Genomic DNA, 72089 nt, shown 5'->3' with positions numbered 1-72089 from the left:
GACTATTGCAAATTATCTCCTTGCCTGGGAGATAATGGCAAGGGTATGTGCAGAGAGTATCTGACACAATTCTGCCCCATTTAAACTCCTTTATCTGAGTATAGCTCTCTTCATTTTGAGGAAGTTATTCCAGATTAATATGAGAATAAGGAAGCAGAAAAGCAAGCTCAAACACTGCAAGTATTTTGATGCCCTGCCCCTGCCTGCCTGAGGCTTTTCATTGCTGAACATAGCATAAGTTGGTCATAAGTCAAGTAAAACCTCAAAAGAAGCTGGAGAAAGTCAAGATGGGATCAGAATGAGACTGTGATTCCTGCTCTGTCCTGTCCTAAAAGCTGTTATTAAGAAAGTAGGACTTGACCGTGGAGTTTATTTCCAGCAGGACCTGTATGTGTGTGTGTGTCCTAGATCACTTTGCATGTCATGGAAAAGCTGTCATATGGAAGCAGTGGTTCAGTTACTGCCGGTCTTGCCTGACTGGAACGAGTGACGTCTTAGTGTTGGGAGGTATCTATCTGTCTGGCTTTGGATAAGAAAATTCTTCACTGCTTTATCAGTGCCTTGTGTCCTTGCACCAAGTAGTCTGTTACCTGCCCCCAAGCCAAGCCAGTTACTAGAGATGACCTGCTGCACGCACATTTAAAGGTTACATAATGCAGGTTCTTGACTTCATTACAGTTTTGGAGCATCTGTCACTGATTTCACAAGACTTGCCTCTTTCAAACAAATCTGAATACAAGCAATGCAGGGTGCCATGGCTCACGCTTTGCAGCAGCTTCCTTTACTAACATCTAGCAACCCCAATACCACAGCCAAGCTCTCATCTCCTTTGAATTAATTTTTTAAATCTAGGCAGTAAACATGAAACAACATGCTCCATCAGTGTATTCCTCTAGAATTACTGCAGTGGAGGCATCTAGCAGCTGACTTCATTCATTTTCTTACAGGTATATTTGGTTTCTCAATCACATGCAAACTGTTCTTTGTCTGTACTTGCAAAACCTTGTAAAGCCACTGGATTTGAGAAGCTGGTACGCCGCCCTCTTACAAAGCTAACATGAATCAGACTGGTAGGATGCCATACTTGTACTATTCACAGTATTTTCATTTTCTGTCTGCAGTGCTGTATCTGCCTGTAAGAGTGCAATGAGTTCGCCTGCTGTAAGGGCCTTGCTGGGCAGCTCTATGCCAAGCTGCATGTAGGATGGGAGCGTTCCCTGCATGCAGAGGAAATGATGGAGTAATGTTTGCTAGCAGTTGCCTAGGCTCAGATGACTGTTTTGAAAGACATCAACAGAGCTTACTGCACATTTGCTTTACACTGTGATCTCATGATGTCGCTGGAAATGGTGTACATGATATGTAGAGGAGAGGAGGAGCAGCAACTCTTCCTTATGGGATGGCTTCTGCCAGCAGCTGGCCACATTTACTAAGAGGTGATTCAATTAAGCATACTATTTGAGTTACCAAGGAATGCTGTTCATTAATATCTGTTGTAGGCATGTAGAAGTATGGAATTTAATTTACAAAAACATTAAGTGCGTGATTAAAGATAAGCACATGTCTTTGGCGTTATTGGGCAGCAAAGCAGATTCCTAAAGTTAAGAATACACACAGATGCTTTTCTGCACAACAGACAGACCTGGGGATAACTATTACTTTTCATTTTGCATATATCCAAATACATAAATAAAACACCAGTCTCATAGGTATTAGTGAAGGAATAAAAAGCAACATTTGAAAACCAGCCAACTAAAAAAACCAGCCAGTAGTTTTGGGTTTAGATATATATTAACAAAAATTAATACTAGATAGTATAATCCATGACCCCAAAGACAGGACAACCCAGTGGGAGGATACAAGGTAGTTCAGGAGACCTTTTATTCCTTGTGAGTTCTGTGAGTGGAGAACATGTTTTAAGGTGTTCATTCTCATTTGTATTTTGAAGCTGCTTATTCTGAAGTGCAAGACCAGGGGCTACATCTTCAGCTGGCATAAATCTGCCTGGCTGCATGGAGATAAACTGATTTACACTGGCTGAAGATCTGGCCCTGGATGTAAGAAATGGAAGCAGGTGGATGTAATTTCTCTGAATTTCCACTCAAGCTGCACATGCCTGGAGCACTAGAAATTGAACAGCACTTTCCCTAAGAGTAAAAAAGTTATTAGCTTCATATTTGTGTTAGTGCTTCACTGCCCTCCCTCTTGACTTGATCATCATATGCTGCCACAGGCTGTCTCTGGCAATGATTCTGTCTCCCCGATAAAATTAAAAATCACTTTTGTTTCGTATCTTTTTAATAAGACATGTCCTTTTTAATAAAGGACTCTTCTCTTTAACGGGCGATGTGCTGATGAACAGCAGGCTCAGAGATTATTGCATTTTCCTGATTTGAATTTCTCTTTCTGCATTTCAACTGTAACAATCAGCTGAAGTAAAAACACCCAAAGACTCCTCACATGCAGCACAAAAACTACTGTTTTGCTACCACTGCTGGGCTGAAATTGATGCCCAGTCCAAGTGGATGTGTGGCTGTTGTGCAGTTTGATGTGAAGAATAGATTCTGTCCTTGAATGTATAATACAGGAAAGAGGAGAGGCATAGGTTCAGGAACACATGGGACAGGTCCATGACTTTCACTAAAGTAAATGGTATTTTGAGAGCTGAGGATATCCCCTTGTCACAAGCAATTAATGTCTTTAGGATAAGTGCTTGTAAAGGAAAAAAGGACAAGGCGCAATGATGCAAAGGAAAGAAAGAATTATTAGCATGCCTACTGGCTGTGTGCACAGGAATACATGCACAAACACATACAGGTGTTCCCCACTATTCATTTTTGTCTTCCTGGAGAGATGAAGTATGTATCTTTTTTTTTCCCCCTTTCCTCCCTTGTTTAGAATTCTTTCATCTGCAGTAAAAATTCTGATCCTGCAGCAAAATCGGAGTGAGCCCTTGGGTATGACAGTCGCACCATTTAGCTGTTACACCACAGTTAATATTATGTCAGCCATTATAACACCCTGCAGTATTTATAGTGCTTTATATCTCAACCATGGAACAGAGCTTGGGGCTGCGGACAGGCACGGAAGGTCTCAGACTAGCAGCACATTATAAACATGAAGAAATTCTAGTGGGATAAGTTCTGCCTTTAATATCTGGACTGCCTGCACAACTAGTCCTGAATCCTTGGTGCTATCAGGCAGGAGACTGATCCAGGCAGAAACAAATACCCGCTGCTTCCAAACAATTACACACAAACAGATGCAAAGCTGGGAAATGAGGATGATCTGACAAAATTTTTCAGCGAGGGGCTCTTTCCCGGTAAGAGAAGCTAAGTTCAGTGAGCTGAAGAGTCCCTGCGTTAAAGCAATGAAGACAATCAGATCCCTGGAGGATCTAGACTCAGGCAGTGTTTTCCTTGAACTTGATGAATCTACAAACTACTACAGCAGGACTACAAAATTTAGACTTAAGTTTTCTCCACCTGATAAGACTTTGATTCTAACCCAGGGATACCATGGAGACAAAGAGTTTCAGCCCTGGGAATGACATTTCCAGGGTTCAAAAGAGAGCTTCCCTGTCAGACTCATAATTTGATGGGTTGTTTCTACAAACCAAACATGGAGGCAGTTGCAACAAATCTATTTTTGTAGAGGTAATGAAACCTGCATGCCTGAGTCAAATATATACTCTTGTTTAGTAACTGCAACAAGGGATTTTTATTCATGTCATTTCCTGCTCACAGATTGTACAGACTTTATTTTATGAGACAGTATTTTTAAAATATTTTTCATGACAGGGACCTTTCCTTTTTGAATGTGTCCAAGGACAGGACATCTTGATATAACTGTAAAACAGTCCAAATGCAGATCTGAAAAAGAGTGGGAAGAATTAAAAAGTCTTTGGGACAAAAGGTGTTCAGTAAGACATATGGGGTAAGTTATGCTGCTTTACTTTACACCACAACCAGGAATGGCATGGGCTGGTTGAAAACACCAGAGAACAGCAACATACTCTCCCATCTTCCCAACTTTCTATGTCAAGTAGATATTTCGGCCCCGAAACTAGGTGAATAATTGAAAGTATATCAGGAATGCATTTATTTAAAGTACGTAGCTAAGTTTCTGGTAAGTGCTATTAATGGTTCAAAACTCAGTTGCCCAATTTGCAACATAGGAGAAAAGGGATGTAGCTCACTATGCGTTTAGGAAGTTGCCATTACTCAAAGAACCTTGCCTGATTGGGAACAAGCTGTTAAACATGCCTTCATTAGTTAGAATGATTCCTGCCCCTTAAACCTGTTTGTAGCAAAATAAAGCTTGATCTTTTGCATGCTGCGGGCAGATGCTTTTTTCTGTCCTGGAGAGGTTATTCAGAGGGGAAGATAGATCCTTTGTTCTTAAGCGACTTAAAGCCCACCAGTGCTGAAGTTACCATGCATGCCGTGGTAAGGCAGTTTGACCTGAGACAAAAGTACATGTGCTTTCTTCTTTTTTTGGCCTCTTTCTTTGCTTGTGTATTCAGCAGAGCGCACACAATTTCTGGGAACGCTTATACCTGAGCCAAGTGGTGTCCTGAAATCCAGATCCCGGCACGTAGCCCAATTCATTAATTTATTCTTCAAAATCCTCTGTGCTATCCAGGGATGAAGCCTGGCACTGAGGATATTTATGGTCCTGGGAAATCCCAGACTTGAGATATATCCTATTTTGGATAATTGTAAGCTGTCTCCATAATCAGTCCTGGAAATTCCAGCTGCCCTCTTTGCTGCTCTGACCAGTTGTGAGGTGTTGTTATATGCTGTTAGGCAGCTACAGTTTTTGATGGAGGTTAAGGGTATTGTAGTATAAATACTATATGAAATGTTTTCAGACATTCTGATGGAAAGAACTCTAAGAATACAGAGAACTTTACAAATCTAACTACAGCGATTATCTAGGCAAACACAGCATCATGAGCATTGTTCCTGTTCATTTCAAAAGTGGCAGCCTTGCTAACATGTCCAGGGTCACAATTTAAACAGTTTTTGCAGCTGGAAATATAATTCAGATCTGTATCCCACTAATACGTTATCTACTAATCTGAAATGAAAGCAACTTTGGACTTTGTGCTTGTAGTACTGCTGTCAAAACAATCAACTTCCTTCACTGTTGAAGCTGAGAGTTGCCATGTAAATGCACAAAGCTGAAAATGAGCCCGCTGTAAGGCACTGCAAAAGATAGAGGTCCTCTACCATTAACTGTTCTAGAAGAAAGAGTAGTAGCTTCTTTCCATTTGAAGTAAATGATTCTCTAAAATTTTCAAAAATAAAAGAATTTGGGGTAGAATGAAGCCCTTTTGTTTGATCCAAAGCAAAATGTTTGATTATGACTTCATGCCTTTTCTTTTTAAAAATGACAGTAGAGAACATTTCAAAATAGGAAATTATTTTTTAATGATTTTTAAAAAAATCTTTAATTTTATTTTAAAAATATTTTCCAGAATTTTTTACAGGTTTTCATTTGATTTTATTGGAAAAACAGTTTAGTGATATTGAAATTAATTTGTGAGACGTTTTGAAGTTATTAAATCTAAACTGGAAGTAGCTTGAGTTAAAAATGGACGATCTATGCCATAGCATAGAAGTAAAAAGGCTATTTGCCATTTTCATTTTGCGCAGCGAAAATGAAAGAAGGAAACATCAGCCCTGGCTAGTATTGTTTCCTTAATTTTGCTCAAAGAAAAAGTAAAACCTAATAGAGCAGCTGTGTGCTCTCAGATGTAACATCATCTGCCCTCCTCTAATGCAAGCTCTAACATCTGCCATCCCAGACCTTAACCCCGAGTTTCACCTTGTTGGGGTATATGTTCCCATTACTGCATCCTTTCTTCTCCCAAATCTTCAAAGAGAACAAGACAACTGGGACATAGTGGAAGAATTTGTGTAGTTCATTTCTAAAGCTTGTAAATCAGACATGATTTCTTCAGACTTTGAGAAAATCAGGTCTGATGCCATTCTGCTGAAAGTAGACACAAATAAGGGCTAAAAGCATGGTTGCCCTTCTCCCTTCAGGATAGTGCCATCACCTTTTTGGTGTTTTGAATCCTAATGATTTAACTAACAGCAGAATGCCTAACAGCACTCAGCTGACTTCCTTGACAGCTGCAGTGGTATTTCTCTTTAGGAAACCTTCTACATCTTCAACCCATGACTGAGGAAAGCTGTTCTTGTAGGTTTTGGTTTAGGGGTACTTAAGCTCTGTTAGGTGAGAGGTCTGTTTAGGTCCTCCTCCTTGAGTGCCAGAGAAATCTGTAAGTGATAACGCTTTCTTTTAATTAAACCAGAACCTTCAGCTCCCATTGTTACTCATGTGCTGTGGTTTCTGGGGTTTTCCAGTGCAGAAAATATAACTGTGGGCTATATATTTAGTGATGGCAGAGGAAAGGTGATACGGTTGCAGTCTTTTTGCATGCTTCTAATCCTTAGACTTTTCTGTACTGGCTCATTCCTGTGGCACAAGCTACAACAATGCTGTGCTCTCCTCTGAATGAAATCCACCAAAAACTGGAACTACTGAGTTCAAGGGAGAAGACTTCTGCCAAGGAGATGCTTTGGCTACAGCACAGGCCAGGACTGCAGCTTCCTGGTGGTATGGACCATCTTTATAGAAGTGTTGAGGTACCTCAAAATCCGGGTATGCAACAAGGAAAACTTAAAAGAGAAAATAAAAATAGCTATCTCTTTTTTTTTTGGCTGACTGGCCTGCTAGAGCAAATTTGACAGTGGCAGAAAATTAATCATGGTATCACCTTTACAGTTAATTAAAGCATGATAAGGTACAGTTAGTGTTGACCTATCAAACACTGAAGGATGTCACCTGTATCTTAGATCTGAAAAGACCTTAGCAGTCGGACTTTAATCTAGACTTTGCAGTGCTCATTCTTCGGTTCATTCTAGGCACTTTAACAAAGATTTTTTTTTTCTTAACATGGAATATGTGAATACCAGGTTCTGTTAGAACCTGAATGTGAAAAGCAAGATGGAGGATAGTTAAACTGCAACAAATAAAAATATGGGAAAGACTTCCTGCACAGATGAAATGTACTATTTTCCCTACTAAATATATAAATGGTCCTAAGTCAACCCTTGCAGTTACAAAATTCTGAACCAAAATACGTTTCTGTTTTAAAAAGATAATAGGGTCAGATTTTCCAGGGGCATCGTAAGCAGGCAGAAGCTTAATTTACCTGTTCTTATCCAAGTAAAAACTGTGTCATCCTATTTAGGCCTTGTGGATTTGGTTGGCTCAGAGTGTGGGCAGAACTTGGTTGCTACAATTACAGTTAGCCTAAATGTTCAGCAATTCCAATCTGTGATGAAAACTTGCTTGGAAGTGCTCAGCAGTTAATGCTCATTTTGAACACTGGCTACAGATCATTGACAGATCAGCTTCCGAGCTGAGTGCCACCACCTCTGGAGTGATGCTAAAGCCTCTGCTGATTTTTAGAAGGAAAAACTGTTTGTCTTTTTTGTGGACTACCACAAGCAACTAGGAAGAGAAGTAAAAGTCCACTTTTAAATTTGTGTAGAAGTTTAAAGTATTACGAGTATTTGTCTTCTTGAATAGCCTACACTCTATCTTGGCTTTTCATGTTCTTCCTCCTACTATTTTTTTTTGTCCAAGTAATGACGGAGAACAGTGGATTCCAGGTGCATGAGCCATAAGAAGTTTACTGGTTGAGGTTCAGAAATTCCTAGCCTGAGGTGCAGCGGGGGGGAAGTTAGAGGAGGAGAAGAAAAAGAAGAGAAATGAAAAAATAAAGTAGGCTCCACCACCTGCCATGTAATGATCAGTTCTAGAGATAAGGCTGTTTTAAGGTGCATTCCAGACATACGGGTCCTGCCCAGGCACAGCACAAAATAAAAGGGAGACTTAAAACAACAGCCAGCTCCTCCTCCCCCCCAATCAGGTGTGCACACATATAAGAGAATAGCCAACCCTAATAAAAATCTCTCTCCTTGATGATGTTTTCTTACAGCTTTAATTCTAACCCCCCTTTAAACGCACATGCACATACAACCCTCTAATCAAGCTGACACCTGTCACTGGAGGTTAAATGCACAGAATCTAAAGCAAATCAAAATCTAAGATCGCGTAAGAGAAGCTGCAGGCAAGTGGTAGTGGGGTCTAGAAAATGCCGCGTTCCCTTTAGCGATCACTGCAAGGATACTTGTCTTGTTCATTAAAATACTAAATTAAAAACAATTACGTATTTCTCCCTAGAAATTGGAAGGTCCCCTACAGCTATCCTCTGTGTGTGTGTCTCAAAATTAATGTTACACCTCGTACAAAAACAAGGTCCCCTGTTATGAAAACATAGGACCTGGTTCTGTTCTTTAAATAGTTTTACACTGATGCACCTCTACAGCGGTGTGTGAAATGTATGTAAGTACGTCTACCGTTCTAATGAGGAGCAGAGTCATTTCTTGGAGTGTTAGAAGCATGGTAAGAACAGCAAGATATATCTTCATAAGGCAACATTAACCTCTTTTTAATTAGTCTGTTTTCATGTTATTTTTATGTTCCTATGACTGTGAGCCATTCTCCACGGAGGCAAGAATGAGGCCTCTGAATTTTTTTGAGATGCTGCTGATGGTTCTATAAATTTACGTCTCAGGAGTATGGGATATGTCTGTTTTTGTGGCAAGAATAACATAAAGTTGCTAATTCACTGGGATTTGCCCCAGTGAAGGCTGAGGAAAGAACAATGGGCCATTGTTACAGCATCTTAGAAAAATGCTGGTGTGATAAAAGCAGAATCACACAGTAAAAATGTGTCATAAAGCTCCTAAATTTCAGTCTTGCTTGTCATGCTAACTCAAAGAAAATTTGCTCTCTGTTGCACTGTAAAAATCAAGTGGTAGATACTAGCTTTTGATGCAAGAATAGGAACGTCTCTCTGCCTGACAGAAATTTTATTTTGAATCTTAGATTTTTTTGTTTTTTTTTATTTCTGGTAAGATAATTATTTTTAGTAAGTCAGAGAATTACTTTATTCCCTACTTTAATCCCTGCCTTTCAAATGTCTCTAAAATTAATATTGCTGTGAATTTTAATAAGAGCAATAATCACAAGTTGTAAGATCATGCGCTTTGCTTGTACAGGTGATAAAGCAAACTAGAGGACAGTATTTAAATAGCAACAATAATCTCATTTCTGCTTTTCCTCTGTAGTTATAATACATGTGTTCTGCTTAATTCAGGAGAAAAAATCTTTAATTGATTTCTAATCAAAGAATTATTTTGCTCCTAAGGACCTTATTTAAAGTTTGATTGTGTTTATATAAATATTATGGGCTGTAATTAAACAGGGGAGACGCACAATTCAGATGAATATCAATAGCAGAGTACAACAGCTGCCCCTTTAGGGCATGGGGTCTTTCTAGATGAATGCGTACCGTCTTCTCTGCAGACGATGGGGATCCCTTAAGAACTCAATGGTAAGTAATAGACGCTCACATACATTACCTGCAGTAACACACATCTCCTTACTGGGCTCCACTGAATCAGTATTGCTGTTTCAGTAGCACAAAAAATACCTCTTTTTAAAAAAATCCCTTCAGAGTTCTCTTCCTCAAATTTTGTATAGTTAATTTATCTGAGATTTGCCAGTGTAATACCTGTTGACCCAAATGTGAGGGTGTGAGGAAACATGAGGTATGTTGAGACTTTTTATAGGAAATGAGGGACAAATTATTTCAGGTTATGCCTTTAACAAGGGGAGAATTCTTTGGAAACCACATAGCAATATTAAGAAAGTACAGACAGATGTAGCTACTAATGCCATATTACTGCATAAATATTCAATGCAAAAAGTAATGAAACTACAGAACTTACAAAGAATTAAAATCTCTGTTGCCATTTAACGCTCTGCTTCTGGCATTTCACTCTCAATAATAAATGATCTCTCTTTACAAATAACTAGCTTTAAAATTAAATCCTTGTAAGATTTCTTGTGCCCTTAAGTGAAAGAACTTTATTTTAGTTGCATCTTTAGTGATGAAACTTTAGTGATCTTTAGTGTGGTGAAGGAGTCTAAAAAAATTCACTGTTCTGTTGGGCATTTGTGTGAAACCTTCAGAGAAGCTTCTATAGGATCTAAGCCTCTCAAAGCAGAGTAAAATAAGATTCAGGTGTGACACTATGGTAGCCCTTCACAAAAGAGTGAATTTCAGCTGTAGCACACTATTTGCTTTTTAATTATCTCTTCTTAGAAATATGCATCTGAGATTTTAAGTTTTCTTTCAGGAATGATTTTTTTTTTTTCTCGCCTCCTCCTTCCTTTCTCATGTGCAGTTAGCCATTCTCATTAAAGCAGGAATGCCTTCAAATGGGGGCACTGAGGAGTAATCATTTTTGAAGCAGGTTGCCAGACTTCATGACCAAAAGGTCTGGCCCTTCGTTTGGAAGCCTGGGCTTCCTGGGTAAAATTGGCAAGTGTTTAGGAACATCTGCAAGGTTGGAGGACTTGAAAAGAGTGAATGCTGTTGAGAAACACATCATGAAATAATGAAAAGTGCATAGTGTTTCCCTAATTTTTTGCCATTGGAGGTATTTTGCCAAGTGGCAGGAGAGAGGCAAGGGCCTCTGAGCAATCCACTCCTGCAAAAAACGTACTTCCTTCAGCTCTAAGAATCAAACTTAGCCAAAATTCATACGTGAAATTGGATCCAGGCTTCAGGGTCGCTTGGGTTTACCTGGCTTCAGTTGGTTCTTCAGCTACTCAGAGTTGCAAAGCTGGTATAGATGCAGCTGTGCCTCATTTGAGGTTGTATCCTGATGCGCCACACAGCTCAGTTAATCACCTTGAACAGAACAAAATGGCAAAATATTATCTTTTTTCTTCCCTTCTCCCTTTTTCATGTTCCACATCGATTCAAAACCACATAACTTTTCAGTTTTCTCTCTCACGCCTCTGGGCACATCTCCCCAAACCGATTCCAAGTTGTCATAAAATACTACCAACATACTCTCTATAAAAGACTGCACTGCTGAGCTGTTCGACCCTGAGTTACTAACACTTTTTCTGCACGTATGCACTCTGCCAGGCACAACAGTGTCATGAGAATACAGGTCTCTCCCTCTTCACAATCTGTATCTTTTTCCATTCATCCACAGTCTCACACTATTGTCTTTCTTGGAGACTGTATGTCACTTGTTCTTAGATCCTAACCAACCTCTGCCTGTACAGGACCTCTGAGGTAAAGCAGTAATAATAATAATAAGTCACTGTGGCATTTTGATGTGGAGATGGACAATCCTTCATTCTGTTTGCCTGAAGGGTAAAACTTTTGTCTCTCCTCAACTAAGGAGAAAAAAATCTTTCTATTTTTATTTAAAAAAATGTGACAAGTACTAATAAATGCTTGTGTGAACTGCTGAAGGCAACCCTCTTTATATCTCTAGGTGATGACTTTTCAAATAGTTGTATTCATAAAATCTTAGCTTGATTTCTCTTGTTTCCCAGCGCCATGCTTCAATATGACATTAGTTGCACTGCTGACTAGAGGCAGGAGTATCTGAAGTCACTGGAGGTGCTACACTTTTATAACAGTGTAACTGATAACCCTTACTAAATTGCTGCGGTAGCCCATGTGTAGGACTTTGATAGCATGTAATCTTTAATTGTTTGCATTACAGAACCTTTTAGATCAGCTCCTTTTCTATGTTATCATTTGGGTATGGCTCAGAGCTGTTGCCTTTGTGGTAGATGCAGTACAGACTCGCAATCTGAACTGGAATGACAGATGGACAAATAAGAAAGGAAAGGAGTACTGTGTTAATGTTTTAAATATGAAGCTAAGGGCAGGGTATATGAATTCCTGAGACTGCGCAGAAGCTGCAATAGCCAGTCTGTGCCTCTATTCACTGAATCTTAGCCTAGTAGTTTTTCTAGGCATTGTTTTTCTTCATTTTCTCTATAGTGTCTTATTGTACTCTAATAGCACTCACTTTTGTGGGGCAGTGCCAATTCTGGCCCTGAATTTCCTCTTAAAGGTTTTCTGTGCTGTGAGCTCACATCCTGCCAGGTACTAGTTTAACTTTTGACAGCTTCATGGGCATAACTGTCATTCACACTTACTTCAGAGACAGGTTGCCTCTGCTCATCTCTTCATGTAAAGCCAAAATTTCAATTCTTCCAAATTTTAATTCTTCTCTCAATAATAGTTCCTGCCCTCCCCTTCCCCTGCATATTGCAGTAGATTTAGCCAACAGTGGAGATGTTTGAATTTTATTAGGAATGAATGTGAAATTCAAATTAGGGTCAAAATAGAAAATGTGTCCATAAATATTTGAGAAGAACTGAGCTGAGGCAGGCTTCTTCCCTTTCGGGTCAAAGGAAATGATGATATACAGAGGTGTCTTAACACTTTTGAGTTGACAATTTTATACAATCTTTAAAATATGTATTCAAATCACTTCAAAATGGGCTACAGCCCACAAAACGGTTAGACTATCTCTCTTAGTCATTCCCCCACTTTTAGTTTCCTTATCGTAATGCATTGTGTACCCTTCTGACCATTTAGTCCATTTCTATTTAACTCAAAGCAGTTTCCTGGTTATTACTTAGTCGCATCTAATTCTCTAAGGTCTCAAAATGCAAAACAAGTCTTTGCAAGATAGAGGTTACTTTTTACGAGCTTTAACAGAAAATTTAAAAAAGCATTAAAACGATGTGATCCAAGGCAGAGTTTCACTGCTGATCCATTTTCTACAAGACTTCATTTAGTGTGTATATAGCAGGTACTACGTGATTGCATGTAAGAGGGGGTTTGAGTCTGTCCTTGCTCATACTAGTGGCTATTGAGTATAACTACTTTTGACATGAACAGGGCAAATTCTTAAAGGATGTAAGCTGATATCATGTCATGATGGCATCATGAATTCAACTTAATCTATACAATCTGAGGACCTACTATGAGAGCAATATCCAGATGTAAATAAGAAGAAAATCAAGCCCAAGAGATCCTGAATCCATGGATGCTAGGAAAAGGCATATGTATTTCTGCTTTTGCAACTCTTGTTCACCTGACATTTTTCTCTCATATATGTGTCATTAAACCAGGAACTACATCCATTTTCAGCAATCAAAAAGCTAGTGTACAATACTGTTACACTTAAACTCTCTTAAACTCCCTTAGTTTCCAGTGCCATATCTACCAAATTGATAAAATGGTTTTCCAGGTGAAAAATTTCTAAACTTTCAGTAAAAGGAATTTCATTTCTCTGAGAAAAGAAAGAGTAGGCCTATGTACCAATTTATCCTGAATATATGGCATAAGTTGTAAAAATTGATGGATTTCTCTCATGCTGTATAGAACAGCAATATAGTTAAAAGTAGAATTACAATAATTCCCATCTCTGCCATAGCGCTTTATTCACATGGATAAATTTCTTTGTAGACATGATGCCAGACTGCTAAGCCAGTATATGCAAGGAAATTGGAATAGCTGAAATGGATTTGCCTTGATTGTTATTTACATTTTACTTGTGCTGACAAGCTCCATGCCGGATCAGGATCCTGTTGTGCTATACTCTGTACATAGCTGAAATAAGAGACCACTCGCTGCCATGAATAGTGTACAGTGTAAAAGGAGTAAGACAGATTTGGTCATTGGAGGTGCAGAAGGGTGAAGTGACCTGTACAAGGTCAGACAGCTGCAAAGCAGTGATTAAATCTGTTGCCTCTTGGCTCCTTGTCCAACAGACCAGTTATTAGACTGCAGTTTCCTTCTGGTGCATTGGATGGTATGCGCTATGCTCTGAGCATTTACAGTCCTTTCAGAATGGTAGACAAAGAGCACAGTTTCTGTACAGATGCGCTTCCCAGCTAGAGGTGGAAAGGGCACAAATGAGACCAAATGCTAAAGGCATAGGAAAGTTTTGGCTGTTGTGTGGAGGAGCCGGAGCATACTGGTTGTGTGGGTTTGCTGACATTTTTGACAGCCTGAGGAGAATGATATATTAACAGTGCAAGTGTCCAAGGTATGAGAAATAGAATGAAAGACAGTGGCAAAAGTCACAAGAGAGCTGTTAGCTCAAGAAATGAATGTTGTGAGCAGAGGTAGAGATAGCTGGAAATGACGAGTGAGGTACATGACCTCATGGACCTCTGTGGAATATGTTGAAGATAACTATGAAAATCTCCCTTTCCTTGGAAAATGCAGAGCAAGGGTAAGAACTGAGGGAGTGGAACAGATATAGTTTTAGGAGGGCCTAAAGGGCAGTTATGTGGCTATCTGAACTAATGATGTGACTGCATTTATTAGGAGCAAGAGGTGAGAAGAATAGGACATATCCGAGGAAGTCTGAACCTAGGCTGCACATTCTTGAAGCTATCCTAAAGATTAGTGCATTCTAAAGGAGCTTTCATACATGATTAGATAGCGCCTTGAAGGTGCACCATATTACCTTGCTCACAAGATGTGAAAAAGGGCTCCTCACCAACACCTTCAATCCTTTTGGAATGTGGGAACCTTCAAGTGTCACTGCAGAAAGGAATTTCAATATTTTATGAAAAAACACTTTAATACATGCCTTTGGTGAATATCAGCATAATTTAACAGTGATTTAAACGAACCTTTCATTGACTTGTTAAATTATGCCTCTCCATCACCTGCCCTATGGGTTTCCTTGCTTTTCATCTTGCAAGTCCCATTACTTACTAATTTCCCCATAATAGAGGTAGAAAAGCATGAAGCATCCCATTCAGAGATTATTTAGTAGTGTCTTAGTTCTGAAGCAACATAAGAAAGAGCAGATATTTTATGAGTTTCCTCTTTGCATGTTTTCTTTGGAAAAATACAAGGCAATACATACGAGCTTAAGACTTCTTTGGGCATGATCTCATAACTACAGCTACTACAGCCCTATAGATGACGCAATCTGTGGAAGATTATAGAAGCACAGTCAGGACAGAATTAGCAGGAAGACAGTGAGCAAGATTGACCTCATACTTATTATGATAATGGATGTAATATCCAGGGAAATGCTGATGGGCTTTGCTTAGAGAGGAAGAACTGCAGGCCAAGAACAAATACACAAAACAGCATTATTTATTCACATCCCCAAACAAGCTTCTGCTAGAATGCTAATCTTTCTACAGGGAGCTCATGAGAAACTTTGATTCCCTCAGTATTTGAAGAAAATGAGTAGCACATACCATGAATCAGAGGGGCTCATTTAGGAATGAAGAAACTATTATTCATTCTGCTCTGGCATGAATGAGCATCTGGCAGCACAGTCTAAAATTCTGTGAAGACAACAGGAGGCAAAAGAAAAAATTTTGAACTCCCATATACCTCTTGTCAGCTCAGCAGGCAGCACATGAGGATTGGAAGGAGGAGGCACAAAGACAGATCTGCTGAACTGAACCTTTATATGCTTGCTCTCTGTTTCCATCTATCTATTCTTTCCAGTTCTTTTTAATCCAAACTTGGGATCACAATAAAATACACGAAGACAAATTCACCCTGTTAACTGCACTATATCCTTCCTGAAGGTTTTATCCTAGAATTTCATACATTGCAGAAGTTCTAAAGAGACTCTGATAAACTCTGTGGTGCTGTTCAACTGTAGGTAGCTTACTAATAAGATTAATCAGATTTGCCTGTGTGTGTGTGTGTAGACCACTTATTGTATAGATAATACACAGGAGAGTTAATGCACTGTATTCTCATGCACAGCAACAGACATGGAACAGTAAGCATCAGCATAACGAAGCGCTTATTAACTTTTTTTAGAGGTAAAACCCACACCTAGGTCAGTAGCTGACTAAGGGCTGAGCAGTTTCTCACAGCGGAGAAGCAAATATGGCTGTAAAGCATAGATTTGGAAGCAAAACCTCATTTTAATATTAAATGTTAGTATTCTACCATCCCTTACAATGTGACACTGTTTCCTCTGCTTCCCTGTCCATATAGGATGTGAAATTGGAACTGAATGAACTGTTGCTCATGCACATCGTTCTTTCTCATGCAAATGAAAATCCAAAGTCACTGTGACCACTGATGGAAGCTGAGACTACTCAGGGATTGTGATACCATTCCAGCTTGCTCTCCTAGAAGGGCTCTGGCTCATTCTTTCGCAGTTCCTGTCTTTACTGAAAACCAGAAGGTGCTGTATTGCTACTCCAGGATTTCTAAAGAGACCCAGCTAATTACAAGGGGAAGGGTTGGAGCCAGGTTAGCAACATCTATGTATTTTATTTCTTTTTTAAAAGCAGCAAAGTTAGAGGTAACTTGTGCAGGGCGGGAAGCTACACAAGAAGATGGAATTTTCCTGTGGCTGCACAGACATGCCTTGGCCGCAGGAATGCTCGCAAGATGCAGCATGCTTCCTTGGCTATTGTCTGGATTCATTCACCCTCCAGGTGCAGGCAGCTGCTGATGCTGCTCTGAAAGTTTAATGTGACATTTTTCTAATTATTTTTATTTCTCGCTGGTTGTCTTTTCTCTCTGCAGCATTTTTTTTTTCTTTTTCCTGTTACTTGCCTATAGTTACTTGCCTATGTTATAACTGTTAGGCTTCCTAAAACAGACATTCCTATAGGCAAAATCACATTGTTAAAACAACCCTGTATATTTTGTTGTTGTTTCTTTATCATGGAAAAGCTTCTCTTATTTAAAAAAAAAAAAAAAAAGTCTCGTGTTCTCTTCCCCCTAGTATTCTATGGATTGAATTCTCTCATTTTACAGATGAGATTTCAGGAACAATTGATCTAATATTAGTTGCATCAAGCTTAATCTAGGATACCTTAATCTAGGATATACAGGAGAATCTGATCCAGAAAACCCTGACTTCCTTTTTTTAATCGAAGAACTAATAAACTAGAAGGATTATAACTTGCTGCTGAAACCTGAAAAACTAAGAACAAGCAAATATTTTTTTAATTCATTAGTTAGGGTAACACTTGATTTTTCCAGAGATTTCAAATAGTACACTCAAATAGAAGAGGAAAAAAAAGCTAACAGATTTTCTTCTTGATTTCCAGAACCAAATTAACATATTCTTTTTTTTTAAGACTCTGTTTTTACCTATAGTCACGTATACTTTTCCTCCTCTTAAAACAAACACTAAGTCAGAAAAGTCTGACCCCTCATAATTTTTGAAGTTACAACTATTCACCTGGGTTTATATATAACTGTAAGGCAGAACTGTGCATCAGAACTAATTAGCCTTGGCTCTGTTTATACATAACTGAAAGAAAGAGACCCTTCCAAAGCACAATTCATCTGACCAGTTTTAGATGTCTACCTTAGGATGAGATGAATCACACCTTACGAGTGCCTATTTCTCTCTCTTATCTCTCAAGAGAGCCTAAGGTGACTGGTTTAGATCCAGACATTTAGACAGATGAATCACACCCTCAAGGCCATGTAGAAAGTAACAAAAATTTGTAAGCCTAAGCCCAAAAATTTCTAGTCATCCTGAATGATTTTAGTCTTTTACTGAATAGAATGATCAAATGTCTTTAAATAGCTTCATGCTTTACTAGTAGAAAATGAAGATAAAGAAATTGTATTCTATTTCCTAGAACAAAAATAACTTTTTTTTTTTCCTGAGATAGAATAGGCAACTTTCAGGGTTACTTTCCGTATGCGTTTTCTTTATTTAAAAAAGAAAGAGGCCAACTAAACAGAAAATTTACCTCTGTATGCAGCCTCTAGAGCTCCTTATGCCTTCCTCTCAGTAGGTATTTCAGAGAGATTAACAGATCAGACTTTTAAGCCATCTGATTTCTATGCTTCATGTCAAGGTTTCCACGCTGTGACAATGTTTCCCAAGCTTTTAGTGGCTTGTTTCAAGTCTTTCTGTCCTTTGAAATGCATGTGTCCAAGTGCTAAGTTCTTTCCCAGAAAACTATTCTCCCTGTATAGACAGGTAATATAGTGATGGTAGAAAGCTTCGCTCTTCCAAGAGACCAGCTTAAGTGTGTTACCCCGTGGGAATAAAAATCCACAAAGTGATATACTGCCTTCTTTCAAAACCCTTCTTAAAAGTAGTTCGTGGTGGTGACAGATCATTTAAAAACAGGGTAAGAAGACTAGAAAATGAGGGTATGGAAAATGATATTTCATGAACTGGTCAGGATTGATTCAGTACTTACTATTTCCTTTTTGTTTATTTCTTTGCTTGACGCCTATTACTGAATCATGCTGTAAAATGCATTGTGATCTCCCTTAGCAGAGACTATCCATTTTATTTTAGTACAGTATTTTGCACAGTGAGATCTAGCTCTTTGATCAAGTGCTGTAATGGCTGCCATAAAAATAAGTTAATACTACTAGAAGCAATACATATTTTCTTGTGCATCCACTTTGCAGAAAAGTATAAACCAAATACTGACTTAAAAGCATACATCTTTGTTCTAAATATAATGCTCAGATATGTTTTTCAGTCAATTATTTACAATTAGAATTAACAGAGAAACCCCCTTCCCTAAACAACCTATAATTACAACTGATCCTTTCATGAAGTATAAATCCAGTAATTAAGTAGTTTCAAAAGTTTTAATTCATTGGGTAATTAAAAAGAAAAATGTTGGGTGTTAAGACAGAGAACAATGCCATTGTGTGTTTAGAGTCTCATGCTATCAATGGGACTCTTAGCAGAAAGATTTTTCTATTGATTCTCATGGTTTTAAGAGGTAATCCTTTTAGTGTGCAATCATTACCAGTTCTTAACCACTTCTCTCATAAGCAACCAGTGAAACTGTGATCAATAGAAACAAACTGACTGAAAGAGGTTTCCTGGCACCTGGGTGAGACATCAGCCCTCTAAACTCTTCCTCCTCCCTTCCTCAGACAGGCTCATGTTACCAATGTCTAAAGTAAATCCAGGCTACCTTTTAAATAAGTGCATGGAGGAGCGCAATCCTTGTCTTCACCTAAGGATTAAACCCACTGGAGAAGCAAAATTTCTGTTCGCTTCAGCAGTGCAATAACATCACTGTGAACAGACAGGGCTTCAAAGTATTCTTCCAGTTGTTATTAACAGCACCAATTTGGGTAAACTTGTACCAAAGTTTTCACCGATTGAAAATTTAATTTAATTATTTTCTTAAATAATTTCAGCCACGGGTACCAACAGTGATGTTTCAGTGCATCTCATACAGTAGACAAGACAGCTTTCTAGAACCATAACCTCCTTTTTGTCTTCATGATGTTTAAATAGAATGAGTTCAAAGTACAGATCAGGATGGTTCCTTATAGTTGTGCTAGGCATCTTGATGTTTCCTTCTCATGCTGGCCTATAAAATCCCATTTTGGTACGTTCAGGCTTTCATATGCTTATCCATTGCACGACGGATATGGAAAGAAAGTATCAGTATGGGTTTGAGAAAAATGCTTTCATTTTTTGCAGAGGATTTTCAGTTTCTCAGCTGCTCCATAGAAGTTAGAATTATGACCAGAAAAATATACTTTGGTCTGTAGATTTTTAAGAAAATATATGATCTCTAGTCCTCAAGATAACCTCTTAGCTGTAAAACTATTTAGGATTCCAATAAAATTATTATGCTGTTTAATGGTGAAAATGCAAAGAATGTGAGAGGACTTAATACACCATCTCTGGTTCTGTTTCTGTCACACTGTAGGAAAAAAATCAACAACAAATGGAACAAAGATTGCGAAAGGATCAGGATGGAATAAGTTTAAATGGTCTGTAGCAACTTTTTGGTCATGCTGTTACTGTTAGAGAGAAGAAAAGATATTTGGAATATTGGAGGAGGCAACAAAGACAACGGATTTAAGATTAATCAAGGTAGCACCAAATATATGGTTGTAAAATGCCAGTAAGATCTTGGACAAGTTTTTCTTGCTGTTGATAGCAATAGATATCAACATATTTGGCAGTTTAAATCGCTAAAACGTTAATTACTAATAACAACTTTCTGAGGCAAGAAACTAAGGCATAGCTAGAAAGAGGAGTGTTACGTCTCCCTGCAGAGAATGCTTATCTATTGAGAAAGACGGTTGCTTTAATACAGGACTGTTACAAAGTCTATCAATTAATACGAAAGCAGAAACAAATAATTATTTTAAAAGTAAATTACTGAAATGAGTTCTAGGATGAGTAATAAGGAAATGATTTATGGGGATGAGCTAATAGGGAAGTAAGGGACATCAGTGGACAGCCACATAAAATAAGTATGTTGAAGGGGTAAAATCTTAGACCAGCACAGAATTTATATTTTCAATACGAACTGAACAAGAAATAAACTAAATTAGTGCATGTGTAATAGAATAAGAATTGGAACTTATTAATGATTATGGGAAAAACGTAACTGTATAATATATTTTCATGTTTTCCAATATGAAACCATTACATAGAAATACAATGAAAATAAATGAATGGGCAATCTGAATTTGCAAATGTTACTCCTCTGTTGTTACTTAATCCTATGATTTACGTTTTTCCCTCCAGGATGACTCTGTTTTAGTTAAGGCAATTTACTAAGCCAAGTAACTGGAAGTAGGCTATTCCGAGCATAATATCTGCTGTGTTTCCATTAGACAATTTCAATCCCTCTCCTTGCCCTCCTTCCAATATGAGCATAAGGCACCTGTAATCCAGACTCTCATGAGAGATTATATTTGCGTTCTGACATGTCTTTAGAATGGAATCATAATGAGTGAAAATCCTAGGTCTTAATCCTCTGCCCCCAGCTTTGCGACGTTATGAGGAGAAACGGAGTTGCTGAAATACTAAAATTTTGAAATTGAGGCTTTGGTTTATTGACTTCATTGCATAAGGGAGGGAAATGGCCTATTTTAGATATTTATTGGTCTTTGGCAATACATTATGTCTTCTGCTGTGTGAAATACATTGCCGTTTAGAGTTAGTGTTAGGTGGATCCATGAGGTTCACCAATTTTTGCCATTTGTTGTACAGGTAATTTTTATTTGGCTTCATGATTCACAGCGGTACATTATATATTCTTGACAAATTGCTATACTGCGCATGCTATACCACAAATGTTCTTGGTATTGTAGCGAGTGGAAGTCACATTCGCAAGAAATGAACCGGAAGTGGCTCAGCTGCTTTTCAACATTGCAGATACAGAAACAGAACCACAGAAATGAAGGTAATACCCACAGAAATTTTGAAAATCAAAACTCATTTAACAGCCAGCAGTAACCTATTTCTATTGAGAGGACACTGAACCAATAGGGAAATGAGCCAGACATCTTCACAATCCTGTTCAGGGTCTTTATGCATCCCTGCTGTTTTCGAAGATGGTGATAGATGCCACGTCTGAAAAAAAAACTAAGGAATGAAGATGAGGAAGAATAGGGCTTTGTGCCCTTTGCGTTTTAACCACTTGGTGGCAACGCCTAACTCTGACTTTTTATTTGGTTCAATCACAGATAAAGTCTGATAAACAAAATGTAGGGATACTCAAGTGTGTGGCCATGAAGGAGGAGCTGTAATTTTTCTACTCTGAGATCATGCTCATGCAGCTTACTGCAGGCATAACAAACAGTGAAAAAATACTGTGTTTTTCTTGAAATTCCATTGTTATTCAAGATGTAAGTTTCACATGCCCCTTTAACCAGAAACAGTCATAAAGAGGATAAATCCTTAATAATAACTATATAACTTTTTCTAGAACGGGGAATATCTAAGTGCCTCCAACATATACAGTTTGTCACCCTTTTCCAAGGGTAGCACAAGATAGCACAAGAATCACTTGGGATCTTATTTTCAGGGGTATTAAACATTCTTAGTTTCCAGTGGCTTCAAAGGGAATTATACATTCTCAGCATATCTGAAAATTAGGACATATTCACTTTTCTGCCTAGTCTCTCTGCTACTATATAAAATGTTTGGTACTTCCTGACTCTGTTCTTGCTAAAACTTTTCTTCAGGTGCTTGATGCTGTCTGATTTAGAGGAAAGTCTTTGAAACCTTGCAGAAGTGTAGTGAAGCTTTGTTCTAGAAATGGTTGAAAAGCTAGAGATGTTGTATGAAATCTTAATGTCTTTTCACCTTTTCCCTATTTGGTAATATGGTTTCCTCATATGCTTTTCACTCTTCCCCCTCCCCCATGGCCTCTCTCCTTCCCTAGCACAGGTAACCACACATTTTGATCAAGGTTTAATCTCCTCTCTTCCTTCCTTTGCAAACCCACCACCTCCCCTGCCCAAGGCAATCCGTCAGCTCAAACGCATCACAAATCAACTTGACAGTGAAGATCTCCCCTTGAGCAACAGCACCGGGAGTTATACCCCTGCCGATTCTCAGATAGAGAGGGTGTGGTGCATTTTCCACATAAAACCTAGTCGCAGCTAAATGGAAGTAAATTTCCATTCCATTCTTGCCTTTGTTTCCAATTTCTGCTTTCAACAAACTGAATCCATAACCTCAGGAGGATGTAAAGGAAAGCACATAAATGTAGTCAAGTTAGGAGAACCACAGTGGCAATCCTTATGCCTTGCTGACAAAATTTGATATCTGTTCATGCATCTATCACTGCTGTTTTGCTGAGGATCTTAGAATGCTTCAAAAAGCTGAATTAAGCTTCACAAATCAACTATTACTAGAGCACCCATTATGCTGATGTGGAAGCTGAAGGTAAAAGAAAGCGAAAAAGATGTCCAAGATGACTACATAAGGAGTCACGTAATTCTCTTTTTACTTCTTGCTCAGTATTAGAAGCATGGAGAAGTCACACAGATACCACTGAATCCTGTCAGTAACAACAAACAAGCTAAACCCTCTCTGGCTGCTACTGGAACTAAATCAGCAATTGTACTAATCTTACGCAAAGGGCTCATCTCCACCTTTACAATACTATAGATCGTCTTATGGAACTCCCGTGTTCTAGGATAGAGACTGCATCTTTCTTATTTTTACATGTATAATATTACTATTATTATGAGCAATAAGGAGTCATCGTGAGGAAAAAGCAGCTAGACTCTAATCCTAACTTGTGTTGTTTTTTCAGGATGTTTTTCAGGGTGGTGGGGAGAGCCTGCTCATGCGTTCACATAGGAACAGACTAGATACACCATGAAAACGTAAGCACTTCTTTCCTTTCCTTAAAAACCTTACCTATAGTAAAAAGTTGGTTAGAGTGTTCGTAGGAATGTTTACTAACCTAGTTCAAGTCAGCAATGCTCCCTTATTTCATATATGAGAATGTGTACATGGTTTGTGTTTCAAAAATGTATTACCATCAACACATGACTTCAGAAGCAGCTGCTCCTCTCTATAGTGATAAAATAACGCAGTCAGAATAAGAGATATAAGGAGCCATTGCAGAGCAGCTTCTAATGATAAACAATTTTGCATGAATCGTTGAATGTCAAACAGGCTGATCAGACATTGCAAAATCTACTGCTGATTCAATGATTTTTGGAGGCAGAGTTCTTTCAAGTACATAACCTCTTCTGTGATTTAGGGAAGTGAAGCTGCACCTATTATCTAGATTTAGCCAGAAGTTGAATACTTACCATATTTGATTTATTAGTTTTATCCAATGCAAGGTCTTTAATGCTTAGTGCCTGGAGAACACTGTAATTTTAGCTACATTATTACAGTTGTTGACCAATGTATGAATTATCTTCAAAGGCTTAGTGTTCCTTTCAGCTAGCTTTCCCAGTACAACTACTACGTCAAAGGAAGCCAGGAAGGTATAGTCTTTCAAGGAAAGAAGCAAAATGTCATAGGTCAAATATGTGTGAACATTCTGGAAACAAAATCAGCAGAAGCCCTGGAGAAAACACAGGGATTGCTGTTAGCTCTGAAACCATCATCAGTGCTACTGACAATATGTAATTTTAAAGTCTGTTGAATAGCATCTTTGAAATGAATCATTAGTCTCAAAATCCTGAAAAAGAAGTTGTCATACTAAAACATCCACCAACTAGCCCTTTTGCTAAATGTCTGGACCATACAGGCTGAACTCAACATCTAAACGCGAGTATCGTCCCAAGCCACTTTTGAAATGGCAGCACAGCAAACGAATGTTTTTGTTACCTGTCCCTGCTTAGCCTCTCTTCTAGAGCACTTTGCCTTCAGGAACTGTAACAATGAAACTATTCCCACCAGTATTAAATGCATTTAAAGTCATTTTTGGAAACTGTCTGGGCATAGCCTACTGTAGAAATGAGATGGCACAGAACTGATTGAATAATGTTTATGCAAATACAAATGTTGTCAGGGCGTTATTTTTTTTATTCTTCAAGATCCAGCTTGTCAAAGACTTTTGGCTGAATGTCAGGATTACTGAGCTCAGCTGAGCTAGTAGGAGCTTGATTTAGGGTGGGCAATTGCCGGAACCCTGTAGAAACTCCTTGACATCACATCGCTTCCCTTACAATCTCTGACTGTTAGTGAGGCCTCCAGACTCTCCGCCCATAGCACTTGCTGCTGACTTCTCAATATTGCTCCACTGAGAGTCCTAAATTTCCACTTTTCACCCCTTCTTCCTTAAAAGTCCCATGTTGTTCAGAGATGATGTCTGTTATACAGTAACAGCTGCCCTGTTTTGGTTTTACTAAATTTTAGTCTATCGAGTGCTCAAGTAGATAATTTACTTCTATCGAGTGCTCAAGTAGATAATTTACTTCTTAGAGGAACATTGGCGTTGTTAAAGCAGGGGCATTAGGAAATAATTGACAGGTGCTAAGGAGAAAGACATTTGTAACAGCCTTGGGATATACAGATTCCTTCATAGAGAGGACTTCAGAGGCTTTCAAAGATATTTTAAGTGACTTTCTACTCAGATGAAAAATGTTGGATTAAACCTTAGTAGACATATTAATAAATTCTACCAGAGCGCCTCTCACAAACTGCAGTGCTTTTGACTAATCTACATTATTTTCCACATGGTATATTTTAGACTTCTAGGCAGATGATTCCCAAGTTCACAAATAGCGTGAAAAGCCATTGGTGTCATTAGTCATCAGAGGAAATATTTGTGTAACTACTCAGACAGGAGCATGTATTTGCCTGTGTTTTCATGATGCTTTGTCTGAATATTCTTTTAAACAACAGTTCATTTGTTCAAGTACTCCAGGATAGTGAACGAGAGATTTTATGACTCATTGGTGCTATTGAAACTAATTTCAAGCTTTCATTTGAACAAATGTTTGCAAATACTTTTATACAGTATTTACACAGTTCTGACCTAAGCTTCATTAGCTCAGCAGATTCATTTCTCTGCTCCAATACCTAGCTGGCCAGCTGGAACCACTGAATATTTTCACGTGGCATTTTCATGGGGAACCCCGGGGAAAGTTAGCTACTTGCTGATAAGAAATACAGAAAATAAGTGCTAAAGTATGTGTCTCCTGATGGTGTTTTCTGCTGGTAAGCCACATCTGAAAGGGTCACTTTTCTTGGTATTCTTCTGCAAAAAGCAGTTTTGTACCCTTTTTAAATGCAGTTTAAAGTTGTGGAGCTATGCCGACTTTTGTAGGTATATGTAGTTTTATTATAAGTACAGGCAATTACCAGGAGCATAAAAATCTTGGACTGATAGCAGCGTGTTCAGAAGGACACTGAAAATGTCAAAGTGACATTCATTTGGTTATGTTTTTCTGTGCAGCCTGGAAGGATACAAAGCATCCATTCCATATGAATTGGTCATTAATGCGTGGCTTCTGGCACCACAAAATTTAGGTGAATTAATTAGCAATGAGTCCTTCAACCCCCACATGGTCCACGAGTTTGTGGTATTTCTGATGCTACCTGGAAGACACAGAGAGGTAACAGTCCACCTAGTTGCTTTCTGCCATTTTAAAGTAGTTCTAGGTGCTTGCCTGAGATAGGCCATTCTGCATTATGAGTGGCTAGAGCCTGAATCTGATCTCACCAGTTACACTGGCAAAAGTTCGTCGTCTCCTGCAGTGTTAATACCGGCTTTAGTTTTACCACGGTGTGAATAAGATCAGAAAATATGCCTGATGCTAGACTAGGTAATAGTATGAAATACTACTGAATGTACTGTGGGTCTGATGTATGGCCTCACCTGTGTAATTCCAAGCATGTACCTTTGCTAAATTCCAGACTGTCCTTACCCAAGTGGATCTTCTGCAAGTGAATCTAGATAACAGAGTAGTAGGGTCAGTCTATTCAGTCCTTATATATTTTTACTGCCATGAGTGGTACTTTTGTGATGTCAGTAAAATTTTATCACAGAATTTTTTTACAAAATGAAAAAAAAGTTTATTTTCAGGTGAATATTTGAATTAGTCTAGAACCTGGTAAATTAGAAGGGTGGAATGTATTTTTATTGTCACTTGTATTCAACTTTTTCACGAATACTTCTGGTCTTGGCCAATACTGGAAACAGAAATGCATCCCAAAATGTATTTCCTATGTTATTTTGTCAATTTGAAAATCCTTAGTAGGAAAGAGACTCCTTTTATTTCAGAATTTAACTAGGATACTGCTGAATCCCAACTGGATGGATTTGTATCTCATGTTTTCTCTTCCCACTAAAAAAAACCCAATTGGTTCAGATTTAAGCTTCAGGCTCTGGCCCTTCTCTGCCTTCTAAGAGCACACTTTAATCTCCTTAAAAACATGAGTCCAATAGCTCCTGGGTGCTTTAATTAAGTGAAATGAAAGACATTAATTTCCATAAATAGAAGAGCTTCCAAGAACAGCACCTTGCGTTCCAACCCAGCCACCCACCCTAACATGTACTGTGAGAACAACCTCAAGTTAATTAATTCTTACTTGAAGGAAGGAGCAAGAGTGGCTTGAACTTTATCCTAAAAGATGCCACTGATATGATAAACAGAGGAAAAGAAGTCCAGGATCTGAGTACCTTGTCAATACAATAAAGATATGTGAAGATGGAAGCTACTACTTTGATCTTCCCAGTTCCTCTTAGAAGAATGTCCAGCATCATCAGTACAATTACAGCAAAGCACTGAGTAGCCCAGGAGAGCTCTTTTGCAACCCGAGTTTTTTTGATTCCTTTCTGCCAGGTCATGATTTTGAGTCAACATAGACACCTAGTGGCCAAAGAGCTGGCAGTTGCTTTATTCCCTGGGGAAACTCTCTCCTTGCACCACCTTCATCTTCATTTTCTTTTTCATTTTATTTATTTATTTTAAGGAAGACAAAAGCAAGAACTTAATGCTGGTACTTATCTACATCCTACGGTTCCTTTGGTCCTAATTTGCCTCAAGCTGTTCTTAAGCTTTATCACGGGAATACTAAAGTCGAGATTCACGGCTGTTTTCACAGGGATATAGACTCCTTTCTGGAAACTTTACATTATCTCGGCATTGTCACTGAAAGCAATTTATGCAAACTAACAGCTTTATCTTTGCCGGAAATGAGGTTGAAAATTTCTTAAAATAAAACTGATAAAGAGGGGGACCCCCAAAGAAGAATGGATCAAATAACAAATGTTGTATGTTACAACAACATACATGATTTGTTAATATTAGAGAGACTGCTTACCAAGAATTGTCCCAATAGCGCCAGCAAAAATGCAAGACAGAAAGCTGGTTCATTTTGGATGCGTCTAGTTTTCTTTTACGCAGTTCACCTGCCTCTGCCCCCCTCAAGAACGGATGCCAAGATTTACCTACAAGTGGAAAAATATGATTTTCACCTTTATTCCTGTAAGTCCTGAAGTCTCAATGTGACGATATGATTTTATTTTGGCAGCCAGCAACTCTGACTACTTTTAAGTAGTAGAATTAAACTGTGTCATCTCTGATACCTATGCCACCATATTGTCTTTGGCAACAGTAAAGGATGCATCTGCTTTGCAGAATCCTTTGTTAATGGTGATGAAGACATCAACTGAATTTGGTAATGGGTGCTCCATCATTTAAAATGCTGCATATCAGAATCCCAAATACTTTTACTCTCTGTTGCAGAATGTTCTTCTAAGCTGGGATCTACATTTGAATAGTAAAAACTCTCTGATTTGGCGGTATTCACTGAGGTTGTTTCATGGAAAAGGAGAAAAGTATTAGTAGGATGAACTGAGCCCACTGATTTGAAATCAGGGCTATTAAAGCACTGTGGCAGCATTAAAATTCTAAGCCTAACACAATAACAAACCAGTAGCTAGAGCAATTCTAGAAAAGTCTATTTTGTGGCCAGTGATTATTTCTTTGTGCTAATGAAATAGGCATTTTTCTTCAGTGAATTGAATCACAACTAATAGAGTAGTAATCAGCACAGGCCCCCAAGTTCAGATAAATGTTGCCTTCCTAATGCTTTGTAAAAATGCAGAATCTATTAACTATCTTCAAATGAGATTTTTTTCTTTAATTAGTAGGATCTCAGCAAACCATTACAGACAGCATTTGTGCTGTCATGAACTTTCGTATTTGCTTAACACTGGGAGGGGAAATTTATTTTCAATTAATAAGAGTGCTGATAGTGTTTACGGCTTTTTTTTTCACTAAAGAAATAAATATAAGGGAACCACTTTTTGTGCAATTCAGAATTTTTTTTCTTAGATGTCTGCAAAAGGCAACAAACGACCTGCTGATTCATCTCAATCAGCCATAAGTGCTGGAAAACTTTTATAGTCCAAATCTGCCTTTGCTTTTGCTTGCTGACTTTTCCTAAAACTCATTATTACTTGTTGAACAAAGCTGGGTAAAACAGCAAAGCTATTTGATAATTTTTATGGTATTTCCCTTCAGTGATTTAAAGAGAAGCCGTTTCTTGGTTCAATCTATTTTCTATCAATTTTTTTTACAGTATATTACTGAAATCACTTCCAAGATTTTTATTTTATCAAAATCTACATTTCCTTGTAGAATCACTTTGCATCCAAGTTTTCAGTCACCATCAAACATTGAAAAAACATCTTCATGGCAAGACCAGCAAATTATGTTGGAAAACTTCATGAAAAGTAGAAAGATATAGATTACTTTAGAAGAAAACAACTAGTTTGGACTAATGATAATTTCATGATGAAAAGTTTTTCATTTGAATACTATTTTGTTTTACTGTCTCTGTTCCCAATTGCGTTAAAGAACTGGTACAAATGAGGTTGCAGAGATAGCTCTTACAAACAGTTTTCTGAGGTCTTCCATTTTGTAGTACCTGGACTTGAGTGCAGTCTATTCACCCTTTCCTGCTAAGTGACCGTTTAATACACACAACTGTGATGTGTCCTTGTGAGTATCTTGTAAGCTCTGCTGGTTGCATTTCCACGTTGTAAAGCACAATGAGCCACTTTGCTTGTCCATCTCCATATGGCACAAACTTTCTCAGCTCTCTTTCCAGGTCATGTTTCAGAACAGAACTTGCATTCCTGTCTTAAAGATATTGCTTTTTAAGAACGTAGGAGGGCACGTAGCTCAGTTTTTGACAGAGGGGAGGCAGAGGCTTACTCCTCTGTATAGGTATGTCTCCTACTTTGTTACCAGCAGACGTCAATTTATTTGGCAATAAAACCCTGGGAAGCTGTACTTCCTGGAAGTACTTCTCCAGAGTTGGAAACTGTCTTCCATCCAAGCAGTGAGTGCTGTGTTATGGAAATAATGCTGTCTCAAATAGCAAAGGGTCCTGTGTAAGCCTGTCTTGGTAAGGTACCTCCTCTTCTCTCTTTGTTTTTTCCCAACAACATATAGAAGGGCTTTGTGTATTACCTATCGGATCACAACTGAAGTTCTTCTCTCTTCTTCTCTATATACTGCTTTACCCTTTTTGGTTTTGGGATGCAGTCTCCACTCTCACTTGCAAGGTCTACAAAGAGACACAGGTGATAGGCAGACCTCAGAACCACAGGAATGAGCTCTTCAGGCGGGAACAGAAATGTGAGTGGGGCAGGGAACTGCTCGTCCTCCTCTTTCCCCCTGCATGTGTGTGGCAAGCAGATAGAGCAGCCAAGCCTTCCAGGCCGCCAATGTGGACCATTCAGCCATACTAAATTTCCTTTGGAAAAAAAAGCCTGTCCGTAATTCTTGATGCTCCTCAGCCTGATGATTCACATTAGCATTTCCTTAAGGTAACATCAAATTGAAGAGCTTAGACTATCTGCCAACAAAGGGATAGGAGCCCTTGCCTTCCCCATAGGCACTTGGGCCTTTGCATCCAATCACTACCCAGCATCAAGACTGCTGGAGGAGACACTTCAATTTATCTCTATGGCAACTTAAGAGAGTATGCAAAGTAGCCAAAAAACCAGGGGAGCAGAGAGGGCCAAGATGAACTGAGTAGATGAAAAATAAACAAAATAATGTGCCGATGCGTTATAGAAGAATGGATTTATGGGTTATGACATTCCTAAAATATCTTTATTTAATAATGAAAACTTCATTATCCAGCCCTGTGCTGAAGTGTTGCCATGGGCCTGCTGCAAGTCCCTGGAAAGATCTTTCATCTTGACAGAAGTTCTAAATTACAACATTAGTGCTCTAACTGAGAGGAAGTTATAGCCTATTTTGTCTGTCCAGGGAAATGAGACACGCATTACTATGGAGCAGGTTATTGAAATCTAATCACTGAGAATATTAAAAATGAGGTAGCAAAAAAAATTCCTCTGTGAGCACTGGGGATAAATTAAGTGATAAACCTTGAGTGTTTACTGGAGTTTCATTATTTTATGAAAACGTAATTCATCTTTATTACAGTTGAGGCTATTATGTTTCACATCATTAAGAAAGCAATGCATGGAGACCCTAAAGCTAATTTTCAGTCCAACTATCAGAACACATTATGTTTTTATTTTTACCACAGGTATTGCAACATCCTCTATGGCTGCATGTTCTGACCTCCAGAAATGTTTGATCTGCAGTGTTTCAGAAACAATGAGGTAAAACCAGCTTGTGCTCACTGACTAATCAGCAGCACTGACTGTGCCTGGGTTCCTGCTTCTGTTTTAGTCCTGATGTCCAGGTGAGAAATCTACTGTTTCGATTAGAGCCATGATCCCAGGCCCAGTTGTGTAATCTCAGCTGAGCTGTCCTCTTTAACCACTTTAACCCAATGGCTGAATGACTAAAACAAAAAAAACCAAACCTTCCTATATGTGTAAGCAATCCAGCAGCCAAATCTGTACAGCATGGCTTGGAAAGTTGATTTCTGTTTTAGTTACTGCAGGTTTGTGTGAATCCTTTTTCCGGTCTTGTTCACGCAGGCTGGATTTTACTTTGCGTTTTGGGTTTAGGCAAATGCAAAGCCTATCAGTTCCATATATTTCTCAGGTGACAGCTTATGCTGCTTTATATCAAGCTGTATTAAAACTTTCCCAATACTTGAATTTTTGGATATGCAGAAACATCTGGAACAAGACAAGTTTTGCCTGCCTTCCCCTGGCTGTGAAAGCTTCCCTTCGCCCTAATAGCTCACAGACAGAGTCATATTCACCAAAGTTACTCTATCACAGAGCAGAAGTAATACGATTGTAGAGTTGGATGAATACCTCTGTGAACACTCATTTTAGTTTTTAAGCTAACTGGCTTTGGCTGAATTAGTGTCCCTGTTTAAGTTCATGTTCCAAGAATATTATAGTGAATGGCTTTACTGGTAGAAGCCTTTGCTAAAAGGGCAAATTTTAGATAAACACTAGAACACATGCATAGAAAATGAGACTGAAATCTATAATTGCAAATATTCTCACCAAAATCTCAGATTTTGAGTGAGGCTTATTGGTTCCAAATACATGTCACTGAGAAACTATGAGGATTCAGTTATGGCATAGTTTAAACACCTGTGGTATAAAGGAGAGAGCATAAACAGAAAAACTCAGGAGTTGTTGCTCAGTCCAGTAATTCAGACATTTCCATTTTCTGACATGGGCACTATAAATATTGATGAAGAGCATCTTTTTTTTTTTTTTTTTTTTCCCAAACAGTACCTGCATTTTCAGAAACTGTTTCTGAAGTGTATTTCCTTGCTTGTCTAGTTACCTCCTTCAGCCAGCAGTTCCCACATCCGCCTTGGCCAACTTATATGGGACTCACTTCAGTCACTGAGTGCCCTGCAATTATATTCTGCTATTTCATGACAAAGCTGACAGTGAGGAAAGATGTATATTCAGTGACCTCAACTGTCAAAAGAATACAATAATTAAATGAGAAGAGAGCACGGTCTCCAACCCAGGATTGGTTGGAGAGTACTGAACGCTGTCTGTATCTTGGCTACCAGTAATCTCAATCATTCCTTCTTCCTGCTGCCTCAGCCCACAATTTATATCAAGGAAACATTTTTAATATGGTCTACTATTTTTTAATGAGCTTATGCCTCCGTTAGACTTGTTTTAATATACAGTAAGTTCTGAGAGTTTATATAATTTGTAATTCCAGCAGCTGGTAAAGATCTCTGGGTTAGGATAATTTTCTGCTCTGGAGGGTAGCTGCTAGGAAAATAAACAAATATCATTGTCGCTATGAGAAAACAACAAAAAATGCTATTAGAATTCACTAGATCATGTATTTGTAGTTTATATGAGAAGAAAGTGGGCACATATATTTGTATATTTGGAAGCAAAGCAGACAAAAATTTTCTTTGATGGATATGATAATAAAAATAATAAAGTTACATGTATAGGTTGAGTAGAACCAGAGGACGTGCTGTTCTTGCACGGAATAATAATTCCAAAGTAAACCCATTGATTCAAGGCTTGTATACACACACATTTGATTGAGCTTGAGCTGATTTAGTTATGGCTTATGCTAATTTAATAGAAATGGCTTATGCTAATTTAATAGAAATTAAACATATTGATATAAATATTAATAAATTAAATATATTAATTTTAAACTTAAGAAGATTGCTTCTTAAAATAAATACATTTTCATCCACTTTACGCAGCAGAGAGCTTAAGCTGTATTAAACCATAACAGTGGAAGTGATGAAAATCTGTATATTCATGTAACTCCAGTTTAATTCCATTGATTTTCTTAATTTCTATTGAGTTACTCAATTTTATAGCAGCCCCAGTGAGGAGAAAATTCAGCCTGATGTCATCTAGCCACACAAAAAATGGCTGCAGTGGTGGTGGGTTGTTGAATCTGCAGCTAGAAAGGACACTTGCTCAGGAACAGGAATGGTCCCAGCCAGCACTTCGCTGATGCATGAAGCACTCTGTAGCAGGGCAGAAACCCAGGAAGGTGAGTTCTATCCAACTCTGACCCCACAATCAAAGCCAGATTTGGCTTGTTTGTTTGCTTACAGTACAAACTGATGAAGTGCTACCCACAGCCTGCTCTGAGTAGGAAGAGTAATAAATGCAGCACGAGTAGAAATAACGCAGAGGAAGGAGCATTGTCTGCAATGAGTCTTGCCTGGGATTTTAAGTGAGGTTATTCAACCAGTGCAAAAAAGAAAAGTCTGATTTCAAGGTAGCTACAAGAACAAAATGTATCTTCTAATTGGATTTCTGAAGAAAAACATAGCTGAGTGAAGGGATGCGTGTGTGTACACATATCACAAAAGGGATCTGAGTTTACTTTTAGGCCAAACTTACTCTCTGATTATTATTTATAGAGGAACTTGAGCAGAAGTAACATACCTTTAAGATGGATGGAACAGCAAGTCATACTGTTCTGAAGACTGACTCTGAATGACTTAGGTGAGCACATGAGCGCCCACAGATCCAAAAGGGTCTCATGTTAAGAAACAATTCTGTCTTTGGTAGCATGTAAATCTAAGCCTTTGGGCCAGGCAAATAATAGCGTGCTCTACAAGATTGGTCTGTACGTGAGACATAGCAGGGGGCTATCCTGTAGATGCTAAAGCAAGTATGCTTGTTGTTTGATGCCATTAGGTAAGGAGAATTGCATTTCTGAGGACAGGAACCTGTATTTTAAAGTTACTGTTATTATCTTCAAGTAATGTAAGTGGCAATAGGGGATCAATCTGAGAATCATCTGCAAATACTATGAAGACCAAGAGGAAGTAATTGCTAGGAATGCCTCAGTCAGGGTCTTTGAAACAGATAACAGTATCACTACAATAAAATACAAGTGCAATAAAGAGAATATACTGCTCCTAGTATCTGGTTAATCAATGGACTGTGAAGAGACTGAGGTGATAAACTGTCTTGACGCAGGGCTAATTTTATTTTCTGTAATATGTTCATAAAAGCAGTCTATTTAAAAAATAATTTTAACTGAACTTTTTTAAATGCAGGGCAGTTCTGCACTACTCAATATATGCCTTAAAACAGATGAAGGCAGAAACATATCCTTATTATACATGTATAATTTAAACAATATCATCAACTGAGTATTGACTGCTGAGTAATGTGCTTATTAATTGATATATTTCTTCACATTAAATACTTTTCTCAGAGCTGGTATGAGACCACTTAATAAGATAAATGGGGAGTTGTAGCACAACACTTTGTCATTAAATGTGTAAGTCACATCAGAAAGAAATGTAAAAATATGCCTCAAGTAGTTGTTTGCTAGAATGGCCCACTGAACAATTGTTTATAAAGGTTGTGGGAAAAGAGGATGGTGTGTGTAATGGTGGTACTGGGCAGAGATGAGTCCAAAATAAAGAAATAAAACCTCAGAGAGCATCATATTTCAGATATCAGCTTTAGCCTCTTGGTTCTGCTTACCAAAAATATGAATGCCCTCTCTAGTTTCCCAATTAGACCACAGGAACAAGGACCCTTCCCTAAAAACCTCTCACTGGTTCTATACTGAGCTTAGTTGATGCTGGCATAGGATTTCTTACAGTGCTTAGCACTTTCTGAATGTTTATGCAAAACAGCTGTGATCAGTAAAGTTCAGAATTATAGACCTCATTCTTTAATCTGAACACTTTTTCTCCTTGTCATCTCCAAAACCATGGGCACAAGAGGAAGACATCTGTAAACAAGCCTTCCAGTAAAAAGGGAAGCCAGGAAGAACCTTGCTTTGTTACTGTAATTCATTGAGATACTACACTGAACGGATGCCATTACAAAACCAATACAAAGAAAGAGATGGAGTCCTAGAAAAAATGTTTTCCATGGATCAGCAGTTTATTCCTGCTGTAGCAAGGATGCAGAGAAAGCAACCATAACATTAGTCATCAACATGAGCCCATTGCTCTTGACCTATAACCTCTGTAAGCTCTGTAACAGTCTGTGCATCTCTCTCACTGTCTGTTCCCCTTGCAGGCCATGCGCTCAGCCAGCAATTACCCTTTATTCTATTTGCAGTCATCCACTGCTCTGTTATAACTACCTTCCTGGTGTTATTTGTTCTTTAATGGCAGTTACAGTCCTTTGGCTGGGACCCAAATATCTTCAGTTCCTTTCCCGTGTAGATTATTTCCTGTCTTCTATTATTCCTACCGAGTTGTTAAAACTTACTACTGACATTTCCTGTTTCTTGCAGCAAGAGAAAACCTCCGTGTCAGTTTTGAGCCAAGCACCTGTTTGTTGAGTACTTCACCAACCTGCTCACATCACTTTCACCAAACTGCTTTGCTTTACCTATGAATCAGATTTCCGAGGAGTATGGATAAGAGCCTGAACATCTTGGAGGTATGCCATATCCAATTTTCTGTACTACTTCTACTCTCTCATGTGCTGGGCAGACTTTCTAACTGACTGTTTTGATGGATGGATATTCCAAAGGTACTTTTATGAGCTCTCAATATAATCCCTTAAATGTCCTGTCCTTCCCCTCCACCTTGCCAAGCCATTTAATCAATTCTCTAAGCCACGATCCTTGCCACACCTTTCAGCTTTCTTCCTCTCTGATCAGTATCTGCTGGGCTTTGAACCTACCTGGCAACTGTCTGTGGTTTCAGGGACTCCTGGCAAAGAGCATAGCTTGGCATTTAGTTGAATTAGCCTTATTGCACATCGTTTTGTGCTTTTTCCTCAACAGCCCAACTTGTTTTTTTTTCCACCAGTGGTTAGTGAAATATAATTTAGGTACTCTGTGAAGGGAGGGGGGAATTGGAGAAAAATTTTCTACCCTGAAAATTGTTGTAAATTATAGCTGAAGTGAAAAATGAATGTAAATAGCAGGTAGGCAATCCAGTCAAGAAGCTTTCTGTTTATGCACCGAAACACAAGGAGCCGTTCCCAACAGCCAAAGCTATCCATGCTTCTTGACCAAGAAAGTGCCAAGCTTTCCTAAAACGAAAGTGCTCTTGTTTTGCACTACATATCACAAGGACACTTCTCCAAACCCTGAGAGTCCCTAAGAATCCACAAGACCACCACCCAAGGTTGTCATGGTTTCTTTGTGCTTTCCAGAATTTGACTTCCTTTGTTAGGGAATGACTGAAAATTATTGCTACATTTGGGGACACAGGTTGCACTGACCAAGTCATCCTCCCAGGCTACATCCTACCAACCTGCGCGTAAATCAAATAATGCATTTGTAGTATTTGTCTCTGTTAAAACAAACAAACGAAACAGATCTGGACTTCTCATTTCAAATTCCTAACCTTTCCCAGGGTTCAACTCTGTGGCAGTAGGTTAGCCTAGCTCTGATTTAAAAGAGATACTTTCCATGCATGTGTATTTCCAACAGTATATCACTGCTGCTCCAGCTGGTAGAAAATTCAAAATCATAACGGGTATGTTTATGAAATCCAGGGGCAAATTTCACTGATCTGCTGAACGTCATGTGCAGAGTCTTGCAAGAAAGGTAACCTGGGACTTAGCAGTGCCACAGCTCTCCCCCACTCCACCTCTGCCCTGCTCTTTGTAGCTTTGTGCAGCAGATGGTCAAAGTGATTCTATTTTCCTTTTCAAACTCCGGGATTATAACTCTAGCTGACACAGTGTGAAGTTTCATTTTTTTCAATTATGGCACAATACGCTGCAGAATCAGTTTAAGAGAAACTTCCCTCCCTATATTTTTTATACCCACTGAGTTCATTGTTTGCAAGAAAAACTGTTCAGGACAATAAAAGACCAGAAATGCTATCCTCCAAGCGTTGTATCTGGCCATGCATTTTACAAGTATCTTACAACCTCTCTTCCATCACGGCTTTGATTAATAACTGGGCTTTTAAAAAATACTGGCTCTTTTCACAAGAGCCACTTTGTACGTCTGCTGTTTGCCAGCTAACAATGAGGACTGGATCAAACTGGGCAGGTGGGAAACAGCATGATGAATAAGAGACAAAGCAGGTACACATTAAATATGACATCAAATATAACTACTGTTAGGGTAATTGAACAGAAATATATCTATGGCCCTGACACTCATTTACATCAGTGCTTCCTTACTCTACTCAACCAGAGTAAACAAGCCCTTCAAATGAGCATATATGATACCTACAGCCGTGTTAAACATGGTGTAAAAGGACTCTGCACCAATGAGAATCCGTCTGTACATATTTAAAATAAATAGATGTGCACATAAAAAAAAAAAAACCCTATTATTACACAAGGATGTAGTGGGAGTACCAGGGGAATGGCTAAAGTAACAAAACTTGACACCAGTGATAATAAAAGAGGGAACTAAAGCAAAGAGATCACCCCAGTCTGCTGGGTTTCAAGTGCTTAATCAAAACTGACTTCTACTACTGCAGCTGCAAAAGAAATGTTTCTAGCCTCCCATTAATTTCCATACAATAACCCTCTAATGGGGGAGTTGCTGGGGAGAGGAGGGCGATCAATCTGCTGTAATGACACACTAGAGACTAAGGGAAAATGCAAACTTGGAGCAATTTCATGGCAGGTGCAACCTTGGAAAGTACGGCCATTTTTCTAAGTTAATTTGTTCCCTTGATATGTTTGAAATCCATATTTGTACTTTAAAGGTCTAAAATGCCATGATTAAAAAATATAACCAGATTTTTGTAAGCTTCTCAACTGCATCAGGTGATATATTAATGCCCCTCCTTGGAGCTAGGACAGCTGGATATCTTTTATCATTTGTTGCCAAAAAAAGAAATAGGATTGTTTATTCTAGCGCTCACTTTCTGTCTTTAGTCTTTCCATTTACCTCCCTAGTCTGAAGCTCATTTGTCTCTTAGCTGAATTGATCCGGAGTACTATAGGAAGTAATAATAGTAATAATAAAAGTAACTGTAATAGCAGTAATAATTGTTATTATTATTAATAACAGTACTATGTAATGATGATGATCATTGTGGCTAAAATTTTTAAAGGCACTTAAATGAGTTAACAACTTAATTTCTAATGCGCTTTCAGTGTCTACCTCTTTTGGACGTTTCTGAAAACTCCAGTTACAATTAATAAAAAGAATAAACATATTCAAGCAGGAACAGAGACTAAGGAAAGAATTCTTTTCATTTCAGGTCTTGTCCCCAGTTACCATTTTGGTAAAACTGGATTGTTTCAAAGTGCCTTGCACTTCCATAGTGAGTTAAAACAGCTTTGGTGTAAATGACTTAGCCTTTATGGATCACCTTTCTGTGGTGCTGTCTCATAGAAGTTTTTTTGGGAAAGATATGGAATTAGAGCACAGTGAGTGCCAGCCCAGATTTTCATCTAGAGATGTTAATGGACAATCTGTGGAGACTCATTTCCCGCAGCCTATAATTATAGTAAGTTATAAGCACACTCCTTTTAGCTTGGTGCACTTGTAATTCCCTGCTACGCTTTTCCCACCTCTCTTGTCAGCTTCTGAGTTTCCTTCTTCTCCAATGTCTGTAGACCAGATGTAGCACAGCAACCTCGTGGCACAAAGGGAGCTCTCTCTGGCCAGCATAGAGCTGCTGTGGGTTTCCGTTGCTGATGAGCTCTGCCACAACTGAAGGAATTCAGTTACTTACAGCACCCAGCAGGGTCAGCTCCATCATTTTTGTCATCGTACCCCGTGTTGTACCCTATTCCTCTTTTCACTTTGCTATCTGGGCTTTTAAAAGCCAAATTCATTTACGCTGATTACTACCTTTCCTTTCTGTGCACTTAAGAACCACAGCCAGAATTTTAAAAGTATTGAATATTAAAGCTGTGGGATGTACAGAATGTCTAGGTGAGTGCAGGGTCTTTGCATGAGAATTGGGTAGCTGCTCTGCTCAGACGCTTTTGTGGATTCCACTAAGTACCCATCTGCATCTTTAGATTTTTAACTGTCTTTGTGATGCAGTCCTCTATGGCTAAAGTTAAGGTGTATACTTTTTACATGAAAAGATGCTAATTATTCTACTATGTTGCTGCATTTAGTTGATGCTCTTGACATCAGGAGCAGCTTACTGTGATCAATGATTACTCTTACGTACTGTTTTAGAGACCATTTTAAACACTCTTCCCCCCCCCCCGCCACCCCAACTTAAACATTGTCCAGCTACACAAACAAACTTCACTCTGACTTAAATGTCTTAGTTTTTTTCCTGTTACCCTGTTTGGCTCCCATTAGCATGCTTAAGAATATAAGCAAAAGAATTGATCATTTAAATGAGATTGCAAGGTTCATAGAGGTTCAATTATGTCTTCCTAAGTTTGATCCCAAGTCAATGTAATGAAGTATCATCTGCATAATTTTCAGTACATCATCAAAATCAATGTACTGAAATTGAATGCTACAGAGAAGGTAGCCAGAATGAGCAGAAGTATGATCTAGCAGCCACAAGAGGAGGGGCTAAATACACTAGAACTGCTACCTCCCTGCCTGGAAAAGACTGAAAGGATGAAGGTGTAATATGAAAGAGTAAAACATTACAAACAGTCTGAAGAAAGTGAGCAGGCAATGATTATTTGCTGTTTTCTTTTCAGAACACAGAACTAAGGCACACTCACTGAAATGGTGAAACAAGAAATTTAAACCAAAGGTAAGGCAGTGTGCTAAATGAACTTTTGACTTGACCCAGCACAATTGTTCTTAATATCTTACATAAATCAATAACCAGAGCCATGACAAATCCTTCTGAAGTCAGCGGGTCAAAATTTGGTTTATTTACGGCCTTCAGGTTCTATTGAACTTATATACCTGCAGCATATCTTCCTCATCTTCAACAGTAATCACAATATACTAAATCCTTTTTAGTTTTCTTGGGTTTTTTTTTCCCCCACTTTTGTTAAAAATACTCAAAGAGAGGTAAGAATTTTCCTTCAGTGCCAATCTCCTTTTCTGGGTCATTTCCCTAGTGATTACAAATACAACTGTGAGGGATGTTTTATCTCCCAGGTCTTTGAAAAGCTTGATTCTGACTTCCTTACTCCTTAGAGGAGTTCAGGAGCACAGCTTATTTCGACAGACCTGTCATTTTGGGCTCAGTTTGGTTATACTTACTAATCTCAAATAGCATTTTACTCCTCTATCAGGTCCAAAGAGTAAAGCAAGAGTGAGAGATGCACATTTTAGAGCTCTTTTTAATGCAATGAAAGTAGATGCTGTGAAACCTAATGTCTAAATGTTGAAGTTGGAAAAATTTAACTTGGAAATTAAGACACACTGTTTAAATTAGGAGAATAAATCTCTCAAATAAATTTTTAAGGGAATAGAGCAGATTCACCATTACTTGCAGTCTTTAAATCCATGTCATTCATCTTTCTGAGTAATTTAACTACAGTTTGGGAGAGGGCATGACACAGGATGTACTGGTCTGTTATTCATTTGATCAAATTAAGACCTCAATTCCTCATTGAAATAAGATAGGATTTAGGTACCTAACTCACTTGCACCTTTTAAAAATCCTTTTTGAGATGTTAGATGATAAGGTTTGGTTGCTGTCTTTCTTACTTTGTCAGTAGCATCGTCTCCATCAAACCTGATTGGTGTGCTCCTGCAAAACCCAAATACCTCCACATCAGACAAATCCACTGTCAGTATTTAACAGGCTAATTCACAGAACAATTTGCATTAGGAAAAGAGAGCTCAGATTTGAACAGCCCTGGAGGGATATACATCGCTTCCAGACCTGTGCAAGTTCAGTCAAACTTTTTCCTTCTACTAGACTGTTTTCTTCCTCTCTCTAGTGATTGAGGATGTGAATTTTTCCTCTTTGCCACCACGTATTTATGACTCCATAGTGCTGATGATGTACAAAGCAGGGCGCACTCTGGCTCAAATTCTAATGCTTCTGAAACTTCTTGGACCTTTTCAGTTGAGACCAAATATATAAGAGCTAGCTCTGAAATCCAGGCCTCCCTGTTTCCATGGGGAATACGCACCTTTAATCAGACAGGACAATATCATCTTTTTCTCTGATAGCTTTTACTGCTTGTCTTCCCATAAGATGACAAACCCCCTCTCTGTCCACCCAAAGGTAAAAATCTGTAAAAGGTAGTTCAGTTTCACAGGCCATAAAGTTATACGTCCACTTCTTGCATTTCTTCCCTTTTTGTTTATCATGTCAGAAGAATCTCTAAGCCTGCAATCCGTATTTTGCCTCTGAACAACGTTTTTTGTTCAGCATTTTCCATGGGAGGTTTTTCTGCTACTTTCCCCAGTACGGAGTGACTTTGACTTGAGTCAGTGTATAGATGGAGGCAGACGCATCTTTCTTTCTAGCATATCACCCAGTGCCAATCACTTAAAAAACAACAAGAAGGAATTAGCAGTGGAAGCTTTACTTAGTTGTTCCCCACCCTCACTGGTATATTTCTTGCTCCTGAGGTGGGTTGTTCACTCACCATATGAATATTCCAGCTGAACTGTTTAAAAAGAGCTTTAGAAAACAGATCTGTAAGACCTTTTTTTCCTTCTTTCTCATCTCCATTGACATATATGTGACTATGGTGTAAGGGGTAGCTCTAAAGCACACCACTGTCATCACACAGGTGATGGCACTAGAGGCATGACACATTCTAATGAGGTGTTGTTACAATGCAATTATCTAGTTAATTAGAGGACAGGTGAGGGATATGTGATGGTGTGCTTTTGAGAACTGATTAAGTCGTTCAATTTCAGGTGTATGGCTGAAGGTATTTGCCCTATACCATTTTGCCATGAGAGACATTACACTGAAGAGTTTCGAAAGCCAACTGCAGATGCTTTTTGTGGACTCTTTACCACTGCATTGCCTGTTCATCTATCAAGTGTGAAAAGAAAACACCTTGATTTATCCAACTACCATCTGTTGGTTCAACACACTTGGTTGATCTATGCAGCACATATACCCCTAATCACTGTTTCGGGTGCACTATATCAGAAATACTTAGGACATGCTGAGTTAAAGTGGATATATGGGCAAACCTGGAAGTGGATTAAGGATGGGAGGGGAATCTCTTGGAGTTTTTGTCTCTGCATTTTTCTAGAAGCTGCTCTGCAAGCGCTGTGTGTTCAGGCTGACCAAGAAAATCCATCAGAAGGAACAGACATCTTTATTTTAGCTGTAACACAAAACTGGATTCTAGCCACTCGTTCACTGAGGAAAGCATCAGGGAAAAACAGCCAGCTGAGGTTGCAATGTGATTGTCTGGAGGTGGGTGGCAGAAGGGGACTGGGAGTTTGGATTCTGTTCCCAGCACTGATGCACAGTGGCCGCTAGTGGGAATAGGCAGGGAGACAAATCTCAGGACTCCTTTTCCTATCCATGCCATCAATTCTGTACCATGGTTCAACAGCCACATCACAGCAATAACGTTGCTATTTTGAAAGTGGTATTTGTACATAGAAAGTGGTGGTATTCAGAGAATATGGCTAGATGGATAGTTATTACTTTCCTTTTGCAGGGTTATTACTTTCCTTTTGCAGGAGGGTCTTTATTTTTCCCATTGAATAGTCCTCATTTCCTCTTCTGATAATAACTCTATGCATAGGGAAGTCTTACATTCCGTCACAGGAAAACACTGTGACATTTAAAAAAGATGTAAATAGAATTTTGCCATCTAGACAGGAGTCTCAGATCTGACATGTACATGTTGTGATTCTGTGGCTTGCTCATATCATTACTCTTCACCTCTGCTCATAAACTTCCACCTAGAAAATTATGTAATTTAATTAGAAATGTGGAGTTAGCCTACTGCAGTCACACTCTGTTAAGCTGAATCAGTTTGTAGATTCCATTGTCTTTGGGGCTGAAAAGTATATGTTACATTAGCAACCTAATTTTACGTGCATATTAGGAGAATGATTACAGTTTAAGCTTTTCAGAGTCCCTGGTGTCTGGAGTGGCCAAGAATAGCAGCAAGATGCTCTGCTTTCCTTGTTAACTTCACAAAAGCAAATAAGAGATTTGTTGAATAGTCTGCTTCTGCAGTGCCAAGGAAAACCCACAGGGTGGCAGAAGTAAATAAATTACACTCTAGAAGCATCCATGGCACACCTTTCCAACCACAGCAATTGGAAACAGGATGGGGTTTGGGAGGGCAAGCCTTGTTAGGGCTCCTAATGAAGCGATCATCTCAAATATCGAAGCCAATGTGAACCTAGTCATTCATTTGCTATGTTCCTGCATCTCATCACTTAACCTTGAGTTATGAGTCACCTTCACTGCTTTAAACAAGACAAAGCCCTTGATGCTTTGGGCCAGGCATTTATAAAGGTATGCCTCATGAGACAGGAAAAAAACAGAGAAAAAGAGAACAAGTCTCTGCTCCAGTAATCCCATAACCTAAGAGGTGGCTTTGAGGGGAAGGGAAGAGTGGGGCAGCAAATACTCAGAGTCTGATAGGATTTTGCACCAGAGGGACATCCCTGCTCCACTTGAGCTGAGGAGCTGCAGGATGTGTGCACACTTTCTGCCGTCTCTCTTCAATGTACGCAGAGATGTGGCAGAGGACTATGTTCTGACTAGGTGTGATTTCCATGCGAGAAATGTGCTGCCAGTTGTGACCTCTCAGCTCACACACTGTCATCCATCCACACCATGATGTTCTGCAAGAGGGAGCATGGTGTCATGTGCTGACAGAGAGCAACGTGCACATAGCCTGCTTCTCTCTAAAACATTAGGCAATAGTAGTTACTATTCGGGCAGTAACTTTTAGGAAAAACTGATATGCTCTCATTCTCCAGACCTGCAAGGAGATGTCAATTAATACATTTGTAATTACGCATACTTACGTGACTGACTACACGTGTGTGTACGCACGCACACACAGAAATTTAGGAAAGTGAAAATTATTTCAGCATTTTTGTACATCACTAATAGAAAGCTGGTCTTACTGTGATTCTTTATCACTCTGCCACGACATGTGCAAAACAAAAAGGCATCTGATGCTGTTTCAAAGCAGATTGTTGCAGTGCGCTGGATGGAATTGTTGCCCTCCCCAGACCACCTGCTCTGCATGCACTACCTACCTCTAGGGATGATATGGGAGGTTAACCTTCTCCTGAAGACCTTGCTAAAGCACAAGAACTGTAAAGATGGTAAGTGTGACAGATCAAATGCCTTATTTGAAATGGCAACCCCTCCCTATTTCTGCAGGGAACCTATACATGACTCCAAAGATTTTAATATCTGTTTTATTTCCTTCTGTTCAGTCTCATAATGAATTCATTTGTGTGAAAACACAGAAAAAGAAAGTAACATCATGGCCTATGAAAAGTGAAGGAGGTGGAGGATTCACAGCAGTGGCTAGAATACCTCTCCCGTATCTCTTGGCATCCTAGGGGAGAAGGTAACACATTTCCAGGAGGAAGAACATTTCCCTCTCTGTAATGATGACAATCACAATTAGCTTCCTGGAGTTCCTGAGTGCTTCAGATCCACCCAGATCCACGTATTTCACAAGGTACTGAAAACAAATCTTGGTTCATACAGTTTAGCAGGACATTTTTCACATCAGTCAGCATTTGGGTATTCATGTTTATTTGCTCCTCTGCCCTTCAGCCTCTTCCACCCTCATTCCACAGACTTTTCTTTTGGAACCTGCTTGGCCCTAGGTCTTCGCTGTATGTCAGTTGCGGCAACTAAAGCAGCAATGCTAAAGGACTGCCACCAGGTCATCCTTTCCTTGATGTGTTTTTATATTATGGAAAAAAAGGAAAACCATAAGGACACTTGTATCTTTAAAAACCAAAAACAAATAGAATCATCCTGGTTTGAAGTTTGCAAATTTGAAGAGAGCAAATTTGTGAAGGGAGATGGGGAAGGAAGAGTTTAGCCTGTAAACACTTATTGTCATACAGTCTGACTAGTGCTTTTCAATATGCTTTGATCCCACTCTTTTCTTTTTGGCCCAGGCATTAGATAATGCTTTAGAAGCCATTAGAAAAAATTGTGACAATTGAAATGCTTTGAAAAATGACAGTTTGATAGTCTAATAATAGCCCCTACACTGATCTGGAGAAGGTTTTCTTTTCTTTTTTTGTATTCATTATGTACAGTACATTTCAAAATGTCCTTTTCTCCCTAACAAATAATTTAACCCTTTCTGAGACCTGCAGCCCTGAAAATGTGAAATATAGAGATACTAATAAATGCATATATGACATACACGTATATTGAAAGATATATGTACACTATAAGGAGCTGGTAAGAGATGTTGTGACTTTGGGGAAGAAACTGATAATTTAACAAGGTCTTTGGTTGTTTTCTTTGAGAAGAAAAGAGAATCAGAAAAGACTGGGTGCAACTAGGGAAAAATGCTGACTTCTCTAATAGTTTCCTACCATCAGTATTAAAGTAAGCTAACCATCACCATGTTGAGCAAGGGCCAAGAGAACTAAGGGAGAGCTGAACACAAGAGTTTAAAAAAATGAATGCCCAGGAAGGTGAGAACAAGGGAATAAGGCTGAAAGAAAGAAAACCGCATGGAAAGGTCAGAGAATTCTTCTTCTCAGAAGTGGGACCCAAGAAGACACGGCGTCCTCACTAGAAAAAAACTGACCATAAGAGCAGACAGTCTTGACAAAAGGGGAGGCGGTACTCCAGTTTCAAATCACATCAAATATTGGGAAAAGCAATCTTTTTCCTAACTATGCCCTGAACTTATATGTTCATCCTTAATTGAAGTCCAGTAAACCTTGTTGAATGTGCCCACCCCAAAATAACAATATATAAAATATCACTAATATTGCATCAGCTGAATATATTTTACAATAATAAGTTTGCAGTTATGGAAGGGGTAAAACAACCAGTATGCTTACAATTTCAAATTATGAAAGACAAGAGTCATTTAGTTCTGCACAAACCTTTTCCTTTGGGCCAGAGGAGAGAAACTCAAAACTTTTGATTTCCACTGACTGCATTCATTATATCACTTAGGGTGGGATTTTCACAGAGGTATGAGAAGGTTAAGTGAACCATTACCTTTGCACTGGAAGTTGCACGCTTGAAGTCTTGTATTCAAATCCAATTTGAGCACCCATGGCACCTCCAGGCAGCGCTCGGGCTGCTTGCAGTGGCGTTCTCCATGGACAGCCAAACTGTGAGATGACTCCAGCACTGCCTGCGAGAGCACACTTTATGCGTGTGGACTTTGCAAGGCTCAAGCAAGGACAGAGGAGAGTCATTTGGTCAGATCAACCATCTGTTCTTCTCATGAGCTTCTTTTGTGCCAAGTCCTTTTACTCTCGCAGGGTATGAGCCCTTCCAGTGAAACTATATTGTGCATTGCCTGCATTTGCAGGTACCAAATTAGCAGGTACAAGCCACATTCTGCGGTCAAGTCTCACAGATATCGGTAGAAAGGCCGGCAGACAAGAACTTGATCTGTGCTCTTTTTCTGGGTCATGTTAAGTGTCACGTTCTTATTGCTTCAGTAGCGATTCCAGTGTTCAGAGTAAGTCCAAGTGACTTACTTAAGGGCTCCTGTCTGGGATGAGGATTGCTGCTCTCTGAGAGCCATAGCTCAGTGATGATGCCTCTGCTAGCAGTCTCAGGCAGCTTCCAAGTGTCCTGGCTGAGGGAAATCCCTGGGAGAGGCGATCTTCTGGTTCTGCCTCCCACCCGAGCTGCTGCGCAGTGAGGCCCCACACAGCCCTGCTGTGCTGCAGGTAGCCCTTGCTGCAAGAAGTGCTGGAAGTCCAGGGATCAACACTGGTAGTAACATACCACCTATTCTTGCTCTTCATTTATCATCCCCTGCCAGTGACATAGGAAAGACCTTTCATCTCATGCAGCCTTCTGTATTCCTTAGCAGCAGGTGCTTTCTTTCCCCTCACCAGTGATGGCTCTGTCTGTGTGAGGGCACAGCGAGGGGCTGCTCCCGTCTTGAGGGCTGGACTGCCTGCACAAGGCCCTGTCCCACTGCCCCGAGTGGGGTCAGCTCGGAGCCTGGGCCCTCCAACACCTGCGTGGTGACCAGCAGCACCAAGTGCAAGCCGGGAGCGCGAATCTGTGAGGTGGCGTCAGGATCGGGCTGGCGCCCAGGGAGAGACAGAGGCCGGTGGCCGCTGGCACAGCTGCAGTGATGGGGGAGGCCCCGGGGTCAGGCCAGGGAGCCGGGACAGCCTTGGCCTCCGCCGGGAAGTGGCTCCTCGGGCCTTGGCGGGGGCCCCCCCCGCCATCAGGCTCTGAGCCGGCCCCAGCCCCGGCGCACGGACGCTCCCGGGGCCCGAGGCCGTGCTCCCCCCTCAGCGAGGGCAGCCCGCGCTGGCCTGGGACCTGGGCACTGCCGTGAGGCGGCCGGCGGCAGCGAGGAGGTGCGTGGGTCGTGGGGCGGGTCAGGGGTCCGGGGCGGGGAGGTCGGGCCGCCCCCGAGGGGCCGCGGGGCGGGGGGGTCGGGCCGCCTTTGAGGGGACGGAGGCGGGAGGAGAGGGAAGGTGCGGGCGCCCCTGAGGGGCCGCGGGGCGGGAAGGGGGGGGGTCGGGCCGCCCCTGAGGGAGCCGCGGGGCGGGAAGGGGGGGAAGGTGCGGGCGCCCCTGAGGAGACGGGAAGAGGGGGAAGGTGCGGGCGCCCCTGAGGGAGCCGCGGGGCGGGAAGAGGGGGAAGGTGCGGGCGCCCCTGAGGGGACGGGAAGAGGGGGAAGGTGCGGGCGCCCCTGAGGGGACGGGGGCGGGAAGGTGCGGGCGCCCCTGAGGGAGCCGCGGGGCGGGAGGAGGGGGAAGGTGCGGGCGCCCCTGAGGGGCGGCGGGGCGGGAAGGTGCGGGCGCCCCTGAGGGGCCGCGGGGGAGGGTCCGTGCCTGAGAGGATGCCGGCGCCGTGAGGGGATCAGCCAGGCCGCGGGGCCGGGGCTGCCCCGCCGCTGCTCCCGGAGGAAGCCTCGGGGCCGCCGCGGCGCTGGGCCCCGGGGAGCCGTTGGGGCCGCGGTAACGGCGGCGGCGCCCAGGGTGAGAGGGAGGCCGGCGATGGCCGGGCACAGCCGCGGTGAGGAGCGGCCGGCTGACCGTACCCCAGAGCAGGGAAAGGGGTCTGAACAGAGTTCACCATTATTACAGGAGGCTCCCGGGGGCTGCCGTCTTCCCTTTGGCGCCGCTGTTAATGAGCGAGACCGTCACTGCGCGGCCCAGAGCAAGGCTTTCCCCAGGGATAAAGCGCATCCTGCAGGGTAAGGTGGACGGGAGTTTCCGTTTCAGTGCACGTTCTCGTTTCTGCAAGATCTTATTTGGCAGCGATAAATGAGCAACTTTCAAGCCTCAGAAGTGATTAATTTCTCACTGGAGCTGTCTCTGAGGCTGTCACAGCCTGACAATCCTGACATAAGTGTCATTTATAATGTCACAAGTCTATTACACATAAATGTCATTATACAGTTACTCTGAGGATGAAGGAAGGTTCACAGGGGGAAGAGCGTCTGATATTAACTCAATTATATATCTTAATGTTACTGTTTGATTGTCTCCCTTCATACAATTACACTGGGTCTGATTTGTTCATTTTGTGCAAATTAGCAATTATTTATTGTAGCGATACTACCAGGCAACCCAGGTAGGGTTTGTGCTATTAAAACATTGGCACAACCACGTGCAGGCTGTCCTGATTGATATCAAAACGAGGACCATGCCGCTTTGATAATTAGCCCTCTTGAAATGAGGGCTCCAAGCTCTGTCTCCCCCCGCTTTTTTTTCCTCATCTCTCTGAAAGGCACCAGCATATGGGTGAGATGATAAATCCTCCATGTGGTTTTGATAAAGATGGCTTGTTTTAATGAGGGTGACTTTTTGTACTGCCTAACAAAAGAAGCTTTTTCTTGTTAGAAGGACAGGAGTTCTGCAAATTCCCCTGCGCTGCACCTCAATTATTCCTTAAAATTGGCATAAATGTAGCCTTCATTTAGTTCTAACAGGCTTTCATCCTCCTTGGCCCAGACACAAACAAGACTTACACAGAGGCTTGGTGTACTGACTAGATTTGAATGCATTATGCAAAAAAAGGTAAAATAACAGAGTTGACTGGCTGACTAGGAAGGAGAGAGATATCCGGGATAGTGCTACGATACCCATCTCTCCCTGAACAGTTATGAGAGCTGAGTTGTCCATTTACTTAGAGGTCACTTGAATCCAGATCAATTTTGTGGGTTGGAAAACTGAACTGCTTATTAAGTTATAGGCCAAGACTTGGTTCTGAGGGCACAGAGAATTTTTGTGCTGGCGTCAACAATTTGGAGCACTCTGTACCACAATCTGAGCTGATTTACACAGGTGTAAATTACAGAAAAGGCCATGAGTTTCCGTGATAATCCTTCAGATTTATACTAGGACAACCAAGATGAGAATCAGGCCTTTTAAATTACTCCCTTTGCCTGTTTGCTATTCTGGGATGCTATTGTTCTCAAAGGGACATCTTTAAAGCAAAAGCTGGTAGAATAATTTATTTGCAAATAATTTATTCAGTGATTGATGGGAAAAGCTGCTGAATAAATAATTCACTGAATGCTAATGGAACATCAGAGATGGTCGAATAATGAAAATGTTTATTTGCAAATAATTTATTCGAAGAAAAATGCTGAAATGTATCAGCTCAATTATTCTTGATGAAGGATCCAGCCATTCCTACCCAGCCCAGCCCACTGGGCTGGGTACACACGTTGTACAGATATTTTTTCCTCAACAAAATGAAAATCCCAGTAGCTAACTAATATTTGCTCAAAGTGAGGAGTTCTGATCTTCTGTTCTATGGATAGAGCTGTCACAAGAAAGACATGGAGAAGTTAGGATAACAAAGTCCTCAAACTTGAGCTCAACCTGAAGTTCAAGTCTTAACTTCATGGCACTTTCATAATGCAGTCCTCTTTCACCCCTTATTTATTGTTACTAGCAGGAGCTAGCAGGAGCTTTATTATCTGAAATCCTCTCCATAGTTCTAGGCCTTGCCTTTTTTTTTTTTTAAAACAGCTTAGGATCTGGCCCTCTGCCGGCTCTGTGCAGTGAATGGTTTAATTGCTCCTGCAGGACAGGGTCACTGTGGCAGAGGAGGGATTTCCTCAGGTGATAGGCCTGAATCACCAGGCACCTGTATGTTGTCCTCTGTTTTCAAGCCTCCAAGAGCTCCACTGATCAGAAGATGCAGTAAAAGTCTGGAGGACCCAATACATAGCTTATAAAAACATGGATTTGGGCAGAGCCCTGATGGTTCATAGCTCAGTTTGGGTGATAAGAAAAGATGGAGTCAGCTGCCACTTGTTTTGGATCTTTCTAGTCTGGATCGCTGAGTACTTTGAAACCTAACTGCCTAAATGATCTTTTAGCGCAAACTTCACCTTCTTGGGATTGAGCAGGCATCTCTGTGGTTCTGATCAAATTTTTTAAAGATGCATGCTCAAGACTTGAGATTCTAAATCTGCACTGATTACAGCAAAAATAAATAAATAAACCAAAGACAAAACTCCTCAGCAAAACTTGTTTTTCCCCCTAATCTCTCCTGTTTGGCTCGTATTTAAAGACCACAAGCTCAGAGTCTCCAGGCAGAAGATGCACTGCATATAGCAGGTACTGAAAGCGTTGCAGCCCTCAGCTGTTCTGTTTGCCGCAGTAGATCTTTCCTACGTGCATGCAGCTGTAGAATGGGTCTCAGGTGCTCCTGGAAGACTGAAGTGATTTTGTGTTGATGTTAGAGGTAATACCGGAAAAATCTAAATTACATTTTAAAAGGAAACTACCCTTTTATCTTTTAACCTTAGGCCTCTCCCACTCATGCAGAAAAATCAATCTAGACTAATCAACTGTCCAAGTAAAAATAAAAAGAGGAACCCATATAAACATCTATTTTATCTTCTTTAAGATACTTTTCACAGAGAAGTATATCAACACCTCCAAAGCTTCCTCATGGGTCTTAGGACAGAACCCCTTGTCCTGAAAAGGATCCATCATTACTACTGGGGAGAGTTTCAGGAAGGAGCAGTGGATAACGCTTTCTCTCCTTGTCTAGCATGATTTAAAAAAAAAAAAAAAACACCACAACTCGTTAATAAGGAATTCACCTACAAGCTCTGCCTGCCTCTTTAAGAAGAGCTGTAGTAATAAAGTTTTTCTGAAGACACAGCTGTAGCAAACTAGCAAACAGGCAGTCACCCGAGACCACAGAGCAGGTAAAAACAGCAATCTGGGCCATGCTTCTGCTTGCTAGAGGGCTTAGTATTAACTGTAGAAAAGGGTGGTATGATTACTTTATGGTTTATCTATTTTATAGATCAGGGTTAGCACTAATGGGGGAGGAGTACTTTCAGCAGAAGCTCTGCATCTCTTCACGTTTAGGTTTTTCAGGCTGCAGGGATATGGCTTTGTTAGAGCAGAAACGCACCATTTGCTTATTATATAGAAGGTGGTGGGCCAGATTGTGTTCGAGGTAGAGTGGGGACTCCAGGCTCAAGAAGAGCAGAGGGCTGGCTTCCTCTAAAAGGGGTATCTTTGTTTGACTATAAACTTGCAATTTTTAGAGAAGGTGGGAATAAAACAGGGTATATCTAGCCCAATTCTTTCAAGTGAGTTAAGGTTGTTATGATATAGTTGCAAGTGTCATGGCACCTATAGTTTACTTGATACTGCTAGTGTTGAGTAGAGGAACTATACACACTGTAGAGAAGTATCAGAAGAAGAGGATGTTTATGAGTAGCCATGGCTTCTTATGTCAGCAACTGAAGTCTCAGATGAAGCTTTGCCTCATGGTATAATGGCAATGACTAACTATTGTAGTCTTATGATTATAACTTGAGGTTATTTGTGTTACAGTTCTAGTGAATCAGCAGTACTAGAATATACAGTCTGTGTGAGAGCACTGTAAGAGGAAGCTCTGCCCAGATCCTGTGTTTTCCTAATTTTACTCTTTTTCTGATGCATTTTTTTCTAATTTCTTCTACCCCGTCTCTGGTTTTGCGAGCATTAGGCAAGGGTTATAGCCAGGAAAAAAACATGACCCTCTAAGAGTCTCTGGCACTTTACTCTCTTGTCCTTCCTGGAATAAGAGGAGAGGTCAGGGACAAACTGACTTTTTGGCTTTGCTTTTTATTTTTTAAGCTTTTCTTATCTTCTAATCGTATGTAGGTTCAGGCATTTGGCCAAGAATAAAGATAGTGAATGTGAATCCCTTGTCTAAAATGTTCTGTTTGTGTCTGATTTTCATATTAAAAAAAAAAAACAAAAAAATCTCAATTTACATTAATTGCACAAAGTTGCAAACTCAGGTACAGATCAGGTCATCCTGCCTATCCCTCACTGTTTTATCGTCTTGTTTCTCCACTTCCTCCTGTGATATATTGAAGTAAGCAACACTTTCAAGATCAAGGGCACTAAATCATGTGTGCTCTGTGTATGCATAATCTGGAGTATCTGGTCCAGAATGCTAACAAAGGCATAGTAGCAAAAATAAATTGCAAGATAGACCTTGGAGTTGGCTGGGACGTAGTGAGCAAGAGACAGGAGGAAGGTGGAAGTTGTGCTATTTTTTCTTTGTAACGGGGTCAGTTTGATTTCCTGCATCACTTAATTCTCTCCCCTTACAGCCAGAGTAACGCTTCCAGATCAGAAACTTGCAGAGTGAGGGGCTGCAGAAACTCCCAGTGAGGATGAGGTAAGCTCTAGATGATTTACGGGCAAAATAAGGTAGGGCAGGGAGGGGAAAAAACAAACAAACGTGATTTGTAGACGTGAAGAGACTTGTGCAAAATCGTGAAGCGTATCAGTGGCTGAACTGTAGAGACTTCAGATCTCAGGACGCTCAATTCAGAGCCTGACTTGCAGACCCTGCTACCTTTTGCAGGTCTTTCTGATGACCCAGGACTGCTAGATGCTTCAGGTATGGAAATATTATTCATGCAATGTGGCTGGAGGCAGGTGAAAAAAGGCCTATGCCTGTACGTTAGCTCTGTGACTCCCCTGGGAATCTATAGCAAACTTATTTTGAGCCAGATTTCCATCATCTTTGCACTAATAGATCTAAAAATAATACAGCTGTGCTAGAGAACCTGCTTTTATATTTTCTTTATGATTACATACATCCATAACAGAACCAGGAGTTCAGAATTGTTTTATTCTGCAAATTTCTGGTTGTATTAGCACTATCGGAATCCCTGATGTATCACTTTGCAGGGAGTCTAAATGCTTATCAGTACTTTACTTCGCATTTTTTCTTCTGAGTTCAAAGCTGAACTGAAATCTTTTTTCTGGATGTTTACAGAAATGTCAGAGAAAACTTGTTTTAAGAAAGTACGAAGAACTGTGGAAATAAATCTTTCACTAAGCAGCTCAACTTAGCCTCTTTCTACCAAAAAAAGATTCAAAATGAGAAGCTGGTAATGCAGGCTTTAGTTTGTGGAAAATGAATTTGAACAATGCTGTGTGAAGGAACTGTTTCATTTAGGTGTTTCACTGGCAAAAAACAAGCCACTATAGTTATACAGCAAGCTAAAATATTATTTAAAGTTAATTCATATTTTTAGCATATAATTTGTAATTAACTTGCTGTAGTTATCTTGTTAAATGTCAATTAAATCTCAAAGCATTCCTCAAAGGTTTCCTGTATTCATAAAATGTAGTTATACAGCTATTGCTCATGTAGCCCTTATTACTAGTATAAAATACAGTTAAATATGTCTTTTACCTACTAATTATACATCACTAAATGCTATATTGATAGTCAGTAATTGATTTAGCACAATGAATTGTCATGTTAACTTCTCAAATGTCAACTCTTAAGCGATTTATATTGAAAGCTTCAGCCAAAACTTTTGGTTATACTGTTTATATCTGTCATATTTATACACTGTTTAAAAGGGTTAAACTGTTGTTGCATATTTCAGCCACTCAGCTGGGGTACTTTTGACTCCAGCACCTTTCATGAATGTGCTCTTGATTGCCTTAATGCAAACTCCCCACTGGTGTGGATTCCTTGCAGCTGAGAACGATGATGCTGTAACAGGGGTGGGTGGGTTGGACTTGAGTGGTTGGAGGGAGGTAATTGTGTCTGCACACTGCACCCTGCAAAATAGGCAGCAGCACCCCATGTGGGAGCTTGGCTACTGCTCTGGCTGCTCGCAGCTTGTGTGCCTTTTGTGCCTTGTAGTGTGCTGTTTGCATTGCACACCTGTGCCTCTCCTTGATTTGGTGTTTCCTCATTGTTTATCTGTGGCTGAGCTCTCAGGAGCTGCAAACCACTCAAAGCCTTCTCCTAATGTTATTAGAACAGTGCATTCTAGTACTTCATCAAAAACTAGATGAAGACTCCCTCTGTGAAAAGTCCCACCCAAATGTGGCTCTTAACTGAGACTGAGTTGTGGATTAAAACATGGGAATGTAATTCAGAAGCTTTGTGATCTGTTTTTAACTTTGCCATGAGCCTCTTGTGCTCGTGTGCCCCTAAGCTACTATGCCTTCCTGTATTCTAACTTTCCCTTCCTGACCAGTATCCTGCTCACAGGAACCGTTTGGCTGTGCGTTCATTTATATTTGTCAGGCGTCTCAGTCTTCAGAGGGAAAGATGAACTAATTTTTTAAAATGGTTTAGCAATGCAAATCTCATTAGCTTAAGGGGAAATCTGTGGAAGCTTCCTGCCTTCAGAGAAGATGTGACTCCTTAATAATAAGTGGTATCTTATGTGATTGACTGTCTCGGATAAAAGACAATGGCGGAGATGTCTTCAATGGCCTCGGAGGGCAGTTAGGCGTCCTACTCTTATTCAAAAGTTCTCCAGAAAAATCTTATAAAAACTAGAATGGTTCTATTGATAAGGAATGAGGACAGAACAGGCTGAACAAAATCTGTGTGTGTATCATCTAAAAAAGTGTGAAAAGGCTGGAGGAGATTCTGAAAGTGCATGCTCAAATTTCTTAAAGGGATGGACACTTAAACAGTTTTCTGGAAAACGAAAGAACAAAAAATGCCTCCCAGATCATCTAGGGTGGGATTGCCATCAGTTTTTGCATTGATACCAGAATAAAAAGCACAAGTTCCAGCATTCATTACTGCATTTAATTTCTTCTCCTTCCCAATTTTGTTTTTGTACTATCTTGTACGTGTAGGAGTCTGTGCGTGTAATAGGGTTATGTTGAAGTTGTAAGGATAAGATGAATCTCCTTTTCATGTGTTGGAAAACACCAGCTTACCCCATGGCTGAGCAGCACTGACCTTCGTGTTCCAAGGCAGGATTAATTACACCTAAGCAATTTGCAGAAAATACCTGAAACCCCAATTAACTGTGATTTATAACAATGATGATCCAGATGGGGATGGTGGTGGAAGAAAGACACAGAGTAGGATCTGAAAAAGCCATGAAGGCCTTATTAGACTTTCCTTTTTACTGCCCAGTGGTAACTTGGAGCAAATATTATTCCTGATCTCTCACATGCCGACCTCTGCTTTTCCTCCCTTCCTCCTCCCTGTCTGAATAATATTTAGTGGTTCATCAGTGTTATTCAGAGTTTGGATCTTCAGTTTCCCTTGCCAGTTTCATATGCATCTGTGTTTATATTGATGTTATTCAAACAATGATCATCATCTTCCCTTGTCAGTTTGTATTGCACATAGCACAATCTTAGCAAACAAGCATCATCTTCTGTGCTTTTTTTCCCCATTTGTGTTTTTTTTCCCTTTTGCTAGAAATGATATTTAAAATAAACCATGCATTTTTTTCTTCATGCTCTCGTGTTTCCTAAGGCAACACATTTTATGGATCTGGGAAATAGAATCAATATGAAGTTAGATTGTCTTTATGAGATTCTCTTAATATCCCAGAAGGCCAGACTTTGTACATTAGGATTAAGAAAAGGGAAAAATACTGAGGGCAGGATTCTTTAGAGGGCTGTTTGCACATCATGGACAAAAACTGAAATGTGGAAAACATAATCCAGGGAATCCAGCATCTTGTGTAGCTTTAATTGAAACAATCTGTAACCTTTATTTTCTCATATCTTAAATGACTTTTTAAAATCTTCTTTGAGTTTGTATGGTGGATTCTACTGCATGTTGAGATCATAAAATGTGCAAAAATTCAGTGTTCAATGGAGTAAGAGTGGAAGAGGGAGAGATGGCAATTGAAAAAACACTGGATAATATATAACTGAACATATTACTAGAATTCTAAAGCTGTGCAAAAAGTTGTGTGACCACTCTCAGACTGTTTGTTTTGCATGAAGGTATGCCAAAAGTAGATGCGAGACTCTCTTAAATATGAATAACTATATATTGATATATTGAATATACAATTTTCTGGCCCACTCACAAGCTACCCTGTCTAGAGGAATCCATTTGCTACAGCAGTGTTCACAATTATTCCATAATGCTGTTGGTTTCATAACTGAACTGTCTTCACCAGAGTTCATTACAAATAGATACTTAATTGAATTAGGACAGTTATCCATATGGGAGTAATTACAAGTGGCAGAAATACTCATTAAAAGAAGAGGGCTTTTCATATTCCACAGGAATGAGATAGTTAGCTATCCCTGTTCAATTGGTAACCAAAGACTCTCCTGCTGCCAGTTTGTTGTTTTGATTTTTTTTTTTCCATTGCTTCTCTTCTCTTCCCTTCTCCCTTTTCATTAGTTGGTCTCTGATTTATAAACCTGATGTTTTTCTTTTTCCTCTAGCAAACTGCTTCATCAACTGAATTGGTATTGCTTTTATACTGTAAACTTCATTATGACAGTAGCTGACTTCACCTATCTTGTCAGTTTGTGTCACTTCTGCTTGGTAGATAATCTTACTGCAGCAGCTCGGCTTGCCTTTCCTAATCATTTTGTATCACTTCCATATAAATATTGATCCATCATGAGCAGCAGTCTCCCAATTTTCTGTCGAATTGTTCCATAGCCTGATCCTTAATAGTGTATTTCTAGTGTTTTCAAAGGGATTAATCCTAATGTACACCAACCATGCCTGTGATGTGGTATTTGTGTGAAGCAGGAACACCATGAGTAAATACGAGCCATCAGTATTTTGTAGAAGACTATTTCCATCTCCTTTTAAAATACTTTTTTTAAAGCCTTTCACTGGAAGGTATTTCATCAGGGTAACCTCTCATTGCTGGTTAGATACAGCGGAAATCTGCAGTACAGACTGGTGGACAAACAAAGATGTTTTTTTTGGGGGGGGGGGGCGGGCTTACCCTGTTTCACCAAAAGGGGGGGGGGGGGGAAGACCAAACTAATAGGTTTATATCTCCTAACCCTTTGGAGGGCACAATAAGGTATTTAACTCCCACTGGGACAACCATCAGAGATGAGTTTGAAGGTGCCATCCTTGAACAAGATATCTAAAGGATTGAGATAGTCACTAGCATCTAAGTATAAAGGACTTCCCTGCGGGAAAATCTCCTTCCAGATTGCTAGATGACTGCCAGCATTGGTACCTGGCAGAGAATAAAGCACAAATAAAGGTCCTCCAGGGAGTGATTGTACCCTTGCTGTGGGGGTAGTGCTGATGGACTTGATGAACTAATAAATCTGTTCCCCTCTGTAATGTTGATGAACCTGTCATGATAGTCACAGCCACAATGCTGAGTGCTGCTGCAAAATGGTTCTATGTGCAATAAGAGGTAAAGAGATGAAGGGCGAAAACAAAGAATATGCTGTATATAAAATGAAAATAGAAGGCTATATTCAGGATGTACAGAGTTGGAAGGAATTGCAGCAGGCAAGAGGCAAGTCCAGGGAAAACCAGTTCCTTTTGTGAGAACTCTAAGACCAGGACTAGCAACCTTATGAGCCTAGAACAAAAATAATTGAGATAAGGGAACAAAATAACCCGGGTCTTATGAAACTTGAATAAGAATATATCCTTAGGATATTCCCTTAGGGACCATAAGCACAGCATATGCAGGTATACTGATGGGAGGGTAGAAACGTAAGTGCAGTAAGATGGAAGAGTATGGGCCTGTATCAGCCATAGTTAAGCAAGGTATTAAAGCAAGTGCCTAAGTTCTAGCATATCAATATTTCGATTTAAGTCACATCATTTATTTAACTTCTGTGTGAATTTAGTCATTGTTGCTGGCACTAGTGTAGACATCTGCTAGAGACCCTGCCCAGCCTTGCAATATCAGTCTAGTAATAGCACTGATGGTGATTAAAGTTATTGAATTTGTGGAGGAGGAGGGAAAAGATTAAAATGTATTAGATACGTAATTCTCAGTGAAATTTAAATAAATGTTTTGGACTTGTTTGAAAATACTGCCTGTGTGGTTTTTTGGAGGTCAGGTGTATTTGTAGATCTCAGTGAAAATGGCAGTGCTGGAATAGTTGGAGTAATAGAATGATACTGAATGACAAAGTGACAGAGGAGTCTGGAGACCAAAAATTGGAATTACAAGAGTTAGAAAGAAGGGAGAGGTCTGAAAAAACGTGGATCGAGTAGCTAAGATTAGAGCTATAAGATTTCTGTTTCCATAGCATGTGCCTGAATTTTACCTAATTTGCAGTCATTGCATTTTTCCTTTTTTTTTCCTGGTATGCTCCTATATTTACCAAGCTTGAAAAGAGGAGGAAAAAAAAAAAAATGGAAATGATACAGATTCAGTGTGCACAATGAAAATATGCTAAAACATATTCCATCTGAGTATTTTCAGAATAAAAAGGCAGAGAGAAATCAGATAAATGCATCCATAGAAGTCAACTGTCTGCCAAAGCATGTTTTAAATATCAAATTGGAATATAATAGTACGCCTAGTTTCCGTATCAAATCCTGACGTTATTGGCAAAGACTAGAAGATGACACAATTCAGAGTCCTCCTACGTCCTTGGATAACAGATGAAACAATCTTAAATGGAATATTGAACAATTTTGTAATCAAATACAGGTTTACAAAGATATTAATGGGGTTCAGACAAGGGAAATCCAAATGGAGGGAAGTAATTATTATTATTATTATTATTTTTAAAGTATATGCTTTTTCTACTAGGGTGAATTGCCAGACCAACGGATACAGGGATAGTAATCGTCTTCTTATCCACTTAACATAGGTAGTGATAGGCAAGTGCTCCCCATGTTTTTGCCTCATTGCTGCTGTCAATAAAATACTTCTGCTGGAAGTTCCATAGTTGGAAGGGAGAGACAAAATGGAGAATCCATGCGGGAGTATTTCCAGGAGGGCAGGAACTCTTAATTTTATGAATCTAATCCCTCTGTTAGAGGGGGGAAAAATGTAAGGTCTTTTTCCTCTGAGAGGTATAATGAGAATATAATTCATTATTCAGCTGGCTAAATTGTACAATATATTTTCATTCAGGAAGTATGTCTGAGGGGCACAGGAGTTCTTGGATTCTGGAGCAAAATTAACTGTTAATCAAGTATCACTAATATTCTCATTCATTAGGGGCAGAAACCGCCCTGGACAAGCGGCTAGGAGCTTCTTAGAACACTGAAGGAGTTAAGCTCTAACTTAGGATACCTTTTCTCTTGATTGTCTGTTTCTTTCTGACTTGAAACTGGACAGGCTAGTAGTATTTACACTAGTAAATAAAAAAGTCAGGGTCCATTTTCTAGCTCTGGGGCCAACTGGCATGACATAGCTAAACTTTTGCCTCCCAGAACAGGGGGCTATGTGCAAAATTCTTGTTGGAAAAATTCTCTGGTCCATGACAAATCCTGAACTGTAGCTGCACATTGATTGGGAGAGTGGGCTGATTGGCTCAGGCCAAACTGTGCAAGGACTGTGCTAACAATTTAATGGTATGAATGGCTGCATTCAGATCCATCCTGTCAGCCTCCTTAGTTTACTAGTATAGACAGCCACTGAGATTTTTAAGACGTTTGGCACTAATGGGCTAAGAATTAAGTTAACTGTAAGAGTCAAACTTTGTATTCAGTAGTACTGGCAGCTTCTCAATGGCAAGGTGGAATTACCCTTGTATCCCCTGTGGACTGGCCTATGTAAGGAGATATACCACTCAAAGAGCAATAGGCTGGCCCTACCACTGGTATGTGGTTAGAGGGATTCAGTTCAGTCCTAGCATGTTTAGTTGTTGCATTCTGGCAGCACTTGAAAGCAAATTTCCTTTCAGCAGCTGTGTAAAAAAAATAATGTACTTGTCTCTCATAGGATACTCCCACCAGACAACAGCATCTAGATGAGAGTCAGAGTAGATTATATATTTAATGTGTCACATACTGTTGACTTTTTAAGTAATAGGGTAAGGCAATAATGAAAGCAAGAACATCTGGAAACATGCTGGGGAGCAGTTACTCTTTAAATATTGAGGATCTGGTTTTGTAACCATCACAGTTAAAGCACAGATGGAATCGGGGCTTTAGTTGGACCACTTGGCTTAGGCAATATGACAAAATCATAAGCAACAGGAGGGGGTAAAAGCAAAAAGGGAGATTGCAGTAGACCAAATTGGATGGACCATGTTCAGAAGTGTGATAACATCTTCCGATTTGTCTTGTTCATGATCTGGCATACCTAGTGATTGGCACAGCAGTTCAATAAAGACCACAAAGGAAAATGTCACCATATTTTGTACTTCACAAGATAAAGATGGGCAGGTTGGAATAGTCACTTCTGAGTGCGATAAGATGTGATAAGACAATTCTAGTGGAGAGGAAGGGATTTCCATAATGCACTCTGTAAAAGATGAAGTTTAAGATGAAATTCAAGGTTGTGGCTCCCCCAGACAAGGGGAAACAGGAAGAAAGAGGAAATATTTTTTCCAAGCTTAAGAAATATTACTCTAATATTTCTTTTTCCATTTACTGCTATTCTCTCTTGACATTTCCATTTCTCCATATAGCTACGGGCTGTCTGTCAGTGCCTGTCTTATGCAGACGCACACACACACAGCGTGTTATGCTCAGAGGGAATATTTGTTAACTACAACTATTTGAGGCAAAACAGTGAGTTTCTACGCTGAAGAAAAGTTTTTCAGATAACTGCCTGGGGCACCAGGCATTTTAGAATCAAAATCTGAGAAGTCAGGTCATTATTTCTGTTGTTTTAGTGCCTGCTTTTATTCTCTTTTTTACTGGGAAGCGTTCCTTAACCCATATTGCTGTGGGTGTTTTTTCACATTTGCAATATACAGAACTGTTCCAAAAAAACACACAAGACATTTAACCATCTTTGCAATGTCTTCCGTAGTGTATTCCATCACACAATTTTTCCCCATTCCTGTCTCTTCTTTTGACTCCTGGTCCATGGACATAAGCTCTGAAGAAGCTGTAGCCTTCCACAAGAGGTGTGAATGAAAAGGGTCTGGAACAAAAACAGGAATTAATGGGAATGCGGTGGGCCCTTGTTGCCTGTATGGTAGTCTTAAAAACACAGTTGAATTGACATGTAAAACGTATGTATGTTTCCTCCCTCCTTGCTCTGTCAGGGCCAGAGGCTCTGTGACTGAATGGTCACTGGAGAATGATTTGCTGCCTGATAATAGGAGGTTCCAACTCATTGGAGCTGCTATTATATGCCGGTGGTTCCTAGAACAACAGAAATCTGTGGGACTTTGTGGAAGAGTAAGTGTAAAATCAGCCTTGCAGGTGTCGCACTTCTTTGTGCCCAGTGGAATCTGAGAGCCAATTTAGTTTCCTTGCTCCACTTATCTGCTTGGGATGGTCATTCAGGAAGCTGCTTTGATGATATGTGCTGTCCATTACGCATCTACAGCGTATCTAGGGCGTATTTCAGAAAAATATCAGCCCTAGAACACAGGAAATTTGGTGGCAGTAACAGAGATAAAATGCAGGCATATTTCAAAGGCTGCCTAATGTCAGCTAACAAGTGGGTGCACTTGTTTGGCCCTTCAGAAGAAAGAATTGAATTTGGGGGGAGGGAAGGGGGCAAATGAATGAGAAAACATTCTTGGTATGTGTTTGCTCCGAAGCTCTGTTTTGTTCACTACAAGGCAATGCAATATAGTATGGATGTCCTGGAAGGCCTGTCTCCCTTCCAGCACAGCATTAAAAACCCATTTCAGATGCATTTCAGATGTCTACTTCATTCCTGGTGATGGTGTGAATTTTTAGTGCTGTCATGTCTCGGAACTCAGGTCGTGTCCTCGTTGTAGGCTGTTAAAGCAGAGCGCTAAGCTTCTGCTGCTACTAGATTACGTTTTAGTGGGTAGACAACAGGTAGCAAGTAAATAAAATACTATAGAAATAAAAAGAAAAGATGGGACGAGATGACATTACAGCTGTCACAAGTCAGCTATCTCAATGGCCTCTGGAGATCTCAGGTGACTGTCTAAATAATTAATAGTGATTCCCTGGCATAATAATAACAAAAATTTGGATGTGAGACTCGGGGGAGGATAAAATATTCTCTTCTCTTCCAGCAGCAGAATAAGAGGAGGAACTTACTACTTGATTCTCCCCTTTCTCAGCGGCTTGAAGCCTTGATCTTTCTGTGAACCTCACAAATCAAAAGGACAGTTTATCCGAGTTTGTTGTGAGGGTTTTTCATGCGCTGTGATGAGGACTGTGATGGAGAACACTCTTGGGACCAGCTCTTCTCAGCTGAAGAGTCTCTGAGAAAGTCCTAAGGAAGGAAAGGTTTTCAGGGAGAAATTGCAGCTTTTTATTAGCTCTACTATAGTTGGTAAAAATGCAAAGACATGTTTTCTAGTTAGACAGCCCTTTTAAGGCTGCTTTCACAAGTTGTGTGAGTGCCAAACGTTGTGTTCCCTTGCTACTGTAGGCTACAAAAACTACTCCTAAATGCAAAGAGCAGAAGTTAAGGGTGGTTCCTTTTCTCTACTCGTTGATTTTAGAGCCATTGCCTTCTTGTCCCTGGACAGAGTGCCTCAATATCCCTGCTGGGGGAATAACTTGACTGAGTCATGTGATCAGGACTAGCAAAGAGTATGTTCAGGATGAGGTTGCCAGCTGAAAGGCCGGAAGGTTTGGCTGATAGCAGTTTGTCAGCCCTTGTGGGTAGAGGTCTCTATTCTGGCCATCTCATTAAGGAAGTCAAGGCACTAAACAGAGTCTGAATTCCTCTGAGGTGCAACAAGTGCAGTGGTTGTGTTACAGCTGCCTGCTCAAACCAACTGGGCAAATAAGGTAAAGACCTCAGGAAGAGGGAATGTCAATGATAGCATCTACAAAACCACCAAACTTAGAGCAAGATGTATAGAGCCCAAATTTAATGATGATTTGTCTCTGTCGTCTTCAGCTTCTTATAGCTTGACGCAATGTCAACTTGACTGTAATGATGTAACCTAATAAGATGTGTAACGTGTCATTCTCTATTGCATCACTTTGGACATCCTGCAGAGGGGTCTTAATGGTTTGTTTTCTGGCTTAAAATATATTGAAATAAAACCTTTTTGTTTGTTAAGAACCTTTGCAAATAAATAAATGTCTTGTTTCTTACAAGACTCTAGTCGAAGCAGAAACAGCATCTCACTGGTAATCTGCTGGCAGGGTTAGATTTTAAGCTTTCTGCTGCAAACACTAGTGAGCTCGTGCTATGCATGTATTTAAAAAACTAGCCTCAAAGCTGCCATCAGACAAATGAGCAAGATTTTCTGAGCTCATGAGCATGCCTCTTTTACAGGGAAAGATTATTTCTCTTTGTTCTGTGACTTTGAGGAATATGGTTGCTCAAGATCCTGCAGAGAGATGATGGTCTGGCTACTAAAATGGCAATCGGACTCTGTATTGGCAATAGGACTCAAAAATGTGGTATTTACAGGAAAAGGGTCAAAGAACTGGAGTTTCATGAGTAGCATTTACCCTGATTGATTTCTTTCATGTCTAGTTTTAGCGAGGAACGTATCTTGACATTTCTTCTAGGACCTAGGATCTACAGAAGTCAGTCATCTGTTTGAGTAACAACAGTTACTTGTATGACCTCACTAACATGCGCAGCATTTAACAGACATTAAAAAAGATGCTCTCTTTTCCTTGAATTCTTGGCAGTCCCAACTGCCTGTTCTTCAAATGCTTAAACATGGGCCTGATTTTGAGCCTGTAAATAATCCTAGAAGCGTCTAGAAGGCAACAACTTACAGAGATAAAATTAATCAAGTGTTTGCAAGTCTAGAGCAGGGCTGTCTTGTGATCTTTAAACCAATAAGCAATTAATATTTGATTAGATTAGGTGCAGTTTGCACCTTTTAATTCTGTACTTTCCATCAGATGCATAAAAGAATGGCTCAGAGGTTTGTGAAGATCCAGTGTTTTTCACCTGGAAGATAAATTTTCTCTAGTTATTTGCATTATAATTTTATGTTGCTCTTCCATTCTTTATTGATAGAATTGATAAATATGTGATAACAGTTTGAAATTCACCCAATCATTTCCATATTAAGTCCGTAAACTTGGGTTATATTATATTGCAGATACGCTGTGGCTCAAACAGATCTTAAGAGCTGAATGTTTTGCGTCTCAAAAACCCCCCTCCTAGTTTTATAAAAATATGAAAGCGTGATCTGATATCGGAAATCGTTTCAGGTCCTAAAATCATTCCTTTCATTTGATAAGATTCAGAGCAATCTATCTACAAGTATTATTCACTGTAACATTTTATTTATATTTTTAAATATGTTATTTGGTTGGCTTGCCTTTCGGGTGCAGAGCTAAATGTGTCTAATCTGACAGATAAACCACACTGGAAAATTAAGGATATAACCTTGTTTATCAGTATTGGGTAGAATCTTTACAGGTCTCTCTGCAGTCTCTCCGAATGTGATTTAGGCCTGTATAATGACACTGAAAATATTTATCTGGTTTGTAAGATAGCGATAGGCTTCATGGATCAGGGCTCTGTCTCACCCACAAACATGCACACAGTGCAAACTATCTGACTCTGAACTCTACTTAAATTTTTCCCCTCTCCTGACAATAGCCATAAATAATAACACTGTTGCACAGAAATCATTCTAACAGCACAGAAACAAATAAATATATTAAGCTTGACAGCTTAACTACAAGGAGCCTTTTGTACGCTGTGTCCAGCTGCTGAACGTGTGTGGGAGCTCGTGGACTTGCACTAGAGGGGGCTGTGAGCCAGGTTAGCACTCCCACTCACTTTTTTTTTCCACTTGGCTTAACTCAGAGTGCAGATTTGTATTATGCAGTTTCTAGCAACGCTCATTTAATTTTAGCACTTTCATCAGGTATTTGAATTAAAAATTTAAGTTAAAATCTCACAGTTTTTTCTGGTCTTTACATAGCCGCTGACAAAAACAAGCAAACAAACAAAACCCCAAACTAAACCAAATAGAACTATCTGTAAATGGATTCCTGCAATCTCTTTTGATAGATTTCCCACACATTTGCTGTGTGATTCAGAGCACATTGTATGTGTGCATTTCTCGGGTCAGCCAAGCGGTTCCCTTGTTTTTTTAAGAGGTTAGTTTTGCCATGGGAAGGTAGATGATTAAAGTAGTCTGGTTGAAATAATCATTAAAACTAAGAAGGATGATTACCGACAGATTTTACCTGTGCCTTTCATCATATGGTGTCCTATAACACATTCCAGATCTGAAAACTTAAGTATTAATACAGCGTATCTGTTGCATGGTTCTCCTATTATTTGAAATCAGAAAAAAATAGTATTGTGTGTAAGAGTGCACAGAACAGAACTCTTTTAGTCAAATATGAACAAAAATGCTGTAACTAATAGCGAGCGTGTACAGAATTGTAGTTGGAATTTCTCCAGGACACTCTAGCTAGGCAGACTACAGCACTTTATTGCTATGTGTATGCCATTGGTAGGCATACGCAATGCCTAACATTCCCTGTCCCCTAAAGTCATATCAACTCTTTCTGGCTGTGCCTGGCTTATGAAATTAATTCACTTTTTACTAATGCTCCTGCCCTTTCTCTTCTGGGGAATAGAATAGGCTTGTGGCTGCTTTACAAACATGAGAGCCAATTCTGAGGTTTTCCATAATATCTCTATGTTTGTGAAGGGAGCGGGTGTGCGTGGAGTAAGTTACTTTTACAGAAAAGAAATATAGATACTAGTTACTTCCTTGAGAGTTAATTCCTCGATATATGACATGCACCCTGCCACAGAAAGTGCTACGCTCGTCCTTCAGGAAGAAATCCACGGCTTCAGTGGATTTCTCACTGTTTCACTAAGAGACTTGTGAAATACTCAAATTGGAAGATCTGCCTTAAATGCATGCAGGACTGTATCAAAATGTTGCTGCATCAATATTACCATGTGTTTACATAATTCAGGGAACATTCACTCTTTGACAGTACTTCACAAAGCACCAAATCAAAAGGTCTATTTACTTTCTCAGATTGTTGTTCAGCCAGCTTTGCACTGTGAGAAGAATGTATGAATCAGAACACCTACAAAATCAAAAAGCGAGCTTCATTTGTGGGGAAAGTGGGAGGGCTGACTTGTATTTCATTACTAACAAACTGTGCAAAATCCTAACAAAAATAAGCTCAACAGAAAGGTTTTTTGGGGCTATGAAAAGGGCAGGTAAATCAGGAACAGTGTTTTGGCAAAGCCTATGAGACTGCAATTGGCAGAACAACAAATAAGAACAGAGGGGAGAGGCCTAGGTGGTTTGATAGCTCAGTGTTGCACCTGTATAGCTCTGCTGAGCAGTACTCACAGTCCTCCATGTCAGGGGTACTAAAACTGACTTTGATTTAGGAAAAGAAAGAAAGAGTTTTAATTGCTAGCTTATAATAAGCCACCTATAACGTGCAAATATTACAAGTATCAAAAGTTTCTGAAATGGGAAGCAGCAAACTCATGTGCTTATTTTTCTTATAAGAGAGGATGAACTATTTTTTTTCCCAATTGGATAGCTGCTGCAATAGAAATAGTATACTGACAGGCAAGCTTACTCCCAAACGTAATGCATTTTCAACTTTTCTATGCTGATTTCAGGAAATACAACTCCTGCAATTTGCATCCAGACATCAGGAAGCCATGCGTTACAAAAACTTTTCATCTTCTGCCAGGGATGAACGCACAGAAATCATAAGTGCATACTTAGACCAACCGTTTCACAGGTAGAAGTGTTTTTAAAAAGACTGCTAAAGAAATTGCGATTTTCTGCTCCAGCCTGTAAATTCAGAGGGCTGGGAAATTCAAATACCTGTGCTGTACCCCTGGGTAAACAGGCGGATAGTGTAACTGCAGACGCTAGGATCGTAGAGCAGAGATGAGGTTTCCAGCCTTATCTTCGTCTTTTTCATAGGTATAACAGAAGTGTCTTTGCTACTAGTGAATAAAGTCAGAGCACTGTAAAATCAATCCAGATGGGAATTCTGTATTAAAATTAGGATGCAACAAATGCCAGTGAATTTTGGGGGTTAGAGTTAATGAGCTTTCACTGCTAGAGCAATTGTTTTGGGCCTAGATCTTCCTAGATGTGTGTATTATGTTCTGCCTTCATTTATATGCAGCCTCATGGACTTTGGGAGCAGATTGGTCCTAAATTTTTTATCAGTTGTTCACTACTAAACCGTCCGTTTATGGTTCTGGCTACCTGTTTTATAAGCACTTCCACAAGCAGTGAGTTTGTTCTTTTCTTTGGAGAAGATAAACAGGAGCAGGACTGGACTATGGGATCACAAGCCTCCTTCTAGGCAGTGCTCCCAGGTCAGCAGTTTGGATCCGTTACTAGGGAGAGATATGTCAGATGCTGGTGCTTTTGCTGAGTTAATGCTTCTTATTCTTGCATAAGTAGAAGATGCACAGTTTTCAGAGCTGTCAGTCTAGGCCCTACAATGAGCAATAAAAATAAACTTAAAGTAAAGCTTGAGCAATTGGAAAAGATGGTGCTTTGATGCTGTTATTTCAAGCCAACTTGCTGCCTAAGCAAAATTACACACAGCTTTTGCCAAGCTTAAGATTTCTAAAATGCTTTGCCTTCCCCCCCTTTTCTCTGCATTATTTGGCACTTTGCTTGCAGTGTGCAACCACAGTAGGCATCACACATGTAACATGCATGTAAGAACAGGGAATTTTAAATAGTAACATGACAGAGACATCATTAGGTTTTCAAGGAAAATGAAAGTGCTGTGGGTGGGGTGAGGGGGAAATATCCAGAGCTACAGTAGGCTAAAGGATTAATAAAGTCAAAGGTGCTTAGCAAGCAGTATTATTCATCAGTGGTATTGCTGAATTGGAAAGAAACATCTACATAAAAGAGGCTGCTTTTGGAGCACATCTTAGTGCAGAAATTTCCTACTTGATTTTTTACTGATGATGAAGCAACATTGCTGATGAAGCTACAGCAGTTCTTCACATAGAAAATCATAATAATGAAATTATTTCAATTGTGATGTCTCTACAGTAGTAATTTGTTCTGTTTCACACAGAAGGTTCTCAGTGCCCAACTGGGATTTCCAGTATTGCTATAATAAAAATAGCAATAATTTGGGCCCTAATTTTCAGGATGGATGAGGATACAGAACTGGTAACGTGTGACCTCCAAGTGGCCTCCTGTAATAACTTTTAATGGCTTTATTCTTCTATTTACTTTTGAATCTTGGAAGGCCTTTACAAGTTGGAAGAGTGAGAGGAGAATGACTTCCTCCCCCCCAATAAAATTAATATCTTCTGTCTTAAATAATGGTCTCGAGAAGCTGTAGGATCAGCTCAGGCTATTCTGGAACAAGATGATGGCATTGGTTGGGCAACTGCATGGTCTTCCCATTTAAATGGGGCCCACGTCTCTTGGCTATATCACTTGTAAATGCTATAGATAAATATGCACACAGGTAACCTGTCTAAATTTGGGGAGATTCTTATTTACATGTTTGTTTTGCACCATGCTATGCTTTAAGGAGTAGTTGCATAGAATAGTTGATATTTGACAGCAGAGGTCTTCAAATAGGGCTCCATTCACAGCCCGTGCAGCCTACAAAAAGCTTGAGAGGTAACTGAGGTGAAAGCCCAGCTTTTTCCTTGCACCTTCCTATTCATCCACGTGTTTATATTGCTGAGTTCTGAAACACCTTTTGAAAAAGTATTTTATTCCATCTCTATACCAGAGGAAATGACAGAAAAATGCCAAATTACCAGATTAATCCTCTTTGCCAGTTAGCAAAAGCTGTCGTCTTTTTTTTTTTTCCTGAATCACTCAGCAAAGAGAAGTTCTTGTTTTTATGGGAGCCATGAAGAAATAATTCCAATAGAGGATCCTGCACTTGATTCCTTTTATTTGATAAAATTCTCCACTTGGTAAGATATTAAGTCTCGTCTTTCTGCTATAGAGAGGAGGACAAATGAAGTATCAAATATGGGAATCAAATGATCAGGACTTACGAAACCCTCATTTTGTTTTGCTGTCTGATTTTGTTATAAGAAAACAATCACCCTTCAGGTATATGCACATTTTTTTGGCTCACACATTAGTCTGGAAAGACTCACGCTTTGGCTCTCGCTTGCACTGGAAAGAAAACAGGAAAAAATTGTGCATTTTGTTCTCCAACTTGTGTTACAATTAATCGGATTTGTGTTCAGGCAATGGCCGTTCCCACTTGCAGTGTATACAATTCACCAACCTTACAGTTCTAGTAGTTTCTACATAAATCAATCTCTGCTTAATTTGATCCTGTACTGAATTTGACTAAACCCTCAGGAATCTGTTTTTAAAACTGTACAAGTTCAGTTCTTTATTTTGATCAATTTCGAGGGCTGTCGGCAGGTATTCCATAATGTAATTGTTGTCTATAGAAAACTGAAGTGTAGTACAATAATGTTCATGTTGAAAATTAGACAGCAGTTTTTATCATCTGTGCTTTCTGCATTGTTCCCAATTTTTGAAATACCATGTAACTTAGATTTCAATTTTAAGGTCAAAGCGCTGAGCACAAAAGAGATTACAGAAAAGAGTCTTATTTTAAAATATATATGGTTTTTATTTATCATTTAACTTCCGTACGATCATGGTGCGATGCAGCTACATTATGCATGGGCACCTATTAGTAACTTGTACTTTAATTGGTCTTTGACAAGGAAAATTGACTTTCTGCCCATGCAAATATTTGATCCTGCAATGATCCTCTAGATGCATGAGAGCAAAATAAGGAAGAATATAAACCCAGCCAGAGAAAAACACCACAGATGTTCCAAAACTGGTGTCTTTGTAAGAGATCCTTCAATGCTGTGGTGGTAGGATGTCTGAGAGGGCATGAATGTAATTCACCAGAAGTCTTGCAAAATTCTGCGACTTTTAAGTCGCAGAACTTAACAGGGAAGAATGACGCAGGAGATGATGTGACAGGCGCAGAGATGATAGCGCTAGTTACAGCCAACTTATTCTTCACATCATTGCTTTGTTTTGTTCCTGCGCTTCCTTTCTAGCTGCTCTCAACATGTGTTTATAAAAACAGAACAGGAAGAGCCAGCACCCCTAAAGCATATGAAAGCAGAAGGCCTATCTTCAATAAATATGAAGAACAGTTTGGATATGTACCTTTATCTGCTGCTGCTTCCCCTGCAACGCACAGCTCTCAGTGGAGTGTCAAGACCTTTTTCTGTGAAACGCTCTCTGAATAGTTCCAACACCTTTGCTAAAATTGTCCTCTTTCACTGAGGTCTGTCAGTAAATACTTTCATATCTCCAGGGAACATGTCTGAGTGCAAACTTTGCTAAAGCTTGGTTGGTGGAAGTTTTTCAGAGTATAGGGCAGTGAAAAGGTTAGAAATTAGAGGAGAAAAGGTAAGACAGTTGCAGGAGAGGGTGTATAATGAGCTGATCTAGATCAGAATCAGTATCACTCGTTCTTCCTTATTTCCTCTATTTTAATTTCCCCTAGTTTAGAAATATTTTAAGCTTTCCCCACTCGAGGATTTGTGACACCAGTTTGCATTTATGTAGACATTCTCTGGTGCCCAGCAGGTGGAGGTGGGTACTACATGGTTATGCTGGTTCATGCCCACTCATCTAGTGGTCCGTCCACTCTCAGTAAATAACTCTACAGTTAGCTCATCTCCCATTTTAGTTCTTCCAAACGTTAGGATAACACTAGCCTTTCAACTCCTGTTCTTTGTGCATTAAGCTCACAGTTACAAGCTGATACAGAGAAACAAAAGATTTCTTCCTTTTGGGGAACAGAGAAAATCTTTTCACAGCAGAAAGTAAAGTGAGAAAAGTAAGTAGCATCTGCAGCTACCACAAAGCCATGCCAAACCTGCCCAGTGGCCAGCTGTATAGTCTCATTAATTATATTAAGATGGAGATCTAAACCAATGCTAGAAGAAGCAGGGGCTTGAGTGCAGGGTAAAGATGCCAGCTGTTTGGTGCCCTGGTGAAAAAGAAGCAGCTGCAGAGTCTCAGGTCAGCCAGTGTCCTCCCTTGCAGAAATACAAGAGTAGCAGCGCGCATGGAGAGGCCGGGGAGGGAGAAGCCCTGGAAGACTCGCAAATGAAACATTTACATGGAAAGTAAAATGGGGAAGTTTGGGCTCTGTGCCAATGGTGAGATAAAGGGAAAATAATCACTTTTCACAGATGTGGTTTGGCTCTTTGAGAAGGAGGGGAAAAAGGCAATTTGTGCATGATGATGGGAGAGGAGAGGGAACATGGCATTGAGAAGAGGAAGGCCATGTCTAGCTGCAACAGAGTCCTTTGTCAGCTGAACTGAGCCAGCAGTGCATGCTGGTGCCCCCAGCCCTCTAAAACTTCCTATTTATAGGGTGGGAGCAGTAATTTCATGGGGAATCAAAGCATTATGCTTCATCTTCCAGCTGACTGAAAAATGAGCTTTAACACTGCAAATTGAGTGGGAAGTTGGGAGTAAATCATTGTTAAACCAGAACTATTTGCTTGCAGCTTAGGAAGAGTTTTGCATTTTTTGATGAAGTTGACGCTGGGATTTTATTTCTTTCCAAACTGCCTTCTCCTACCTGATAGTAAATGAGTGCAAAACAGATTTCTGTCATGTTGCAATAGAAAATGAGACAGATTGCACCATTGCTCCAGCTTTCATTTTAATACCTGCCAATACCATTTTGCAAATTCTGGAAAGTGTAATATTAAAAAAAAAAAAAGTGTAGCTAACATGAGGTTAAAAAATGTCTTTGGTGTGTAAAATATGAATCTGGATGACACAT

At 39.8% G+C, this 72089-nt stretch overlaps 1 long non-coding RNA gene across 1 annotated transcript; it reads left to right on the top strand.

Moving 5' to 3' along the window:
- The first annotated feature begins 32955 nt into the window (after positions 1-32955).
- On the top strand, positions 32956-45242 carry LOC138062145 (uncharacterized). The gene is made up of 5 exons (XR_011136237.1): positions 32956-33094; positions 35318-35466; positions 39631-39686; positions 44032-44167; positions 44282-45242. It is a non-coding gene; the product is annotated as an uncharacterized lncRNA (long non-coding RNA).
- Positions 45243-72089: the final 26847 nt, after the last annotated feature.

This window comes from Struthio camelus, chromosome 24 (genome assembly GCF_040807025.1).
Source record: "Struthio camelus isolate bStrCam1 chromosome 24, bStrCam1.hap1, whole genome shotgun sequence".
In the NCBI taxonomy this organism is placed as follows: Eukaryota; Metazoa; Chordata; class Aves; order Struthioniformes; family Struthionidae; genus Struthio; species Struthio camelus.
The sequence above is the reverse complement of the archived record's forward strand: the minus strand, read 5'-3'. Positions and strand labels throughout refer to the sequence as shown.